This window comes from Pongo abelii, chromosome 2 (assembly GCF_028885655.2).
Source record: "Pongo abelii isolate AG06213 chromosome 2, NHGRI_mPonAbe1-v2.0_pri, whole genome shotgun sequence".
NCBI lineage: Eukaryota > Metazoa > Chordata > Mammalia > Primates > Hominidae > Pongo > Pongo abelii.
This window is the reverse complement of record NC_085928.1, coordinates 2599821-2671909: the sequence shown is the minus strand read 5'-3', so window position 1 is coordinate 2671909 and position 72089 is coordinate 2599821. Positions and strand designations below refer to the sequence as shown.

Sequence of the window (72089 nt, the reverse complement as noted above, 5' to 3'; positions counted from 1 at the left end):
GCACTTACTGTTAAATGGCCAATAGCTGAATACTGTCATCAGTGAATTTTAAGGGTGATACTCAAGTCAGTAACAGACATTTTAGCTTATTATAAAGGGATTTAGTTTGTGGTACTAGTTTGTGACATGAAGGAGGGTACAAAAAGAGAAGTATATTCATACTTCTTACTTGTTCTAGTGAAATCTCTAGATAAGTAAAAAACATAGCTTCATAAATTGCCAGAAATTTCTGATTTTCTACACACAGACACACACAGACACACACACACACACACAGACATACACACAGTTCTAAGCATTTACTCCTTTGCCTTATCCCTATTGTTTTCTGCTAGCATTCTCTATGTCACATATCAAAGTGACTGCAATCACTGTGCACTATGGTATTGAAATGAGGTCCCAATTCTGATATAACTTGCTCAAATTTCGAAAGAAAATATAACCTTTTTACTCTCCATAGATAAATTATACTAACTTTTCTGTTTCTTCTATACCTGACATTTCAGAGTAATTCCATCCCTTCCCTTTAAAACAATCTCTTCCAAGTTAGTTAAATTTAGGCAAATTCTTGGTCTCATAATGCCTCTCCCTTCTGATGCTGCTGTTATAAATAGTCTCTGGGTATACGAGCTAGAAGGACTGGTAAATGATGATTTGGTGATTTATGACTATTAGCAACATGTGAGTTTTAACTCCTGTGAATTCTTGCTAGTTTTTCCTGGGCCTTTTAAACTACCTAAGTTAGAGATGTGTTTTAAGTGTGTGTGTGTGTGTTTGTGTGTGTGTGTGTGTTGTTCTGTTTTCTTTCTGGCTAGTTTTTAGATGCTGTTTGTGGTTGAATTGGATCAATCATGCTTGGTGCTGTAAACTGTTCTTGAACTTCATCTATATTCTCCTCCTGGCTTCTTCCTACCCTTTCATATTCGTGATAGCATCGCTTTGCCACTTGCCACAGAAATCTCCACAGCAGGCTTCCTAGATGTCTTAGTCTGCTTTGAGTAGCTACAACTGAATACCTGAGGCTGGGTAATTCATAAGGAACATAAATTTGTTTCCTAACAGTTCTGGAGGCTAGGAAGTTCAAGATCAAAGTACTGGCATCTGATGAGGTCCTTCTTGCTGCGTCCTCACATGGCAGAAGGCAGAAGAACAAAATAGGATGAACATCATGTCCCTACATGGCAGAAGAACAGAGAGAAAGAACCCACTCCCATAAGCCCTTTTAATAGTGGCATTAAACCCACTTAGGTCTGAGGTTGCAATTTTTAGGATTTTCGCAATCAGATCTTGGTGAGAACCTTGAGAAGTAGGATATAAATAACTCCCACATGCTTAATGTTCCAATAATAGAACACTAGGCATACATCAGTTTTAATCCATTCACAAACCCTCATGGAATCATGGAACCCTCATGACCGAAACCCTTTCCATTGGGCCCAACCTCCCAAACCCTGTTGCATTGGTGATTGTTTCCACCTATGAATTTTGAAGTGGACAAAAACATTCAAACCATAGCACTAGTTGTCCACTTACATCCCTTATAGAGCCTCTAGAAACTCCTGAATCCTTTCTACATTACTTGAGAATGAGGACACTTTGAAGTGCAGATTCAGTCCTTCTCTTTCTCTCAGCAATACTGCCTTTGACAATGCATGCACCTCACACAGAGTAACCTTTGGCACTGTTTTTCCTTCGGTATCCAAACAGGGAGTGGGACATTCAAACTTCTCCATTGCCTGCCAGGATCTGAGTTCGTATGTCTGACAACAATTCTTCCATAAATTGATCCATATCTCTTGTCTCCACTCGCCTCATCAGTCCCTAACTAGTGGGAAGAAAAGACATAATGGAGTAAAGTCTGTGATGAAGGCATCATTGACTGAAAAAAAAGATGCCTTCTTTATAAACTATGAAGCCTCTCTCTTACTTGAGCCCACCAGGCTTTGCATTAGATGTGGGTCTTATTGAAAAACTAATAATTATTGATTACAAAGTCATAAATATATTAATTTAATTTTCAAAAATTCAATCCTAGATACTAACATTTACTATCTATGTAGAATTTCCCAATGAACTTTAAACTAAAATAGAAATTATGAAAAGGTATCAAAATTTATAAAGATCAGTATTATACGAGAATACAGAGTAGTTTCATCTTATCTGTGGGAGATTTTTTCTAAGACCCTCAGAGGGTGCCTGATACAATAGTTAATACCAAATCCAACATATACTGTTTAATTTAAAACTAGGCAAAGTAAGAGATTAATAATAACTAATAATAAATAAAACATTTATAAAATATAGTGTAATAAAAGTTAAGTTAATGTGGTTTCCTTCTCTCTATCTCAAAATACCGCAATATTTTAGGAACAAAGTTGAAGGCAGGTAGCTAAAACCGCAGAAAGAAAAAGCACAGATAAGGGGTGACTACTATATTTAAATAATACTATGCTAATATTTATGCAAATGAAATGTATCTTATTCTTGTTCAAAATGGTATAATATTATGCTCTAATGCTTTACTTCCTCTAACATTTTATGATTCAATATATATTTAAGATGTCCCTCAAATCTTATATTGCTGTGATTATCTAGATAATAAAAATGTTTGTTCTTTATTTCAAAGCATCCAATTTATATAGGTAGATTATAAAATGAAATTCTTCTTGTTATCTGTTGCCCTAAGTAGGAGGTTTCAAATGTGTACTTCCTAAAATTAATCATTTCATAAATAGATGTTCTTGATTTTTTATGATAAAGCTGGAAAATTCTATAAATTTAAATTCATATTGGCTTTAAAAATTATCTAGCCAAAGTGATACTATCTATATCTAGTTATTTTAAATAGTTTGCTGTCATTCATCCAGTGTTTGCCTTTTAAATAGCATATTTCACAACAGTCTTTGATTAACACTTTACTCATAAGCACAGAAAATTGTGTCAAGTAATTCTTGAACTATTTATTTTATGCCCTGAAACCTTATAAATTGCCTGTTTCCATAGATAACTGATTGGTAGCTAGTGTTATGCATATAGACTTCTAACATGAAGATTCTAGATACTATTTTCTTCTAGTGTGATTACCCTCTTGATTTCTGTACTATCATATATATCTATCTCTTTAGAAATAAAAAAATGAAAACAATTTTTTATGCAAAGAATTGTAAAATGTTATGAAGGCTCACCGTTTTCAATATCAATATAATCTAAGTTATAGTAAGTGTCAAGAAATGCCAATATTTGTTATTTAGTGCTGTATCACCTGTGTAACTGTTTAGCTCTACCACTTTAATATTTTGTTATATGTGGATGTCTTTTAATTTGCTCAGCCATTATTGCAATCACCTGAATATTACTAATACTTGCTTTGCTATCATTTTAACTGATCTTTAATATGTAGCATTATCATAAGTTTGTGGATCTATATTCTCAATAAATTTATTTTATCATAAAGACAGACATTCTTTATATATCCTAACATTTACATATATAAACAATTTTATTAACAATCTCTTTGGGGGCATCTAGGCAGAGATAAGGATAGGATTAAATATGTCTGATATTTCAGTTTGGAAGTATTTCACTTTGTCTATCCTACCTCTTCTAATTATGAAATAGTTGGATTTGGCATGGATCAGTTGAAAAACCATTTTAGATTTTTAAAATTACAGAAATCCAAATTATAATGTAAGGAAAACATCAAGGAAGATATTGGACTTAAAAGTTATTCTCGTAGGAGGGTGGATGTCATTTTAAAACCAAAAATTATAGTCCATATTGTTTGGGGTGACTTTCACCAGATGCTCCACTTTCCAAGTCATTCTAGGTTCTTTATAAGCATGAAAAGCAATATTCATTTTTTCTGTCTGCTATTTATACATTCATGAAATATAAAATAATTCCTTTTTACAATATTACCTGCAAAGGAAAATGTTGTTATAATCAAATGTATTCAATTATCTTCATGTATATTATTTACAGTAAATATCAAAATCAAATTTTGATCATGTCAAAACAGTGGTACATTACATTCTCAGAGATTTTATCATTATTTTTTAAGGCATGGTTTCCTTTATTATTAATGTCATTAATGTTATTTAATTTTTGTGAGTACATAGTGGGTGTATATACTTATAAAGCACCAGAGATGTTTTGATACATGCATGCAATGTGAAATAAGCACATCATGGAGATGGGGTGTTCATCCCCTCAAGCATTTATCTTTTGAGTTACAAACAATTCAGTTATGCTCTTTAAGTTATTATAAAATGTACAATTAAGTTATTATTGACTATATTCCCTTTGTTGTGTTATCAAATAGTAGGTCTCATTCATTCTTTCTATTTTGTTGTATCCATTAACCATCCCCCCTTCCCCTAGATGCCCACTGCCTTTCCTAGCCTCTGGCAACGATCCTTTTACTCTCCATGTTGATGAGTTCAATTGTTTTCATTTTTATGTCCCACAAATAAGTGAGAACATACTATGTTTATCTTTCTGTGTCTGGCTTATTTCACTTAACATAATGATCTCCAGTTCCAACCATGTTGTTGCAATTAACTGAATCTCATTCTTTTTATGGCTTAATAGTATTCCATTGTGTATATGTACCATGTTGCCTGTCCAGTCATTCAGTGTCCAGTTGATGGACACTGAGGCTGTTTCTACATCTTAGCTGTTGTAAACAGTGCTACAACAAACATAGGAGCGCAGATATAATCTCTTTGATATACTGATTTCCTTTCTTTGGAGTATATACCCATCAGTGGGATTGCTGGATTATATGGTAGCTCTATATTTAGTTTTTTGAGGAACCTCCAAACTGTTCTCCATACTGGCTGTAATAATTTACTTTCCCACCAACAGTGTACAAGAGTTCCTTTTTATCCACATCCTGGTCAGCATTTGTTATTCCCTGTAATTTGGATATAAGCCATTTTAACTGGGGAGAGATGATATCTCATTGTAGTTCTGATTTGCATTTCTCCAATGATCAATGATGTTGAGCATCTTCTCATATGCCTGTCTTCCATTTGTATGTCTTTTTTTGAGAAATGTCTATTTAAATCTTTTGCCCACTTTTTGATCAGATTATTAGATTTTTTCCTATAGAGTTGTTTGATCTCCTTATATATTCTGGTTATTAATCACTTGGCAGATGTTAGTTTGCAAACATTTTCTCCCATTTTATGGGTTGTATTATCCCTTTGTTGATTGTACACTCGGCGGTGCAAAAGCGTTTTAACTTGCTGTGATCCCATTTGTGCATGTTTGCTTTGATTGCCTGTGCTTGTGCAGTATTTCTCAAGAAATTTTTGTCCAGACCAATGTTCCGGAGATTTTCTCAATATTTACTTTTAGTAGTTTCATAGTGTGAACACTTAAGATTTAAGTCTTTAATCCATTTTGATTTGACTTTTGTATACAGTGAGAGATAGAGGTCTAGTTTTATTCTTCTACATGTGGATATCTAGTTTTCCCAGCACCACCTATTGAAGAGATTGTTTACCCTAGTGTATGTTCTTGCCACCTTTGTCAAAAATGAATTCACTGTAGGTGTATGGATTTGTTTCTAGGTTCTGTATTCTGTTCCATTGGTTTATGTGTCTGTTTTTATGCCAGTAGCATGCTGTTTTAGTTGCTATACCCTTGTAGCATAACTTGAAGTCAGGTGATGTGATACCTCCAGTTTTGTTATTTTTGCTTGGGATGGCTTTGGCTATTCTGAGTCTTTTATGGTTCCATATAACTTTTAGAATTATTTTCTTTTTCTATTTTGACCAATGTCATTGGTATTTTGATAGAGATTGCACTGAAACTGTAGATTGCTTTGGGTAGTATGAACATTTTTACAATACTGATTCTTCCAATCCATGAACATAATTTTTAAAAATTTTTAGTGTCTTCTTCAGTTTCTTTCATCAGTGTTTTACAGTTGTCATTATAGAGATCATTCACTCTCTCAATTAATTGCTAGGTGGTTAATTTTTTGTGTGGCTATTTAAAATAGGAATATTTTATTTTATTATTTTCAAATTGTACACTGTCGGCATATAGAAAAGCTACTGGTTTTTGCATGCTGATTTTGCATTATGCAATTTTAATAAATTTGTTGATTATTCCTGATAGTTTTCTTGTAGGTTCTTTAGGATTTTCCAAATATAAGACTATATCATCTGCAAACAAGAATAATTTGGCTTCTTCCTTTCCAAGAATGGATGCCTTTACTTCTTTCTCTTGTCTGTTGCTCTAGCCAAGACTTTGAGTACTACCTTAAATAACAGTGGTGACAGTGGGCATGTTAGTCATGTCCCAAATCTTAAAGGAAAGACTTTAAATTTTTCCCCACTTAGTATGATACTAAATGTGGGTCTGTTCTATAATATGGCTTTTATTATGTTGAGGCATGTTTGTTCTATCCCCAGTTTTTTTAGGGTTTTTATCATGAAGGGATGTTGAATTTTATCAACTTTCTTTTTCAGCATCAATTGAAATGATCATATGGTTTTTATCCTTCATTCTGTTGGTATGTTGTATCACATAATTGATTTATGTATGTTGAACCATCCTTGCATTCCAGGGATAAATTCCACTTGGTCATGATGAATGATCTTACTAATGCATTGTTGAATTTGGTTTGCTAGTATTTTCTTGAGGATGTGTTGTCAATATTCACCAGAGATATTGGCCTAGAGTTTTTTTTTTTTTTGATATGTCTTTGTCTGGTTTTGGTATCAGGGTAACACTGCCCTCGTAGAATGAATTTTGTACTATTTCCTCCTCCTCTATGTTTTAGAATAGTTTGTGAAAAAATGGTATTTCTTCTTCTTTAATGTCCAGTAACATTTAGCAATAAAGCCATCAGGTCCTGGGCTTTTCTTTATTGGGAGACTTTTTATTATGGCTTCAACCTAGTTACTTTTTATTGGTCTGTTCAAGTTTTGGATTTCTTCTTGATTCAATCTTGGTAGGTTGTATGTGTCTAGAAATTTGTTCATTTCTTCTAGATTTTCTAATTTATTGGCATATAGTTGCTCATAGTAGGCTCTACGGATCTTTTTGATTTTTGCAGTATCAGTTATAATGTCTCCTTTTTCATTTATTATTTTATTTACTTGTATTTTCTCTCATTCTTTTTTAGTTAGTCTGGCTAAATGTTTGTCAATTTTGTTTAACTTTTCGAAAAGCCAACCTTTTAATTAATCTTTCAATAAAAAAGCTCTTTCTACTTTTTCAGTAGACATCCTTTGGACACAAACTGGAACATCACCTCTCCTGCGTCTCCAGCCTGCTAGCCTACTCTGCAGATTTTGGATTTGCTAGACTTCATAATAATTACATGAGCCCAAATTCTTATAATAAGTCTAATAAATATATTATATATATATGTTTATATATAAATATACATAAATATGGAACATATGTGTACATATGTCATCCCACAGTACACACAGAGAGGATTGGTTTCAGGACCCCTGTGCATACCAAAATTTATACATGCTTAAGCCCTGAAGTCAGTCCTGCAGAATGGGCTTACACAAAACATCAGCCCTCCCTATACACAGGTTTTGCATCCCAAGAATCTTGCATTTTCAATCCACATGTAAATAGAACTTTACGATTTAAACCCATGTTGCTCAAGGGTCAACTGTGTGTGTGTGTGTGTGTGCATGTGTGTGTGAGTGTGTGTGTGTATCCTATTGATTCTCTGGAGAATTCTGACTAGTGTACTATGTTAGCCAGCATCTTTAGTGGAGACACAGTAATGTATTTTCAACTTGCATGTTCTTTTCTCATTATTAAGTATAATTTATTTTCAAATTGTATGTTCTTTTCTCATTATTAAATTATTTAAGTTTTGATTTTGTTAACCTACTTTCCTTAAATATAATGTGTTTCATTTTCTCCTTGAGTGTAATAAATGTTTATTTTCTTTAATTTTCTTTGTGTCATCACATTCTTCATATCAAAATTAAATATTTTGTTCCTTCAGTTTTTTCTTTATTCAAATTACTAGCATTTTGATATAATTTGATTTTATGTTGTAATTCCCAAATCTCATATTGAAATGTAATCCCCAGTGTTGGAGGTGGGGTCTGGTGGGAGGTGACTGAATCACAGCAGTGGATTTCTCATGAATGGTTTAGCATCATCCCTCTTGGTGCTGTCCTCAGGATAGTGAGTGAATTCTTGTGAGATCTGATTGTTTAAAAGTGTGTAGCCCCTCCCCTCTCACTCTCTTGCTTCTGCTTTCACCATGAGACGCGCAAGCTGCCACTTGGCTTTCAGCCATGATTGGAGGCTTCCAGAGTCCTTCTCAGAAGCAGATGCCACGGTGCTTTTGGTACAGCTTGCAGAACCATGAGGCAATTAAATCTCTTTTCTTACAAATTACCCAGTCTCAGTTATTTCTTCATAGCAATGAAGCAAGAACAGCCTAATCCACATTTGTGTGCTGTTTTTCACATGTTAAAGACTAGCCCTTATTTATTTATCAATTGTACTGTTTTAGTAGTGTCTAATTAAATAATTTATGCTTATTTCTTTTCATTGATGTCTTGGATATTTTATCTTGTTTGAGGATTTTGCACTTAAATCATTTTTAATATTCCTTTATTTTAAATAAATCATTGAAATTTGAATTTTTTATTAGAACAAACATATCTCCATCTGATGTTTTGTCACATAGTCTTGTCCTATCCTGATTTTAATATAAGCTACTATTGTACTTATATTTAATCATTTAAGCAAGAAAGAGTGTTTTAAAATCCCAAGTGAATTTCAGTTTAATATACTAATACTAAAATCTGTGTTCATCAGCTTTGAAGGCAATTTTACTTCTGTAGTCTGATCTGTATAATTTTTGTAAATTTTCCATGAACATTTAAAAACAAAATGTGTCCCTTATTTAATGGCAAAATACTTGATATGTTTATTAAAAACAATTAATAATTTAATATTCAATTTAAGGTAACTTTATCAACACTTAAAGTTATTTAGATCTTTCCATTGTTAGAGTATTGCTTTAGTTTCTGTATTTGATATAAGAGTTTGGCCTACTTCTAGTATTCTGTTTTTCTTGGAAACTTTATGCTATGCTATTTAGATTTGTGAATGGCATGAAACCATTTAATTGAACTTTTATCAACATTGATTGAAGCTTCTATCTTAAATAATGTTTTTGCTTTTCATTCTAATTTCCTTTAGATTAATAGAGTCATCCTAGTTTTTTTTGTGTGGGTGTGAATATATTTATTTGGTACTTATTTCTACATCCCTCTATATTTTTACTTTTGAGAAAAAATGCTATTTATAATGCTATTTATAACTGGATTTCAGTTTTTTTAGAGCTATTTTAAATATCTTGTTCTTATTTCAAAATATTCTAAAAGTTTATAACCTTTATGATGTATGTTCTTCTTTTTTTACATAGCTTTTTGATGTAATCTTGCTTCTATATGCTCCTTTATTTTTTCTTAGCCTATTTATTTTGGGCTATTTAAAAATTATGCAGGTAATTTTAATTTAACAAGATTTAGTCTTTATAGACATTTATGTATCTCCATATTTTTAAGGGCATCACTAGCATATATTTGGAATGTGCTTCATTACAAGTAACAGACAAATTAATTTACAGTGATTTAAAGATCAAGAATTCTATTTCTCAAAAATAAGAAATTCAAAGAAAGCTCCCAGACTGGCTTAAATTGCTAAATTATCATCATCAGTGTATTGGTCTTTCTTATGCTCATGACTTCATGACTGCAGGATAGAGACTGTGCCTGATGGTACCATGGTCGAGTTCTAGCCAGGCAGAAAAAGGAAGAATAAATAAGCAAAATTTGAAAGTGCCATGACAGCCAAGTCAATCTACTTTTATCAGGAAAACAAAAGCTAAAACAGAAGTCTCACCCAGGAGACTTCTGCTTCTTTTTTTTTTTTTTTTTTCAAAAGTCACTCTTAATGGAAAAGTGCTTAAGTAGAAAGGGACTGTTGATGGGCATTAAATCAGCCAGTCAAAAATGTTTACTAACGTCTTTTCTTATGGTGATTACATGATTTAAAAAATTAAAAAAGATTGACCATAACATTTCCAGAGCAAAAGTGAAGACATAGAACAATTTTATGTCCTAATTCACTCTATACTCCCAAACACATCTCATCCTTATTTCACAATATATGTGGAATAATCTACACTGTTAGATCCTGTGGCAGAAATTGATAGATTTATATTCCAACAAGCCTCCACTCCTTTCTCCTTAGAAAATTCTCCTGATACTTTTCTGGGCATATGTCCACCAATTACCAAATAAGAAACAAAATGTTCTCACCTCTTTTACACCTAGGTATCTTCAGTGAGACGTACACAAAAGTATCTCTCAAACTTCTGAACAGTGTTCTAACAGAGAAGGGGTTAACTATACTTACCGGCTTCCTAAATGGTCCCAGAAGTTCAGACATGATGGCTAAATCCCCCAAAAGACATCATAAAAAAGAAGGCATGAGAAAATTTTTTCAATCTATCCATCTGACAAAGGTCTAATATCCAGAGTCTACAAGGAACTTAAACAAATTTGCAAAAACAAACAAAAAACCCCATTAAAAAGTGGGCAAAGGACAGGAACAGACCCTTCTCAAAGGATGACATACATGCAACCAACAAACATATGAAAAAAAGCTCAACATCACTGATCATTAGAGAAATGCAAATCAAAACCACAATGAGATACCATCTCATACCAGTCAGAATTGTCTATTATTAAAAAGTCAAAAAACAACAGATGCTGGCAAAGTTGCGAAGAAAAAGGAATGCTTTTACACTGTTGGTAGGAGTGTAAATTTGTTCCACTGTTGTGGAAGACAGTGTGACAATTCCTCAAAGACCTAGAGGCATAAATACCTTTTGACCCAGCAATCCCGTTACTGGGTATATATGTAAGGGGATATAAATAATTCTATTATAAAGATACACATACGTGCATGTTTATTGCAGCACTATTCACAATGGCAAAGACAGAATCAAACTAAATGGGCATCAATGATAGACTGGATAAAAAAATGTGGTAGACATAAACCAGGGAATACTATGCAGTCATAAAAAGGAATGAGATCATGTCTTTTGCAGGGACATGGTTGGACTTGAAAGCCATTATCCTGCAACATATACCCCTGAACTTAAAAGTGAAGAAAAAAAAAAAAAGAAGGCATGGGTCACATTCCTTAAATGGGAGAGTACACAGCTCAATTTAGCCTGCACCGCTTACAAATGTGAAACCACCATGCTTTCCTATCTACATCAGTGCTTTTTATATGGCAGAGAAATTAAATTATCTCTCTTGAGAATCATTGTTATTAGAGGTTATTTCTGGTATAGTCAGCCAAAATCAATACTAACTAATACAGATAGATGGAGGTATGAATACTTTCTATTTTACTTCTGTACCACTGAATTTGTTTTAAAAATTGTATTGGCATAACTTTATAATGTAACAAAATATGAATAAAAATAAATATACATTTAAAAATTAACAAATAAAAATTTACTGTAAATCAGTAGTCAAATGTCAATATCCCAGTAGAAAAATAATATTGAATAAGTGGTTTTAAAAGGAATAAATTGCAATGGATGTAGAAAATGAAAGATAATTTTAATAAATTAATATTTAAAACAAGAAAAGATTAAATGAGGGCATGCATATATGCCATGTTTTGGAAATGATCACTATCAATGATGATTAGAATGTGGATCAGTACAATATTTCTCAAAATACTTTAGTAATATATATATTGAATTATTCAAACGTGGGAAATATTTGAACCAGCAACTCAAGTTCATAATTCACTTTTTTAATAATTGAAGAATATCTCTTTATTTTTGGTATTTCATCTTCACGAGGTATGTTTATTATGAAGGATAACTAAAGGGTGAATTTATGTTTCTCTCAGTTATAACTTAATGATTTATCAAAATACTTCTCTTTTGGATGAACTCAGCTGATCTTCCATTATTAATGGCAATACTTGCTTTTATCCCTGCATGAGATGATTCTGTTGTGTAGTGTCCTTCTTCATATGTCTGTCAATTCCTTATTAAAAACTAAACATACACAACCTGTCTACGTTTACAGTCCCTTTATCTTTTTCATAATTGTAACTCTTATTAGTCAAATGTATATCAGGGTTATAATTATAAAATAAGGCCAGGCACGGTGTCTCATGCTTGTAGTCCCAGCACATTGGGAGGCTGAGACGGGCAGATCATTTGAGGTCAGGAGCTTGAGACCAGCCTGGCCAACATGGTAATAGCCTGTCTCTGTTAAAAATACACATACACACACAAAGTGAGCCAGGCGTTGTGGTGCATGCCTGTAATCCCAGCTACTGAGGAGGCTGAGGCACAAGAATGGCTTGAACCCAGGAGGCGGAGGTTGCAGTGAGCTGAGATCATGCCACTGCACTCCAGCCTGGGAGACAGAGTGAGACCCTGTCGAAGAAGGAGGAGGAGGAGGAGGAGGAGGAGGAGGAGGAGGAGGAGGAGGAGGAGGAGGAGGAGGAGGAGGAGGAGGAGGAGGAGGAGGAGGAGGAGGAGGAGGAGGAGGAGGAGGAGGAGGAGGAGGAGGAGGAGGAGGAGGAGGAGGAGGAGGAGGAGGAGGAGGAGGAGGAGGAGGAGGAGGAGGAGGAGGAGGAGGAGGAGGAGGAGGAGGAGGAGGAGGAGGAGGAGGAGGAGGAGGAGGAGGAGGAGGAGGAGGAGGAGGAAAGAAGAAAAAGAAGAAGAGGAGGAAGAAGAAGAAGATGAGGAGGAGGAGGGAGAAGAAGAAGAGGAAGGAGGAAAGTTAATCAGAAATTATAAAGACAATAAATTTCAAATAGTAATCTTAATTTCTCTTCTTAATTGACACCCTCATCTTTATCTTTCTGCCATGTGTAGAAATAAAATAATTTGAATTATTGTGTAATATGCTGTATGATAAGGAAACCATACTTGTTTACATACAGAAATATTTCCATCCATTGTGAAAATACATGGAATATATGGTTTTATTTGTAGGTTCCTTGAAGTTAAAGAAAGGCACAGAATATCATTGCTTTGTCTATATTGCTTAACTTTCTAATTGATAAATTGAAAATGTTTTACTCTTTCAATACCAGGAGTGACCATATGCCTCTTTTCTAAGATGGAAGAAAAAAATTTTTATGTTCTCTTTATCCTTGCCACCTTTAATAAAATTGAAAGCAGTCAACATGTACTTCAATGATAATGAATAAAAACACCATGCATTTAATTATTATAGAATACAAAATAGGTAAAAAAAAAAAAAAAAAACTACACTGGTTTCAGTATTGTTATTTAACCTGATGCCAAAAAAATAGCATATTACTGTGTTAAAACTGTACAGGCTTGTCCATCTTAGGCTTTCACGAAAGCTGTTGATACAGAACTGTCACTCTTTTTGACACACCACTGACAAAAAGCCTATCCCACAGAATGATGGAGACCTAATGCAATCAGAATTTCTAATCTCCCAGCGATCACATATTCTTTTCTTGAAGCTCTGCCAGGAAATGTTTTCTCTGAGAAGGATGTTCAAACTTTTCATTACAGAACCTGAAAACACTTAAATTCACAGCATTTTAGATACCCACCTTTGTACTAAACTCAAAAGATTGGAGTTAAACTCATATGGGGAGCTCTGAGTCCCACAAAGAAATTATAAACCTTTTTTTCTGTCTTGAAAATTAATGTTTCATAGATGGTGATCATAGGTTTTGTATCAAGTTTGATTTAGCTGTCTCATTTATTTTGGGATGCTGTGCTTTAGTGGGATGTAATGAATGAGTAAGAAGCAAGAATATGGGGCTCACTTGCTTGTGGTTCATGATTGATAGAGAAAAAATGTGCAGGAGGATGTATGTGAAGGTGTGTGTGTGTCTGTCATTCTGTAGAAATTTATTTGCCCACTGTAATATAGGTATGGGGGCATAGGATTTATTGTCGTCTTTGAGTTCAGCCGCATTGTATTCAGGGACAATGTTGGGCTATACTTAAAACTATTGTGAAACAAACCCAACTTAACTAGTTTTAAGGTATTTCTGCCTTCCTTGAAAAGCCCAATTGAAAATGAGTTTTAGGCAGTTACCAAGAAGAAATAGCCTCTTTTTATAATTATCCTGCAATGCAAATGAACAACAAAAACTCTACCCATTTCCTGAAAGACTCATCCAGGCAGTTTTTTGCTTATGTTCCAGAGCAAGATTTTAAAGCAACGATTGGCACCCTTTTTCTATAAAAGGCCAGCTAGTAAATATTTCTAGGTTTTGTGGGTCAGATTGTCTGTGTTCCACCTACCTAGCTTTGCCATTGTAGCGTGAAAGCAGGATGATTGTATTCCAATTAAACATTATTTATAAAATTGAAGTGGGTTGGATTTGACCTATGGGTTCTAGTTTGTGAGCCCCTGTATTAAAATACAAATAAGTTTAAGGTGTCAAATCTAAATATTCTCCATGAATAATACACTAAACTAAGCAGTCATAATACATTTTTATTCATAATTATGTACATTCATATTAGAGCCTATTAATATGAAAATGACTCAAATATATAAATATTACTACTTTTTACATTCATTGGAAATCATTATTTACAACAACATTTCCAATTTGTTTTTCAGAAATAACAAAAAGAATTATGAGATTGATATAAGGCAAAATTTATTGTTACATTATTTAGACTTGATTGTTTTTCTACTTCAATCTTACAAGTTTGCTCAGTACTAAAATAACATTCTCCAATGAGTTAAATATTATTACATATATAGTATGTTTCTCTTTAAAAATGAAAGAGGAGGCCAGGCGCGGTGGCTCATGCCTGTAATCCCAGCACTTTGGGAGACCGAGGTGGGCAGATTGCGAGATCAGGAGATGGAGACCATCCTGGCTAACACGGTGAAACCCCATTTCTACTAAAAATACAAAAAATTAGCCGGGCGTGGTGGCAGGTGCCTGTAGTCCCAGCTACTCCGGAGGCTGAGACAGAGAATGGCATGAACCCAGGAGGTAGAGCTGGCAGTGAGCTGAGATCGCGCCACTGCACTCCAGCCTGGGCAACCGAGTGAGATTCTGTCTCAAACAAAAAAAAAAAAAAGAAAAGAAATGTGTGTTAGGTATATGTTAATAGGAGACCAAACAATATCAACTAAATTTACATCAGAATATAAATTTTTAAACTAGTTATGTTTTTTGACCAATATATAGAAAGAGAGGACAATTTGAGGGAAGGTAAATGGGCATAGCTGTGAACATACAAAATGGGACACTGTCTACATAAACTCACTCACTCTTCACCTTTCCCTTCTTATTGAGTGACCTCTGGAAATTCCAACAATTTTTTAAGCACCTAATCCTTCGCATTAAGTCACCTTCTGTCACTAATATCAAGAATAGTTTCTGCTTTCAGCACTGGACCCTAACCTTTGCTAACCTTGGATATGCTGCTATTACAAAACATTTTCAAACTGTAAACTGTGATAGTTGACTTCATGTCAACAGACACTGTAACAATAGTTGAACTGGTTGGGAAAAGTATGAATATTGATTTGGTTGCATGTTGAATACAGGTTTTAGCAAAGCCCTTCAAAAGAGATAAAGGTAGAGACCAATTTAATGTAGCTCTGAAAAATAGCCTTTGCAGGAGATAAGGCTTCAAACCTTTCTCAAACACCTCTCATTAAGACATTTTGGCCAGACAAAGCAGTAAAGATCAGACCTAAAGCGTTTCTATAGAAATCAACTTTATTGTATCAAAGGACTTAGAAGTAGCCACAGTTAATTTGGGGGAGAGTGCTAAACCTAGTAGTAGAAGTACGAAATAACTGACAGATTACTGATTTATGAACTGTACTTAACAAAGGCCTTTGCAATTACTTTCATGTGGAAACTATGCTAATAGATCAAAGGCTAAAATGGTTCCAAGGGAACTTGAACCATCATTTTGGTCTATAATGTTTGTGACTTTTAATCCTTAAAGCATCTCAAGAATATCAGGACTATAGCAAAAGAAGTCGACTCCAAACCTGTGCAGAAAACCCTTTAAGATACTCAGCTGAATATAAGTTTTTCTGTTTATTATAGAATGAAAGGCTTTTCACAAATTCTTGCTGGCAGTGGCTGAAGTTTGTTCAAGAAAATTTATGTCAACAGACACAAAGTACGGACTACACATTAAGCCCTCTGTTAAGTACTAGGGTATACTGTTGCTGGAAGTCAGGAACCCCGAGTGGAGGGACCGGCTGAAGCCGTGGCAGAAGAATGTGGATTGTGAAAATTTCATGGACATTTATTAGTTCCCCAAATTAATACTTCTATCATTTCTTACACCTGTCTTTACTGCAATCTCTGAACATAAATTGTGAAGATTTCATGGACACTTATCACTTCCCCAATCAATACCCTTGTGATTTCCTATGCCTGTCTTTACTTTAATCTCTTAATCCCGTCATCTTCGTAAGCTGAGGAGGATGTATGTCACCTCAGCACCCTGTGATGTTTGCGTTAACTGCATAAATTGTTTGTAGAGCATGTGTGTTTGAACAATATGAAATCTGGGCACCTTGAAAAAAGAACAGGATAACAGCAATGTTCAGGGAACAAGAGAGATAACCTTAAACTCTGACTGCTGGTGAGCCAGGCAGAACAGAGCCATATTTCTCTTCTTTCAAAAGCAAATGGGAGAAATATCACTGAATTCTTTTTATCAGCAAGGAACATCCCTGAGAAAGAGAACGCATCCCTGAGGATAGGCCTCTGAGATGGCCACTTCGGGTGGGTGGCCGTGTTTTATGGTTGCAGCTGTGGGATGAAATAAGCCCCAGTCTCCCATAGAGCTCCCAGGCTTATTAGGACGAGGAAATTCCCACCTAATAAATTTTTGGTCAGACTGGTTGTCTGCTCTCAAACCCTGTCTCCTGATAAGATGTTATCAATGACAATGGGTGCCCGAAACTTCATTAGCAATTTTAATTTCACCCCGGGCCTGTGGTCCTGTGATCTTGCCCTGCCTTCCATTTGCCTTGTGATATTCTATTACCTTGTGAAGCACGTGGTCTCTGTGATCCACACCCTATTCGTACACTCCCTCCCCTTTTCAAAATCACTAATAAAAACTTGCTGGTTTTGCAGCTCAGGAGGCATCACGGAAGCTGCCAACATGTGATGTCTCTGCCGGACAGCCAACTTTAAAATTTCTCTCTTTTGTACTCTGTCCCTTTATTTTTCAGACCAGCCAACACTTAGAGAAAACAGAAAAGAACCTATGTGAAATATCGGGGGTGAATTTCACCCGATATCTGGCTGAATTTCCCCCAATAGTATGCAAAGGGGTGTGTGAGTGTGTGTGTGTGTCTCTGTGTGTGTGTGTGTGTCTGTATGCCAGTGCATGCATACATGTGCACGTGCTGTATGCTCCCTAAAGCTTTCAATTCAATATGCTGAAAAATCTTTGAGTATCATTCATGATCCAACTCCCCCCAGAAAGGCCCCTCTGTTACTTGAGTTGTATTTATTCAGAAACATGTAGAATGGATTTTATAAAATTTCATCCTCTGTATCTTTACACTTGCTGCTCTTACTTAATTTCACATGTACTTTCATCTATATTATTAAAGATTTCTCCTCCCTGGTCATCATATTTCTTCCAATGTGTTTTCATAATATATTCAAAAATTTTAAATCAACTATTGAGTTATAATTTATATACAATAAACATACTCATTTGGACTACAGAGGTGAATTAATTTTGATGAAAATTTACCTTTCGAAATCACTACAATAGTCATGATATAGAATATTTTCACCATCCCATAAAGTTCCCCAGTGACCTTTGACAATCAATCCTATCAATCCTCTCCCACCCTTCACCCAGGCTATTATTAATTTGCTTTCTATCAATATGGTTCAGTTTGTATATTCTATAGTATTATATAAGTAAGTAAAACAGAGTATATTCTTTTATGAATTTTTTTCATGAAGCATAATCTTTTAGAGTTTCAGCCAGTTGTTGTGTGCATCAATAGTGTGTTGCATTGTATAGGTATAACACAATTTGTCTTTCATTCACATCTTTAGTGAAACACAGATTGTTTACAGTAACTATTATGGATAAAGGTGCCATAAATATCTGTGTTCAAATATTTCTGTGAAGGATATACATATATACATATAGAAAGAGAGAGAGTTTTATATCTATGGTCATATATATATATATACAGTCTTGTTATTCATGGTAGTTATGTTCTATAAAGTCACCATGAGCCCTGAATTAGCGAATAATAAACATTACTCTTGGAGAAATACATGGTTAGGTCTCCTTGAGACTTTGGTCACATTTTCATTAAGAATCAGCATATTATCTTGTTTTATGTGTGTTATTGTTTAAGGACACCTTATTTAATATGTATTGTTGATTCAGTAACATTGGACTCACAGCCAATGATGCAATAAGTCAAGCCTGAGGAAGCTAAGCTAATACATACATGCATTTTCTCCATCAGGCACATCAGTGCCTTCTTGCATTTAGGAACACTAGACAGCAATTCAGCACTACATTTGAGAACCATTTTAAAGAGTGAAATCATCAACAAAAAGAATAACAATACAAAAAATGTGGCGCTAAATGAACCCTGAAAAATACACTTGTTTGCAGTATGAGAGCTGAAATCAGAAGGCAAATCACTGTCTTATTCATCCTCAACTGGAAAAATGCATGTTAAGCTGCTCAAAATTTCACTGCTCTGTACGTGTCCATGAATGGCCATGAAAGTACTACAAGTATTGATTTTAGGGTTACAAATACATTTTAGTGAGTAGGCAAATTTCCAAATAGGAAATCCACAAATAAGGAAGATCAAGTGTGATGTGTGTGTATGTATATCTGTGAGTGTATATTAGCTATATACCTACAAGATGATTAAATTTTTGAATTGCTGGGTCCAGAGATTAAATACATATTTAATTTTACTAACCTGCCAAACTGTTTTTTTAAATTTCAGACTTTAATCAGTAAAGTATGAGAGGTCTACTTATTATGAATCTTACCCTACAGTTGGTATTGTCAGTTGTATGACCCTACTTTTTGAATTTTTTGTTATTCAGGTGTGTGTATTTAAGTGTGCGTAGTTGCATGGGGGCGTTATCTCATTATAAAATGTTCTTCTTACAAATGTATTGGCTATGTAGAAAAGCTATACATGTTCAATGGATATAAGGAAATCAGCTTTATTGAAGCTTAATTTAAATATCATGAAATGCATCCATTTTAAGTGTATACTTGAATAAGTTTTCATAAATGTATGACTCCATGAAACCACCAGAACAGACTGTAAAGGGAAGAAAGCATATTGATTTTTTTTCTCTACTCTCATGCTTACCAAAGAACAATTCTATGATCAGATGTGTGGGGAATTTTCTCCACACACCAAATAATTCTCTAGCAGACAACAACTGAGTGTCCTATAATTCAATTCATTTCTGATACTGTCTACCTGAAGATATTGTCAGATCCCACAGGTTAAGAGCTCAGTCCCACAGCTTCCCCCACCAATTTCAGATGCCAATTTCAAGTGCCAGGTTGTGATCTCTGCTTCTGACAGTCCAACTATAAATTTGAGCTCCCACAAATTCCCTCCCAGGATTCAATAATTTGCTAAAGCTGTTCCCAAAATTCAGGGGAACACTTCACATACATTTACTGGATTAACTTAAGGGACTGTATAAAGGATGTAGACAAAGAACCAGATAAAGAGATGAATATGGCAAAGTATGGTGGGGAAGGCGGAGGACCATCCCAGAGCTTCCATGTCCTTCTTTTTGGCACCACCCCTCCAGCACCTTCCTGTGTTCAGCAACCTGAGAGTTCATCAAATCTTGTTGTTCAAGGGTTTTCAAACAGCTTAATTTTCACCCCTACCATTTCCTATATGATGGCAGGTGGAGCTACAAGTTCCAACCCTCCAATTCTCTAATAATTTGTTCTTTCTGGTGAATGGCCACAACCTGAGGCTATCTAGAGGCCCCGCCCCAAGTCATCTCATTAGCGTAAGCTCAGATGTTATAAAGGGACTCACGAATAACAAAATACATTCCTAACACTAGGGGGTTTTAGGAGCTCTGTGACAGAAACCTAGGACAAAGACCAAATATATTTTATATTTCATATTGTACCACACAGACACTTCCATAACCCCCAGCAGTCTGCATATTTCCTTTGCTCACTTACCCTTAATTCCTTGTAAATGGGTCATGGTGTGTCCTGCTTCTTGTAGAAATGTGATATTTTCTTCTTGAAGAGGTCCTTCACGTCCCTTGTAAGTTGGATTCCTAGGTATTTTATTCTCTTTGAAGCAATTGTGAATGGGAGTTCACTCATTATTTGGTTCTCTGTTTGTCTGTTATTGGTGTATAAGAATGCTTGTGATTTTTGTACATTGATTTTGTATCCTGAGACTTTGCTGAAGTTGCTTATCAGCTTAAGGAGATTTTGGGCTGAGACGATGGGGTTTTCTAGATATACAATCATGTCATCTGCAAACAGGGACAATTTGACTTCCTCTTTTCCTAATTGAATACCCTTTATTTCCTTCTCCTGCCTGATTGCCCTGGCCAGAACTTCCAACACTATGTTGAATAGGAGTGGTGAGAGAGGGCATCCCTGTGTTGTGCTAGTTTTCAAAGGGAATGCTCCCAGTTTTTGCCCATTCAGTATGATATTGGCTATGGGTTTGTCATACATAGCTCTTATTATTTTGAGATACGTCCCATCAATACCTAATTTATTGAGAGTTTTTAGCATGAAGAGTTGTTGAATTTTGTCAAAGGCCTTTTCTGCATCTATTGAGATAATCATGTGGTTTTTGTCTTTGGTTCTGTTTATAGGCTGGATTACATTTATTGATTTGTGTATATTGAACCAGCCTTGCATCCCAGGGATGAAGCCCACTTGATCATGGTGGATAAGCTTTTTGATGTGCTGCTGGATTCGGTTTGCCAGTATTTTATTGAGGATTTTTGCATCAATGTTCATCAAGGGTATTGGTGTAAAATTCTCTTTTTTTTGTTGCGTCTCTGCCCGGCTTTGGTATCAGGATGATGCTGGCCTCATAAAATGAGTTAGGGAGGATTCCCTCTTTTTCTATTGATTGGAATAGTTTCAGAAGGAATGGTACCAGTTCCTCCTTGTACCTCTGGTAGAATTTGGCTGTAAATCCATCTGGTCCTGGACTCTTTTTGGTTGGTAAGCTATTGATTATTGCCACAATTTCAGATCCTGTTATTGGTCTATTCAGAGATTCAACTTCTTCCTGGTTTAGTCTTGGGAGAGTGTATGTGTCGAGGAATGCATCCATTTCTTCTAGATTTTCTAGTTTATTTGTGTAGAGTTGTTTGTAGTATTCTCTGATGGTAGTTTGTATTTCTGTGGGATCAGTGGTGATATCCCCTTTATCACTTTTTATTGTGTCTATTTGATCCTTCTCTCTTTTTCTCTTTATTAGTCTTGCTAGCGGTCTATCAATTTTGTTGATCCTTTCAAAAAACCAGCTCTTGGATTCATTAATTTTTTGAAGAGTTTTTTTTTTTTTTGTCGCTATTTCCTTCAGTTCTGCTCTGATTTTAGTTATTTCTTGCCTTCTGCTAGCTTCTGAATGTGTTTGCTCTTGCTTTTCTAGTTCTTTTAATTGTGATGTTAGGGTGTCAATTTTGGATCTTTCCTCCTTTCTCTTGTGGGCATTTAGTACTATAAATTTCCCTCTACACACTGCTTTGAATGTGTCCCAGAGATTCTGGTATGTTGTGTCTTTGTTCTCATTGGTTTCAAAGAACATCTTTATTTCTGCCTTCATTTCGTTATGTACCCAGTAGTCATTCAGGAGCAGATTGTTCAGTTTCCATGTAGTTGAGCGGTTTTGAGTGAATTTCTTAATCCTGAGTTCTAGTTTGATTGCACTGCAGTCTGAGAGATAGTTTGTTATAATTTCTGTTCTTTTACATTTACTGAGGAGAGCTTTACTTCCAACTATGTGGTCAATTTTGGAATCAGTGTGGTGTGGTGCTGAAAAAAATGTATACTCTGTTGATTTGGGGTGGAGAGTTCTGCAGATGTCTATTAGGTCCACTTCGTGCAGAGCTGAGTTCAATTCCTGGGTATCCTTGTTAACTTTCTGTGTCGTTGATCTGTCTAATGTTGACAGTGGGATGTTAAAGTCTCCCATTATTATTGTGTGGGAGTCTAAGTCTCTTTGTAGATCACTCAACCACTGCTCAATGAAATAAAAGAGGATACAAACAAATGGAAGGACATTCCATGCTCATGGATAGGAAGAATCAATATCATGAAAATGGCCACACTGCCCAAGGTAATTTATAGATTCAATGCCATCCCCATCAAGCTACCAATGACTTTCTTCACAGAATTGGAAAAAAAACTACTTTAAAGTTCGTATGGAACCAAAAAAGAGCCCACATAGCCAAGTCAACTCTAAGCCAAAAGAACAAAGCTGGAGGCATCACGCTACCTGACTTCAAACTATACAACAAGGATACAGTAACCAAACCAGCATGGTACTGGTACCAAAACAGAGATATAGATCAATGGAACAGAACAGAGCCCTCAGAAATAATGCCACTTATCTACAACTATCTGATCTTTCACAAACCTGAGAAAAACAAGCAATGGGGAGAGGATTCCCTATTTAATAAATGGTGCTGGGAAAACTGGCTAGCAATATGTAGAAAGCTGAAATGGATCCCTTCCTTACACCTTATACAAAAATTAATTCAAGATGGATTAAAGACTTAAATGTCAGACCTAAAACCATAAAAACCCTAGAAGAAAACCTAGGCATTACCATTCAGGACATAGGCATGGGCAAGGACTTCATGTCTAAAACACCAAAAGCAATGGCAACAAAAGATAAAATTGACAAATGGGATCTAATTAAACTAAAGAGCTTCTGCAAAAGAAACTACCCTCAGAGTGAACAGGCAACCTACAAAATGGGAGAAAATTTTCACAACCTACTTATCTGACAAAGGGCTAATATCCAGAATGTACAATGAACTCCAACAAATTTACAAGAAAAAAACAAACAGCCCCATCAAAAAGTGGGTGAAGGATATGAACAGACATTTCTGAAAAGAAGACATTTATGCAGCCAAAAGACACATGAAAAAATGCTCATAATCACTGGCCATCAGAGAAATGGAAATCAAAACCACAATGAGATACCATCTCACACCAGTTAGAATGGCGATCATTAAAAAGTCAGGAAACAACAGGTGCTGGAGAGGATGTGGAGAAATAGGAACACTTTTACACTGTTGGTGGGACTGTAAACTAGTTCAACCCTTGTGGAAGTCAATGTGGCGATTCCTCAGGGATCTAGAACTAGAAATACCATTTGACCCAGCCATCCAATTACTGGGTATATACCCATAGGGACTATAAATCATGCTGCTATAAAGACAGATGCACATGTATGTTTATTGTGGCACTATTCACAATGGCAAAGACTTGGAACCAACCCAAATGTCCAACAATGTTAGACTGGATTAAGAAAATGTGGCACATATACACCATGGAATACTATGCAGCCATAAAAAATGATGAGTTCATGTCCTTTGTAGGCACATGGATGAAACTGGAAATCACCATTCTCAGTAAACTATCGCAAGGACAAAAAACCAAACACCGCATGTTCTCACTCATAGGTGGGAATTGAACAATGAGAACACATGGACACAGGAAGAGGACCATCACACTCTGGGGCCTGTTGTGGGGTGGGGAGGGGGAGGGATAGCATTAGGAGATATACCTAATGCTAAATGAGGAGTTAATGGGTGGAGCACACCAGCATGGCACATGTATGCGTATGTAACTAACCTGCACATTGTGCACAGGTACCCTAAAACTTAAAGCATAATAAAAATAAAAAAAAGAAATGTGATATTTTTTAGAAGTTTTTAAATTTTAGCCTTTATATTAATAGTGATGCTCAATTCCAAGTTAATTTTTGTGTTTATAGTGAGGTTAAGGCCAAAATTTAATTTTTTCCCATATTGGTAGCTATTGTTCTTGCAACATCTGTTGAAAAGACTAGCCTTTGTCCTGGGTATTTTATCAAAACTCAGTTATGTATGTTTAATTTTTTACACCAATTCTCTTTTTTTTAAATCTGTTTGTCTATCATTACACATTACACCCATACCATGTAGTTATGAATACTTGAATATTATATTGTTATCGCCAGTTAGGCATGAGCAGGGCAGGAGAGGGCTCTCCCTCACCAGCTAGAAATGTAGGGTGATGGTTCAGCAATTTTCACATTGCCTCTCTAAAACTGATAAATTGGCAGCTGGCACCAGGGAGAGGCCATTTCCTGATGGTCCATACTTGTTGCACAAAAGTGTTAATTGAATGCAGGTGCCAAGGAGAAGTAACTTCTTGGGCATACACATTAAGAGACAAAATGGTGGAGTATTACCTTCTGGGGACACACCAGTGGAAAAAGGAAGAAAGCCTCAGGTGGACATGTGTAAATCTTCCTAAACACACTGCACATGCTCGCATCCCAAGGTTAAGGAGGGCACTGCCCATGTGGGGAGCCCACCCTAAGGGAATAATCATGGGAAAGGGACCAGCCTGTAAAGCCCTAGGATCAAGATTAAACACCACCCTTGACCTTCACGTGCCCACTTGGGTTTCTTCCAAGTGTACTTTCCTTTTTTTCCTGTTATACAGCATTTTAAAATAAACTTCCACTTCAGCTCTGAAACTTGCCTTGGTCTCTTTTTCTGCCTTATGCCTCTCAGTCGAATTCTTTCTTCTGAGGAGGCAAGAATTGAGTTTGCTGCAGACCCATACAATTGGCCACTGGTAACTCAGATACCTGCCACTGGTAACATATGTGGTGCTGTGAGGCTCAGATATTTGCCACCCCTAACAATAGTAAGATTGAACTCAAAGAATGTGAGGCCAGATGCGGTGGCTCATGCTTGTAATCCCAGCACTTTGGGAGGCCAAAGTGGGCTGATAACTTGAGGTCAGGAGTTCCAGACCAGCCTGGCAAACATGGTGAAACCCCGTCTCTACTAAAAATCCAAAAATTAGCCAGGCATGGTGGTGGGCACCTGTAATTCCAGCTACTTGGGAGGTTGAGGCAGGAGAATCACTTGAACCTGGGAAATGGATATTGCAGTGAGCTGAGATCATGCCACTGCATTCCAGATTGGGTGACAAAGTGAGACTCCATCTCAAAAGAAAAAAAAAGAGAATATGAGACTCACATTAGTGTCAAACATGTTTGGTTCTTTCTAAGTCTAAAATTCTATGATTTCATTATTGCATTAATTCAACTAAAATTATGTAATGTTTACTTTGTACTAGCTACTTTGTTCCAAAATGAAAATGAAAACAAAATTTATTTCCCAAGACTTTGAAGTCTAAGTATAAAACTACAAACTGTTAAAATAGAAATGAATACCAAATATTATATAATAGAAAATAGAAAATGTAGGAATTAAATTTGCCTATATACATCAGAATGGCTTAAAAGACTATGCTTATAATGGGATATTTTTCTCTTTCTGAGACAGAGTAAAGACAGGACTCAGCCCCTCCCTATACCCCACCAATGACCTCTATTGCAAGCTAATTTGGTGGAGCGGGCATGGCCAGCAGGGACCCCACCGGACTGTCCAGAACTTGCACCATAAACCTTACTCAAGGTACCTAACTGACTAATTGTGACACCATGAGGAGACTAAAATTAGCAGCTTTTGCCATAAATCTTACTAAAGGGAATTAAAACCTGGAGACCCACTATAAATTTTACCTGCTGAAGATAACCATATTACCCACACGCTCAGAAGATCAAAATAATGATCAGTCTTTGCCCTTTGTCTCATTATAATATCAAAAAATCACAGCCAGGGGTGGAGATTTAACATGCTAATGAGACATGCAATACATGAAGAAGCATGTTATCCGACTGCCCAGATACCAGAAGTTCCCCACCTCTAAATGCTTACATGTCACTTCCTTCCCATTTTAGCTCCTTTAAAATTACTCTCCTGACTCTCTTCAGAGAGGCAGGCAGAGAATTTTCTCTCTTATGCCTGGGCATAGAATCAAATAAAGTCTTACTGGGAAAACTCCTTTGGCCTTGTGTCAATTTCTATTGCATTGATAGCACAAGAATCTGTGTTTGGTAATATATTAATTGGGGGCTCATATGAGATCATGGGACATGGAACGCTCTTTCTCCCATGGTGGGGGAGATTTGTGGGCTACAAGGACTGCTGGACAAGATCACTACACAGCTAGTGAGCCGCCCCCTGAATCTTTGATTCAGTGTCACCACAGCTGGTGAGTCTTTCTTCAACCTCCAGAGCTCCTTGCCACCCCCACTGAACCATGCTCTTTTCCCTTCCCTTCCTCTCTCTCTTTACTCTCTTTTCCCTTTCCTATCTTTTCTGCCACTCAGGGTGCCCCTCCTCTCTTTCTCACTTCTTAACATGGAAAGTTGGATCTAAATGGACATCCACATGAGACAAGTTGAAACAGTCAACTCAGTTTTACCAGTCTGGGACACTTGACTAGATATTTATAAAGGACAGATTGAAACAGCTGATCTGAGTATAATCAACCCAGTTGTCAGTGAGATGGGTTTCACTTCATCCTTCACATTAGTTGATTTGGGTTTGAGTCCCAGGAAATATATCTTTCTCTCTCTCCCCTTTTTTTTTTCTCTCCTTATGTACCTAGATTTTGATTTTGTATCTTTGTGTAAAACTCATCATTAATGCTTTGCTTCTCTTTGCCACACTTCTGGCCTTCAGGAAGGCACCAGGCACATCTGAGTGTGACAGTAATTATTGATTTCCTGCACAATTTAAAAAGTTCAGAATGCTAATAATCTGTAACTACAGATTTAAATCAAGTCTTCTAACATTCTCTATCTTCCCCTATTTCTTTTCTGCCTGCTTTGAATCTGCTGTGGTTAAGCTTCTGGTGATGAGATAAGACTCAATATTTATGGTTTAACTGAAATGTAAGCTTTTAAAACTTGTTTAAAACTAAAGAAAAAAAGAGGTAAAAGAGAGTTTTAAAACTAAACTACCATACAGGCTACTTTATCCAAATTGAGGTACACAGCTTTCCTTAGATTACCTATCAGGACAGGAAAAGTTTAGCCATATGAACAGGTTACAATTTTGTTAGAAAAATAATTTGAATCCAACTGTCTTTTATAAAATGGTGAGTTCATATTGCTGTCTTTTATAAAATGGCTAGAATTCCAAGGTAAAAGCTATTGAATCTTTGCCTATGTGTGTGTCTACATGTTTAGATGTGTTTATGTACATGTATTATGATATATGTTTTGTCTAGCAGAATACCAAATTGGCTTATAAGTAAATGAGTACTCACAACTTAAATCCATTGCTCTTTTGTTTCATATGACTTCAGCAATTGTTGATAAATACAGACAGTTTTAAAGATCTTTGGTAAAATAAAATTTAAAACTTCTTCAGTATTTAACCTTGGTCTAAATAAAGCAGGTCAGAAACTTTGTTCACAAGATGCTTTAAGGTCACAAACTGATTCTATGACATTTTTTATAATTGTTTCACTTGTCTGTTTTACAGCCATTGGAATCTAGGTAAGGCCTGGAGACATGTGAAGTTAGCCATGTGCCCTGGCTAGGCTGGGAAGACTCAGATACTGTCTGCAGCTCTGTCCTTGTTCTAGGCTCTGCAATCTGATACGTGGTTAAAACTTTTACTAACCAAGTTTTTCACTAAAATTAAAAGTTGTTAAGAGGTAATATTGTAACATTTCTAAGTAAGACTACTGAAAAAACAGTTTAACATGAAAGTATGTAAAGTAAAATGTGTTTTTAATAAAAGGTCACAAGAAGGTATTGAAATATGGCTTTTGTTACAGGAAAAATAATTTTCTTGAATTTAGAGGCTTATATGGATCATCCTAAATTCAAAGAATAATACTACAGAACTAAAGTTTTAGCAAGTTATAAAAGATTTATAAAAGTTTAATCTTATAAGGAAAGTTAGGTGTGGAAGAAAGCTAGCCAAAATTTGAAGGGGATTTTTTAGGTTATTTTTTTCTGTCTTTATTAGGTCTTGTTATTTGGAAAGCTGAGTCACCCTTGTATAAATAACTAAAGGATTTCACTTTTTTGAAATGTTTGAGTTAGCACTTTGGCTAAATAAATAACCTGAGATCCTGTTTTGTGATATTGAGTGTTTTAAACCTTTGATATTTGACAAAATTTCTAAAATCAAGTCAAAAAGAGACATTTGGCTTATATGACATATTAAAATTATACAAGAAGCATTGTCAAGTGTAAAATAATGTTTGGCTTTGATGGAGGAATGTTTGAATAAAAGTATTATTAATATGTGTTCCAGAATTCCACAGGACTCTGTTATTTTGGATATGTCTCAATTATAATATTTTCAGTAATATTTATGTTTATGTTAAATTGTTGTACACCATAAAATAACCAAATTTTATTTTCAGTTGTGTCATTAACCATGGTTGTTCTGAGATTTTTGTCATCTGTAATTATTGTTTTACTTTTTGATCCTTCTCAAAAAGTGGTTTTATAATCAGCTGTGGGTCTCTGATAGTTGCTCTTGAATGCAGATTTCTAATAACTAGAGATTGGGCCATTAAGATAGAGCAAAAAACTTCAAAGTCTCTCTTGGAGCACTAATATGTTTCTAAATATTGAGTAAAACAAGAGTTACCTGCATGAACTAAACTAATAGAAGATTTAAAAAAAATGTTCTTATGACTTTGTTTTCGCTAATTGCTATTGCTTTTTTGTTTTGTTTTTCAGAGCCAAAACACTTTTTTTTTTAGTTTTTTTACAGCTTTCAACAATAGAGGAAAATATACCCTAGAAGCAAAATTTAGAACATACTTCTTTATCTCTACCAAATTTCTCCAGAATATAAAAACTATTTTTGTGTATTCTTAACTTATGTCAATACAGTTTTTAGCATAAGTGAAATAAGAATCGGTTTTCTTTTCTAACAAGACACATTTAGAGACTTGTTTTTTTACCAAAGCTTTAACTGCAATGGCATGCTTTATAAATTGAAGTTGACTTATAGAGCTGATAAAAACCCTTTGGAGAAACTGGCCTCACACCTTGTGTATATAGTCCTTGTACAGGATTTCCCACCTGTGATAAGTAAAGAATGGCACTTTCTAACAGGTCTAGAAGCCCCAAGTTATATTGGGACCTCAACAGCACAGGCATTCACCCAATTCATACAGATATTTGCAGGCACAGATAAATCTATGTCTTGGCTCAAGGCTTGAAAACGTCTAATCTGAGATCCCTTATGAAAATGAGTTTCAGCAAAGTGAAGTCAAAAAAAAAAAGCAAACAAAACAAAACAGAATGACTATAAATCTATATGTCAAATATTTTTTCTTGGTACACTTTATGCAAAGAAGCAAGGCCACTATAATAACATTAAAACTTATTTTGCAAACAAATTGGTCCTATTAGTTTTGTCTAAAAATGGGAAACTGGAGAGAGAAAAATTATGTTTCAAAAAACACTATAATAAAACTGTTCTCAGATTTCAGCCTTTTCCATTGTTTCTGAGTTTTTAAAATTTTTTCTATAATTTAGACTACATCTCAAGTTATTTCTGGGCTACCAGTCTCCTAACTTACATTTCCAAGTTTTTCTGCAGACCAAAATAACACTAATGGCTGAAGCTTATTTCTTATAATACAGGTGAGCCCATGGAGGATCTCAAGTACCTGTTCAAGAAGGCCAGTTTGCAGACAAATATATTGGGTGTCTCTAAGTCTGATGATTTTCCTGATGAAATTGATTGCCTTGCTGATATTTTGTGACTTTTCTTGGCCCACTCCCCTGGACAAAAATCTCCTTTGTCCTTGTTGGGTATAGGGAAATAGACCATGCTGCTCAGCAAGGCTGTAATCCCTTTCCTTCCTTGACTGTTAGAAGGGAAAATGATAGCAGTTTAATGCCTTGATCCCAACAATACTGGCAGTGATTGGGCTGTGATATATATTGCACCACTCCACTAAAAAATCAAAGTATCCTCCAATAGCCTTGATGGTTCATATCGGCCAACAAGAAAGTCAAAGCAAGCAGCTGGTATTCTAATTGATGAAATAGTAACCTTAATTGATTCCTTGATAGGACTAGCCAGGGAAATAGTTTACAACAATACTGTCACACAAAATGTTACAGTCATTATACCCACAGTGGCAGCTGCAATGGGACAGAATGTTAAACTCATACAAAAGTCATTAGACTCCCTGGCTTCAATGATCCTAGACCACCAATTAACCTTTGATTACTTACTGACTAAACAAAGAGAATTATGTGCTATTACAAATACATCCTGTTATTTCTACGTTAATGTTACTGGAGAAATAGAACAAAGGACAGGACTCATCCTCCAACAGGCTACATGGCTATTGTTATGGGTTGGCTGTGTCTCCACCTAAATCTCATCTTGAATTGTGGCTTCCATAATTCCCACGTGTGGGAGGGACCCAGTGGGAGACAATTGAATCATGGGGACAGTTCCTTCCCTACTGTTCTCTTGGTAGTGAATAAGTCTCAGGAGATCTGAAGGTAAGGGGAAACCTCTTTCCCTTGGTTCTCCTTCTCTCTGGTCTGGCACCATGGAAGGCATGCCTTCACCTTCCACCATGATTTTGAGGCCTCCCCAGCCACGTGGAACTGTGAGTCCATTAAACTTCTTTTTGTTTATAAATTACCCAGTCTTGTGTATGTCTTTATCAGCAGCATGAAAATGAACTAATACAGTAAATTGGTACCAATAGAGTAGAGCACTGCTGTTAAGATACCTGAAAATGTGAAAGTGGCTTTGGAACTGGGTAAAAGGCAGAGATTAGAGCAGTTTGGAGGGCTCAGAAGAAAACAGAAAAATGATGGAAAGTTCGGAATTTTCTAGAGACTTGCTGAATGCCTTTGACCAAAATACTGATAACAGTATGGACAATGAAAACACGTCCAAAGTAGTCTCAGATGGAGATGACGAACTTGTTGGGAACTAGAATAAAGTTGACTCTTGTTATGTTTTAGCAAAGCAACTGGTGGCATTTTGCCCCTGATCTAGAAATTTGTAGAACTTTGACTTGAGGAAGATGATTTATCTGGTTATCTGGCAGAAGAAATTACTAAATTTCTAAATTTCTAAGCAGCAAAACATTCAAGAGGTGTCTTTGGTGCTGTTAAAAGCATTCAGTTTTAAAATGCAAACAGCTTAAAGGTTTGGAAAATTTGTAACCTGATGATGCCATTGAAAAGAAAAACCCATTTTTTGGGGAGAAACTGATGCCGGCAACAGAAATGAGCAAAGTAATGAGGAGCCAAAAGTTAATCACCAAGACAATGGGAAAAAATGTCTCCAGGACATATCAGAGAGCTTTGTGGCAGCTCTTCCCATCACAGGCTAAGAGACCAAGAAGAAAAAGTGGTTTCGTGGGCCAGGTCCAGGGCCTCACTGCTGTGTGCAGCCTAGGGACTTGGTGCCCTGCATCCTAACCACTCTAGCCATGGCTAAAATGGGCCAAGGTACAGCTCGGTCTGTGGCTTCAGAGGGTGCAAGCCCCAAGCCTTGAAAACTTCCACATGGTGTTGAGCCTGTGAGTGCATAGAAGTCAAGAACTGAGGTTTGGGATCCTCCACTTAGATTTCAGAGGATGTGTGGAAATGCCTGGATGTCCAGGAAGAAGTTTGCTGCAGGGACAGGACCCTAATGGAGAATCTCTGACAGGCCAGTGCAGAAGGGAAATGTGGGGTTGGAGCCTCCATACAGAGTCCCAACTGGGGCACTGCCTAGTGGACCTGTCAGAAGAGGGCCACCATCCTCCAGACCCCAGAATGGTAGATCCACCTACAGCTTGCACTGTGCATCTGGAAAAGCCACAGACACTCAATGCTAGTGCAAGAAAGCAGCCAACATGGGGCTGTACCCTGCAAGCCACAGGGGCGGAGCTGCCTAAGACCATGGGAACCCACCTCTTGCATCAGCATGAACTGGATATGAGACATGGAGTCAAAGGAGATCATTTTGGAGCTTTAAGATTTGACTGCCTGCTGGATTTTGGATTTGCATGGGGCCAGTAGCCCCTTTGTTTTGGCAAATTTCTCCTATTCAGAATGGCTGTATTTACCAAATGCCTGTACCTCCGTTGTGTCTAGGAAGTAACTGACTTGTTTTTGATTTTACAGGCTCATGGGTAGAAGGGACTTGCCTTGTCTCAGATGAGACTTTGGACTGTGGACTTTTGAATTAATGCTGAAATGAGTTAAGACTTTGGAGGATTTTTGGGAAGGCATGATTGGTTTTGAAATGTGAAGACATGAGATTTGGGAGGGGCCAGCAGTGGAATAATATGGTTTGGCTGTGTCCCCATCCAAATCTCGTCTTGAATAACAGCTCCCATAATTCCCACGTGTAGTGGAAGAGACTCAACCCAGTGGGAGGTAATTGAATCATGGGGCGGTTTTCTCCCTGCGGTTCTCCTGGTAGTGAATAAGTCTTACGGGAGCTGATGTTTTTGTAAGGAGAAACCCTTTTCACTTGGTTCTCATTCTCTCTTGTCTGGCATCATATGAGACATAACTTTCACCTACCACCATGTTTGTGAGGCCTCCCCAGCCATCTGGAACTGTGAGTCCATTAAACTTCTTTTTGTTCATAAATTACCCAATCTTGGGTATGTCTTTATCTGTGGTAAGAAAATGGACTAATAGAGCTATATAATTTTAATAACCCCTCTGCTAAAACCATCTGGGATTCTATTTAAAAATCTACCTAACATTAGTGGTTCCTGCCTTTTCTGGGACCAGTGATAATCATTTTATCATTACTTTTTTTGGCTCCTGTCTTTTTACCTTTTGGTAAAGTTTATATCTTCCAAGCTCCAACAGTTCCACATATAGCTGATGAAGGCACAAGCTTTCAACTCATACCATCCCAAGGGGAGTCTAGTCACTATAAATCAATACATCAGTCAGTAAGGCATTTGCAGAACTTTCAAAGTTAGTCAGGGTCGATAGCTTGGCTCACCAAGAAGCAACTCCAGAAAATGAAACCTCTGATTCTTTTCCTTAAGAATAAGGAGCATAAAATCTCTCAGGGGGAAATGAGACAGATGAGTGATGGGACTCATTCTCCAACCTTTTGCCTTACTGAAGACTTCTAATGCAAGCTGATGGTCGGGTGGGGCATGGGCGGCAGGGACCCCAACCAGACCATTCAGACCCTGCATCATAAATCTTAAGGCTACTTACCCATTGATTGTAGGACCTTGAAGAAACCAAAATTAGCAGCTTCCATCATAAATCTTACTCAAGGGAGTAAAAGGCAGAGTCCTACCACAAATTTTACCCAAGGGGGATAACTCTATCTGCCACACGCACACAAGACCAGAAGAATGACTGGTATTTCCCTGTTGTTCATTATAATACTAAAAATCACACCCAGGGGTGCAGACTTAACATACTAATGAGTTATGCTATGCATGAAGAAGTATGTTACCAGACTGTACAATTGCCTGCTTTAGCCTCTTTAAAATTACTCTCTTCTCTTTAGGTAGCCAGTCAGAGAATTGCCTCATATACTGCCTTCCTTATGTCTGGACATAAGCTCCAATAAAGCTTTGTCTGGGAAAACTCTTTTGGTCTTGAGTCAATTTCTATTGCATTGAGAGCCCAAGAACCTGTGTCCCCACCCAAATCTCATCTCAAATTGCAATCACGGGTTGAGGGAGGGACCCAGTGGGAAGTGATTGGATCATGGGGGTGGTTTTCCCCATGCTTTTCTTGTGATAGTGAGTTCTCATGAAAGCTGATGGTTTTAAAGTGCAGCACTTCCTCATGTGCTCTCTCTCTCCCTCATCTGCCACTGTGTAAGACGTGCTTTGCTTCCCCTCTCCCTTCCGCTATGATTGTAAATTTCCTAAGGCCTCCCCAGCCAGGCAGAACTGTGAGTCAATGAAACCTCTTTTATTTATAAGTTATCAAGTCTCAGGTAGTATTTTTATAGCAGTGTGAGAACTAACTATACAGTAACATTCCTGTCACACAACTTAAAGGCACAATAATGTAATCATCTTTGTTGGGCTTGCTGAATTCTGGTGTAGGAAGACCGTGGAGCAAACATGTTTGTTTCAGTATTCCAATTGAGATGATTACAGATCTAATTTAATTCAGAGCTCATTTAATAAAAAATAACAAATACATTTAAATTGATCTAGTTGGTACAAATTAATAGATGTTAATGCCCTTTGGATAAGTATACTGCAATGCTGAAGAAGAGAAATTACCAAGAAAGATGAACCTGGTTGCCATAAACTTTGATTATAATGTGAGAAGAAGGAGATATATGAATTGATAGTTTAGAACATCATACAGTTGAGGTTCTTGTAGGTATTTATGGAAATGCCACTGGGTCATTGTAATTAAATGTTTGGGAAAGATAAGCAGCCTTTTAAATGCCAGTGGTGCATCCCTAATCAACTATTTCAGAAATTATCTCATTAAACAAGTGAGCTAGATCATAAATGTATTATGCCATACTAAAATCACTGTCTTTGAAAGGTATAGGAATATTTAGATAGATAGTATTTTAAAATTCTGTCACTCATATATTATTATTTAATTTGGGTGTATATTTTGCAGTTAACTTAATCATGAACATGCTCTGGGACAGATAACTCCTCAGATTTGATTCAGTTGTAAGAATCATATAAAGGTGGAAAATTGTTTCATGGTTGTTCATAACAGCATCGACTTCAAGGTCATCTTTTTCATCTTTTGTGAGTTTTATCTCAAGAATTCAGTTAAGTAATTGTTGGAACACATGCATGAATAAAAATAAACTTTTAATATTTTAACACTTTGAAGGTATCTATGTTTCCACTGTTTATGAATAAATGAAACAGTTTTTAGAACACATAATTTAGAGTCCTTGATTTTCATAAGGAAGCATTATTTAATTCTCCTACTTGCCTGATACTCATAGCATATCAACAATTACTTTGATGAAAAACATTAAATCTCCTTGGCTTAAATGCCTGCAGGTAATATCAAGTATGATTTACCTCTCACAAGCCTATTATATATGTTTAGGAAAGACATTAAAAAAACAGTATTTCAAACAATTAATGCTGTAGTTGTGTTAAGCTGTGTAACTGAATCAATCCATATCATCAATATGCTATGCTGCATAATTCTGTTATTTCAGTGACTGTTTTAAAATTCTCCACCCTTGACATTCTAATCTGCCATTGTATTGGTTTTTATTAATAATAAAAATAGTAAATATTTATTGAAAATTGTTGATGTGCCATGTGTTCAGCTTAACCTTGGTATTAATTAACCTCGAGTCTCCAACATAGGTTATTTCATCTCTAGAGGTACAAAAAGATTTCTAAAAAAATGTGTCTTGCATGTTGCAATATTTAATTTTAAATATTTCAATTTCCTTGTGAACAACTTTCAAATGTAACATTCCCTAAGACTGAGATTTCTTAAAACACCTCTACTTGGCCAGGCACAGTGGCTCATGCCTGTAATTTCAGCATTTTGGGAGGCAGAGGCAGGCAGATGACCTGAGTCCAGGAGTTTAAGACCAGCCTGGACAACAAGGTGAAACCCTGTCTTTCCAAAAAAAGAAAAATTAGCTTGGTTGGGTGGAGCATGCCTGTAGTCCCAGGTATTTTTGGGAAGATTAGGTGGGAGGATCACCTGAGTCCAGGGACGTTGAAGACTGCACCATTGCACTCCAACCTGGGGAAAAGAGTGAGACCTTGTCAAAACAAAACAAAACAAAAACAAAAATAAAAAATCCCTATTACTTGCTCATTCCCCTAATCTCTTTCCCTTTTACAATAGTCTTTTTCCATATCTTGAAACTAAAGGTAGAATTTGTCACTTTCCACAAATCATAAAATGGTTCACAAAAAGAATATGTCAAAATATTAGTTATATATTAAAAGTAATAATATGCACATTAAATACCTTATTTAACAAATAATTTTCACAGTTCAGATGGCCGACATTGTTTTCAAAAGTTTGTTAAGGAAGACTTGAATAATTGTCAGTTGATAGATTATTAAAAGTAATATTTGAGAGGTGGCAAGAGGATTTCTCCAACCACGCACACACACACACAGCTGAGTTTTCAACAAAATCATAACTTTTCTTTAACTCATTTAAGAGTTAAAGTCACAGGAAATAATGTATCCTGAAATTGAAATACAAATCCTGTCAAGGAGAGATTGGATACAAGCACTTACACATCTAAGGCAGCGCATTGGAGAAAGGAATGCCAAGTGCACATAAAATATGGTAAGAACAATGCAGTTAAATTGTTAACAAAATTACTAAATGCTGGCTTCAGGCTAGGATGAGAGTATAGAAAACTGAGCCACAGAGAAAAGGGAATTTATTTATTATTTATTTATTTATTTGTTTGTTTATTTATTTATTATTATACTTCAGGTTTTAGGGTACATGTGCACAATGTGCAGGTTAGTTACATATGTATACATGTGCCATGCTGGTGTGCTGCACCCACTAACTCGTCATCTAGCATTAGGTATATCTCCCAATGCTATCCCTCCCCCTCCCCCCACCCCACAACAGTCCCCGAAGTGTGATGATCCCCTTCCTGTGTCCATGTGTTCTCATTGTTCAATTCCCACCTATGAGTGAGAATATGCGGTGTTTGGTTTTTTGTTCTTGCAATTGTTTACTGAGAATGATGATTTCCAATTTCATCCATACAATGAGATACCATCTCACACCAGTTAGAATGACAATCATTAAAAAGTCAGGAAACAACAGGTGCTGGAGAGGATGTGGAGAAATAGGAACACTTTTACACTGTTGGTGGGACTGTAAACTAGTTCAACCATTGTGGAAGTCAGTGTGGCGATTCCTCAGGGATCTAGAACTAGAAATTCCATTTGACTCAGCCATCCCATTACTGGGTATATACCCAAAGGACTATAAATCATGCTGCTATAAAGACACATGCACAAGTATGTTTATTGCGGCATTATTCACAATACCAAAGACTTGGAACCAACCCAAATGTCCAACAATGATAGACTGGATTAAGAAAAGGGAAATTTATACTTACTTGAAGACTCTTCTCCAAAAACCTCATGATTGGCTCACAAGAAACATTAGCTGACAGAGGGATAGAAAATCCCTCTTGCTGCAGACCTAGGAGAGGAAAGCATCAGGCCCTGGAAGAAAGAACAAACAAGCTCCACCCACAGTCTTCACTACAGAAGACTTAAAACTACTAGGTAGCAAACTCTGTCACCCTAATGGCAGATGGAGAAAATCCACTGGGACAAAGAGAAGGGGAAATACAACAAAACACTTCTATTCCTAGGAAAGAGACAGGAAATACTTCTGGGGCCAGATTATTGGAGGTACCCAATCACTGTATAGGAGCAGGATCAATTAGAAAGTCCTATTTTCAAGATTCAGAGACATAGACCCTGAATATAGGTAGATACAAGGCCTGATTAAATTTAGGCTGAATGAAGCAACAAAAAACACTCTGCTATCTCCACCCTATGTTTAAAAAGCTAGCAAGTTCTAGGAAACATACCACAGCAGCCTATCACTGAGTTAGACACGAGAAGAGCAAATCTTTCTGAAAAATCAGGCTCATAGGAACAGCTTAAAGCTAAGGGTGAAATGGGATCTTTATGTAGAACTCTTGAGTACCCAGCCCCTGACCTATACACCAGGTAAAGCCAGAGGATTTGAAGCAAGTAATGCACTGAGGTTAATCATAGAAAAACATAAACCCAACCCAGAAAATCTCGGATTGTGGTATTCTCCATTTAAAAAGTCACTTAATAGTTGACATTTTTTTTTCTTATCGCTTTTTCTACATGCTTGCTACTCAGAGCAATGTTGATCCGTTATCTTTATCTGATGTTTCCTCTGAAAGACCAGACCTGCATTATAGGTCATTAAAGAATTGCTAAGGAGAACATTGAGGAGAGTCTACTGGCATAGTTGAAAGGAAGATGGAGAACATGGTATGGGTCCCCTGTACTATGTGGCCTTGTCTGCTTGTGATAATGTAAAGTCTAGATTCAGAGATGAATATTCCTAGTTGCATAGGCCAACCTGTCACTACCCCAGAAGGGAAGATTTAAAGAATCTGAGAATGATTGGATCTCTTTGCCATTAAACCTCTAACTATAACATACTTAAACTAGAAATTATTCATAGAAAGATATTTAAAAGATATATATATATATTTAAATTAAACAACATATATTTCTAAGTAAATAATCAGTCAAAGAATATATGACAGGCATATTATATTTTAATTGAATAAAAATGAAAGCAAAAATTATTAAAATTTATGGTGTGCAGTTAAATGATAGCACTAAATGCTTATTTAGAAGACAGTCCTCACATAAATGATCTAAGTTTGTTAAATAATCCAGAAGAAAAGAAGAGTAAATAAAACCCTAAAAAGGGCAAGAAATATCAGAGAACAATTTATCTGTGATATTAAAAATAAAGTCTAAAAGGAGAAGAAGAAAAATCAAAGAAAGCAAAAACTGGTTCTCTGAAAATATCACTAAAATTAAAAAAATTCTCACCAGAGTCACCACAAAAAATAAAACACAAAAACTACAAATGCTAGGAAGAAAAGAAGATAAATTACCACACCTCTTACCAATATTAAAATAATAAAGCCGGGTGTGGTGGCTCATGCCTGTAATCCTAACAACATTTTGGGAGGTCAAAGGTGAGTAGATTGCTTGAGCTCAGGAGTTCAAGAACAGCCTGAACAACATGGTGAAATATCATATCCTCAAAAAATATCTCCCCAAATTTAGCCGGGGATGGTGGTGCATGCATGCAGTCCCAGCTGCTCAGGAAGCTGAAGTGAGAGGAACACTTGAGCCCAGGGAGGTCAAGGCTGCAGTGAGCAATGATAGCACTGCTACACTCCAGCCTGGGCAACAGAATGAGACCCCATCTAAAAAAAAAGGACAATAAGAAAATATAAATTCATGCCTATTGACTAGAAAATTTCAAGGAGATGATATAATTCCTTAGAAGTTCAAAACTAGCAATTCTCGTTCAAGAAGTAATAATCTGAATAGTTCTACATGAATGAAGATATTAAATCTTTGTTCAAAAATATTCAAACTAAGGAAACTCCAGGCTATATGCCCTTCCTGCTGAACTCTATCAAAAATTTAAAGAAGGAAAAGTATCAATTCTATATAACCTCTTCCAGAAAATGAAAAAGGAGAAAATCTTTTCTAAATTATTTTAGGAGACTATTCCTTCCTTCATTCAAAATTTAGACAAAATCTAATAATAAAATTACAGACTGATGTCCCTCATGGACATATATATAAAATTTTTAAATAAAATGTAGCAATACATAAAATACAAAATTCAGTTACATGTGAAAAGGATAATATGATACATTGCAACCAAACTTGGCTTCTCCCAGAAAGGCAAAGCTGGTTCAACATTTGAAAATTAAACAACAGAATTCACCATTAACAGACAAAAGATGAAAACACATATAATAGATGTAGCAGAGTCCCCTAACAAGACTCAACATTCATTTATAATAAAAAGTCAAAGCAAACTGAGAATAGAGAGGAATATCTTCAATCTAGTCAACAGCATCAAAAGCAATAAACAAATAAACTACAGTTAACATCACTAAGACTGGTTTTTCCCAAAGTTTGGAACAAGGTAAGAATATATACTCTCACTACTAAGTAAATACTTCTATTCAGTATCATACTGGAGGTCCTAGCTAGTGCAATCAGACAAAAAATTTAGATAAAAGGTGTATTTACTGGAAGGGAAAAATTAAAATTGTCTCTTCACAGCTAACATTTTTTATGTAAAAAATTCCACAGGATTTACAAAAGAAAAGCTATTTGAATTATTAAGTAAATGTAAAGGTTTCACAACATGACAGCATGCAAAATCAATATGCAAAAATCAATTATACTTTTAAACACTAACAAATTAATTGAAAATTAAAATTTTTAAGTACAACTTATGTATTACCAAATATATGAAATAGTTATGTATATCAAGATATAAAAGATTAATGAAAGACATCAAAAGAGTAATAGAGATACATACTAATTTTACATATTGGAAATCCCAATTGTGGCAATCTCCCCCGTCTGCATTATCAATATATTACAATCTCAATAAAAATGAAGGCTGAAATTGTTTTTATAGAAATCAACAAATTCCTTTGAAAGAAACTAGAATATCCAAAATAAATTGAGAAAGAACTAAGTTGTTAGCCTTACACTGCACAATTTCTTGAGTTAATCTAACTCTATAGTATACTAGATATAGTTTGTATTGCCAAAAGAATAAACACATATCAACAGAACAAAATAAAAAGTCTGGAAATTGATCCATAGATGTAGTCAATTAATTTCAATTAATTTTGTCAAATTCTGTTATGGATGCAGAGCAACTAGAAGTCTTATAGCTTGACAGTGGAAATCCAAAATAATACAGTCACTTTGGGAAACAATTTGGCAGTTGATTATACAGGTAAACATCCACTTAACCTGTGTACCAACAGTTTTCCTTCTAAATATTAGCCAAGTGATATGAAAATTTATGACCATTCCAAAACCTATATAGTAATGTTTACAGCAGCTTTAATAGCAATTATGGAAAACTGGAATCACTCCAAATGCCCTACAACTGCTTAATGGATAAACCATTAAGGTACATTGTAAAATGGAATTACTCAACAATAAAAACCACACACTACTGATATATACAACACAATTGAACCACAAATATATGATGCTAAATGACAGAAAGACTAAAAATGGTTGTACATGGTATGATCCATTTCCATGACATTTAGGAAAAGGAAAAACTTTAAGAAAATAGATGACTACTTGCCTGAGGCTGTGACTAAACAGCGGTTTTACCTACAAACGTCCATAGAAAGATTGAAGGGCAGAGACAATGGAGCTGTCATAGATCTGGTTGTGGTTACATGACATTATATGTTTTGGAAAACTCACAAAATTGAACACAAAACCAGTGATATTTTACAGCCTGTAAATTGAATCTTAATTAAAAATATGAAAAATGATATTCATTGATACACTAATATGTGAATTTGGCTACAATCTTGGAAGAAATTTGAAGAGTTTATGATGTTGCTATAATGAAATTCCTTTCATTTCTATATACTTATTTGAACAATCTTTTCTAGTTGCTTGTATTATAAAACTGAACTACAGAAATAGAATTTTAACTAAATCTATCTTATTGCACCATTAAGTGAAAATTTGTCATGGATACACAAATTAATTGTGAAACACAAAATTATAAACTTTTAAATGACATTATGTATACTATTAATATTTATAATATAATTAATCTCATAATAGATGCATTTCCAAAAAAATTCATGTGTAATATTTGCCTATCACTAAATAATATATTGAAGATTTGTCAGTTAATATATTAATATCAATGATATAAAGTATATAATTTATATAACAAATTTGCTTAAAATAATAGGTTCTATATAATTAATATATGATCATAATATAGTTATATTTAAATAATATATGATAAATAGATAGATAAATATTTATATAATATGGAAATATATAACTTTTAATTATATTTTCACCATATGATTTTCAAATATATATATTAACATATAATACATAATATATTAACCTATAAATATTAATAATGTTTTTTATCATGAATTCATTAGAAAGGTATGCTACATTGATAAATAAAAATATTAATCATAAAATTTACATTAATATAAAATTTTACTAAAAAGTGAAATGAAAGAAAAACTTTAATTTCCTCTGTTTTATAGTTAAAACAAGAGAAAAAATTCAAAACCACAGAATAATAGAGAAATTAGTTAATTGGATCATTGTTAGTTGGCAACAGGCAATACTAGGGCTAATTGAATCTAACACTTATACCCATGTTCTCATTTTCTTCTTCAATATACTGTAATATTTTTCACAAGGATCTATGTAGGAAAAAAGTATAAAAGAAGGTGCTTTTGGCTTTTGTTGCTCATTTTTAGAAATCAATTATATACTTTGCATTGTATTTCAATTCACCTTATATAAGAAAAATTTCTGCTGCTAATTATTTTAGAATTATTGACGTGGATAAAATCTGCTAATATTAATCATGTGTTGCAACTTCTCAGCTTTTTTTTTCCTTGGGATACAATTGAAGTTACATAACCTTTAATTTTCATTTTTGCCTTTTCTGGTAGAAAATTCAAAACAAAAGGTAAAGATAAATTGCTAAAGACTGCTTCAGCTTGAGTTGTACCTGTTTCTTTATGTATAGATATTCAACACAAGTGTGTGTATGTGTGAGTGTCAAAATTTGTCAAGAAGCATATATTGTATCATATTTCTTATTTAAGATATTTTAATTAGTTATCACAATAATCCTTCAAGGAAGGTATTTTAACAATAAGTAAATCTCAAAACCTTTTTTGATGTTCTTCTTTATGAAATGGCCTTTTAAGTTACATTACTAGGTTAGCCTTACACTGAAATTTAACTATAGACCACCTCAGATTTAAAGAGCAAGTTGAAAACAAATAAACAAATAAAAAGGATCTTTCAGCAGACGCCATTATCCTCTGTTTCTCTGCTGCACTGTCCTCGACGTCTTGCCTGTGTCCCACTTGCTCGCGGCCTATAGGCTGCTGCAGCACTGGGGTGTCAGTTGTTGGTCCGACCCAGAACGCTTCAGTTCTGCTCTGCAAGGATATATAATAACTGATTGGTGTGCACATTTAATAAAAAAATATGGAAACTGAACATCCGGAAGAAAGCTTTCCTAACACTGAAACCAATGGTGAATTTGGTAAACGCCCTGCAGAAGATATGGAAGAGGAACAAGCATTTAAAAGATCTAGAAACACTGATGAGATGGTTGAATTACGCATTCTGCTTCAGAGCAAGAATGCCGGGGCAATGACTGGAAAAGGAGGCAAGAATATCAAGGCTCTCCCTACAGACTACAATGCCAGTGTTTCAGTCCCAGACAGCAGTGGCCCCCAGCGCATATTGACTATCAGTGCTGATATTGACACAATTGGAGAAATTCTGAAGAAAATCACCCCTACCTTGGAAGAGGGCCTGCAGTTGCCATCACCCACTGCAACCAGCCAGCTCCCTCTCGAACCTGATGCTGTGGAATGCTTAAATTACCAACACTATAAAGGAAGTGACTTTGACTACGAGTTGAGGCTGTTGATTCATCAGAGTCTAGCAGGAGGAATTATCAGGGTCAAAGGTGTTAAAATCAAAGAACTTCGAGAGAACACTCAAACCACCATCAAGCTTTTCCAGGAATGCTGTCCTCATTCCACTGACAGAGTTGTTCTTATTGGAGGAAAACCCGATTGGGTTGTAGAGTGCATAAAGCTCATCCTTGATCTTATATCTGAGTCTCCCATCAAAGGACGTGCACAGCCTTATGATCGCAATTTTTACGACGAAACCTATGATTATGGTGGTTTTACAATGATGTTTGATGACCGCTTTGCACGCCCAGTGGGATTTCCCATGCGGGGGAGAGGTGGTTTTGACAGAATGCCTCCTGGTCGGGGTGGGCGTCCATGCTTACATCTAGAAGAGATTATGATGATATGAGCCCTCGTCCAGGACCACCTCCACCTCCTCCCGGACGAGGCGGCCGGGGTGGTAGCAGAGCTCGGAATCTTCCTCTTCCTCCACCACCACCACCTAGAGGGGGAGACCTCATGGCCTGTGACAGAAGAGGGAGACCTGGAGACCGTTACAACGGCATGGTTGGTTTCAGTGCTGATGAAACTTGGGACTCTGCAATAGACACATGGAGCCCATCAGAATGGCAGATGGCTTATGAGCCACACCGTGGCCCCGGGTATGTTTATTCCTATGCAGGGGGTCGTGGCTCATATGGTGATCTTGGTGGACCTATTATTACTACACAAGTAACGATTCCCAAAGATTTGGCTGGATCTATTATTGGCAAAGGTGGTCAGCGGATTAAACAAATCTGTCATGAGTCGGGAGCTTCGATCAAAATTGATGAGCCTTTAGAAGGATCCGAAGATCGGATCATTACCATTACAGGAACACAGGAACAGATACAGAATGCACAGTATTTGCTGCAGAACAGTGTGAAGCAGTATGCAGATGTTGAAGGATTCTAATGCAAGATATTTTTTCTTTTTTATAGTGTGAAGCAGTATTCTGGAAAGTTTTTCTAAGACTAGTGAAGAACTAAAGGAGTCCTGCGTCTTTTTTGTTGTTATCCGCTTCTGTTTAAAGAGCCAACATTCCTCTGCTTCACAGGTGTTCTGCATTTGAGGTGTAGTGAAACCTTTGCTGTTCAACAGATCTAATGTTTTAGTTCCTTACCAACAGGGTTAGGGCGGGGAACGGCGTGCAAAAACTAACATTGAAATTTTGAAACAGCAGCAGAGTGAGTGGATTTTAGTTTTTGTTATTGGTGGTGGTTTAAAAAAATTCCCCCCATGTAATTATTGTGAACACCTTGCTTTGTAACATTTGGGGGTGGGACAGGGAGGAAAAGTAACAATAGTCCACATGTCCCTGGTTCTGTTCAGAGCAGTGTGCAGAATGTAATGCTCTTTTTTGTAAGAAACGTTTTATGATTTTTAAAATAAACTTAGTGAACCTTTTTTTGGTGATCATTTTTTTAAGACAGTCATTTTAAAATGGTGGCTGAATTTCCCAACCCACCCCCAAACTAAACACTAAGTTTAATTTTCAGCTCCTCTGTTGGACATATAAGTGCATCTCTTGTTGGACATATAAGTGCATCTCTTGTTGGACATAAGCAAAATAACTTGGCAAACTTAGTTCTGGTGATTTCTTGATGGTCTGGAAGTCTGTTGCTGGGAAGAAATTCCATCATACATATTCATGCTTATAATAAGCTGGGGATTTTTTGTTTGTTTTTGCAAATGCTTGCCCCTACTTTTCAATAATTTTCTATGTTAGTAGTTGTGAAGAAGTAAGGTGGGGAGCAGTACTACAAGTTGAGTAATGGTATGAGTATATACCAGAATTCTGATTGGCAGCAGGTTTTATTAATCAGAATAACACTTGGTTATGGAAGTAACTAATGCTGAAAAAATTGATTATTTTTATTAGATAATTTCTCACCTATAGACTTAAACTGTCAACTTGCTCTAGTGTCTTATTAGTTAAACTTTGTAAAATATACATATGTTTGTTTTTCCATTGTATGCAAATTGAAAGAAAAAGATGTACCATTTCTCTGTTGTATGTTGGATTATGTAGGAAATGTTTGTGTACAATTCAAAAAAAAAAAAAAAAGATGAAAAAAGTTCCTGTGGATGTTTTGTGTAGTATCTTGGCATTTGTATTGATAGTTAAAATTCACTTCCAAATAAAACACCCATAATGCTAGATTTGATGTGTGCCCAATTTGAACAAGGGTTGATTGACACCTGTAAAATTTGTTGAAACGTTCCTCTTAAAAGGAAATACAGTAAATATATATATATATATATATAAAAGAATCTTTCACTCTTTAAACTGTGATCAAGATTTGAAGACTTGAAAGTGAGATGAAGGGAAAATAAATGTTTTTCAACATTATTTTGTTTTGTTGTAAATACAATACACAGATTAAAAAATGCTATCATAAGAGGCTGAAATGAAATCTGCCTTTTCAGTTCAAACTTGAGTTTCAGAAATAGACTATTTTTTGAATGTTAGAAGTTGATATAAAACAAATGTCAAAAAGTCTCTCTAAATGTCATGCCTATTCTTTTCAAGGTAAAATTGAATTAATTTATCTCATCAATAAACTGATGTATTTTGAACTGCAATGATATGTATGTATAAGATACCTAAATATTCCTTTGTAGAAAGAAGTATAAAAAACATTTTCTGTCATCATAAAGTGAATAATTAGTATGTATATCAATTGTTTTTTAACAGTTAATTTGAATAATAAAAAGTTCCTGATATGGTTTGGTTTGGCTCTGTGTCCCCACCCAAATCTCATGTTGAATTGTAATCCCCAGTGTTGGGGGAGGGACCTGGTGGAAGGTGATTGGTTCATGAGGGAGTGGGGGGGCAGGCAGATATCCCCTTTGCTGTTCCCATGACAGTGAGTGAATTCTCATGAGATCTGGTTGTTTAAAAGTGTGTAGCACTTCTGCCTTCACTCTCTCTCCTGCTACATGTGAAGACATGCTTACTTCCCTTTTGCCTTTCTGCCATGATTATAAGTTTTCTCAGGCTTTCCCAGCCATGCCTCCTGTACAGCCTGTGGAATTGTGAGTGAATTAAGCCTTTTTTCTTTATAAACTACCCAGTCTCATGTAGGTTTTTATAGCAGTGTGAGAAGAAACTAATACAGTCCCCAAAGGCAATATATTAATTGCCTTAAGGTTACATACTCCTGAACATAGAATTTGAGAGTAAATGCTTATTTAAAAGCAAAATTTTAAAAAGACTTTTAAATTTCTTGTTTTCATTTACTGTTGGAGATATTCTAGAATTAGCATTTTTTATGTACTCAAAATATTCTAAATTAATACGTTTTTAGTTTCTAACCATTTAAAAAATACATGTAAAGTAAAAGTTGTGTATATTAGTTAAATGCAGAGTAGCTTGTTTTCCCATTTGTACAGTTTTAGTAAAAATTATATATCACAGGTGCCTTAATTGGAAAGCTGAACAATTTTGACATATACATTGTGCAAAACATCCCTGGGACTTAACATAATTTTATTTATTTAATTTTTTTTATAAAATAAAATACATATTTTAGACATTTCTTTCTAGTGAATTTATTATTCTGGGGGAGAAACATGTTATACCAATATAATTTACAGAGTTTAGAAAGAAAGACTTTTTATGTCTCCATAATTCAATCTAAAATTTATTATTTCAAAAGCAGATATTTTTGTAAGCAAAGCATTTATACAATGTATCTAATTGCCAAGGTAAGATAATGACAATACAATAAAAAGTAAGAAAGTTACTTAAAGGTCATCCAGAACATCTCAAAGGAGCTAAGAACTTTATAGGTTTTCCCCCTCCCAGCTGAAATCAATCTCTAATTGATTCACACACTTGTGTGCAGTTGATAGGAAACAATCATTCCTATATCTATTTTGTAAATGACAATCCTGTCTTTTTTTTGCTTTCATCATTCTGAACAAACTATATGAGAATCCACTATATAATTTAGACCATAACTTGCATTGTATTTTTATTTTAAATATGTACATTTACAGTGAGTAATTGTCCTATAATCTGATTATGAATTTTCCTACAGATAATTCTAGCTGAATTTGGTTTTGTTATTTTTTTATGTCTTACATGCAACCTAAATGATTACCATATTCCACCTCAACTTAATAATTTTGGAAAGAGAGTCTCCAAGGGATGTGGGTTCTGTCTACTGGAAAGATGTTTTCCAAACCTTCTGCTCTCTACGAGAGGTCATTGCTAACTCTATTTTTTATCATGGCACTGACACAGAGACTAAAGTCCCATTAGGCTCAATGTCGCTACTTACACAAGAGTAAGTTGAAGAAGAAAAGACAGAGCATGCCACATGTCCTTTTATGACTATGTTTCTTACTTCGAGCATATAAGCTCATTCGAGTATTCAAACTCTACATGTAACTCTTAGTTCAAAGGAGAAAAAGAATAAACAATATGTATTAAATGTATGGTGTCATTGGGGAAAAAATGTGAGGTGTCCACCCTACCATTATAGTTTAAGGTAAACAACCTCGAAGAGTAAAAACCTTACAAGAGTTATTATACTGGGTCACTTCGTCGATTTTAACCTTCTAACCTGGTCCCAGACTCTGCAATTGTCTGCAAAGGTATGTTTTTCTTTAACCTAAGTGTTACATTGCATATTCATAAGCATTGGTCTTGATCTAGAATCTATCATCCGGAAAGGTAATTATTTTTAGGGAGTAATTATTCCCTAAAAATTTGTTCCAAATCTTCCAGGTGGAGTACAAATATTCCACAAAAACAAGTTTGCCATCTTTAGAACAAGTATCTCCAAAAACTGTTGGAAGAGCGAGGAAGAGTGAAGGAAACTATGGCACTGCATGTTTTGCAGAAGAGTTCCAACTGTGCCCTATGAGTCAGAGTGAATCCACAGTAACAGGAATTCCAAGATTTATTTCCTTTGGGTTCATTCCAGCAGGCTGATTTGTAGCTATATTTCATTATTTTTTATTGTTCAGCCAAGTAACTTTACACACATATACACACAAACACACACTCACTTGTGCAGACATTCATGAGTCTCTCAGTAATATTACAGTTTAAACTATAAGGAAAGCCACAAATTTTTTTATAAGTGGGTTATAACTTACCATACTCGTGATGGAGTTAATTTTTCACATGGTATCCATACCAATAGATGTCTATGGATTAAATTTATGTCTTCAAACAACTGTTCAAAATCTTAGCATTTCTCTCTACCCATTTTTCTTCCTTCTTACAACATAGTCATTACTAAAAATATAACTTGTGTTTAATGTTAACGTTAAAGTTGATATTGTAAATTTATTTTTAAAATTATAAATACTGGTTTGGTAAGGTGGCTCACACCTGTAATCCCAGCACTTTGGGAGGCTGAGGCAGACAGATCACAAGGTCAGGAGTTTGAGACCAGCCTGGCCAACATAGTGAAATCCCGTCTCTACTAAAAATACAAAAATTAGCTGGGCATGGCGGCTGGCACCTGTAGTGCCGGCTACTCAGGAGGCTAAGGCAGGAGAATAGCTTGAACCCAGGAGGTGGAGGGTGCAGTGAGCCGATATTATGCCACTGCACTCCAGCCTAGGTGACAGAGCAAGACTTCGTCTCGAAAAAAAAAAAAGAAAAGAAAAGAAAAAAATTATGTATACTAACTGATGACAATAACTAAACTGAAAAATGAGAAAGGTTTTCTTAATTTATTCAACAGTTACCTTCTTTACCAACAGGAGGGATATTTGTTAATATTAACACAATGCTAGCACGTCTTCAGAGGGAAGCCATTGAGACCAGGTGGAGGGAAGAAACAGAGACTAGGCTGAAGGGGGAAGAAGCTGGGAACCCTACATGGGGTTACCACGCACTGAGACTTGTTCCTGGCTTCCAGTGACTCTCACAGAGGGCATGAGTTGAACAGACAAGGAGCAACTCATTCTCACCACAGGCCTCTGGAATCCCAAAAGGAGGAGACCCTTCAACCACTAAGGACACTTGAGTTGGCAGGGAAAACTACTTAGGGAAGTGATAGGGGCAGAACTCCAGACAGGTCAGAGCCCAGAGAATTTGGTGTGGGAGTGTCTGTGGTGGAGCACGGACAGGGAGGCCCATTCTTCTAGGCTTGATTTACTCCCGTAGGAGACTTTATCCCTAGGGAAACTCTCAGACCTGAACTCTTCAGGACAGTATTGCCCATCAGACAGGGACAATCTGACATGAGCACCCTTCAGTCTACTGGTCTCTCTTGGGACCTCAGCCTGGCCATGTTAGCTTGCAGTGAAGTCCCCAGGTACATCCTAGGGGCCTGCATCATAGCCGCTATGCTGGCAGGCAGTGCTTGATGGGCAGAGTACTTCACCAGAGCAGCCCCTGCATGCACCAGCTCTCCTGTGTCCTTTCCTCAATGTAGCCTCCCCCACAGTGCCTTGCCTACAGGCACTCAGTCACCCCCAACATTGCTCTGCTGGTCTGTGTGCTCGGGAAGATCTAGCCTTCCTTTGCCATGAATGTGTGTGTGCATGTGCACCCCACCTTGCCACTGCTGACAGTGTGAGTACACCCCAATCCCTTGCTGCACCACTATTGTTGTTGGGGCATTGATGGTCATGGAGCCCACCAGCCCCACACCCACCAGCACCCCACCCTTGCACTACAGCTGCCTGCATAAAACTAAGGCGTGGAAAACAGGGGACTAGCCCCCAGCCCTGGGTGGGCACTGCTGCCAGCATGAACATACACAAAGGGCATATAGAGTCTTGTGCCTCACCAACTCCCACCCCTGTGCTAACACCACCACTGGTACAAATGTATGCGCTGTCACTGGTAGGGGTTCCCATACCCCCAAGCCTGACTGCCATCACCCCTGCTGCTAACACCCACACAGAGGCCAGCACCCTGGCACCCTCTACTCCCCTGTATCGACAATGGAACATGCACTCTGCTGCACTGCCACTGCTGCCTTTGCTGTCACATGCAAAGGAAAATGATCCTGCCGCCAGTGCGGCAAGTGCTTTGGCTGGCAACACACATCAGAGTGTTGTGACCAGCAGTCTAGGAGCACCTTAGACCCTCTAGTGCAACAGGTTTCTAAATTCAAGGAGCCAGAGATCAAAGCTAGGGCTGAATACCAGTCCCCCAGAGTTAGAGCAGGCAGTGCAGGAGTATTGAGCAGAGACTTGGGCCCCAAAAATCTTCCAGAAATGACACCAGTTGAGTCAACGTACCTTATAGCACAATCAAACCCCCAAGATTATCAAATCAGATAAAAGAAAAAAAAATCCTGAGGACAGTGGCTTCAAAGATTGAAGGGACAGGCCGGACGCCGTGGCTCACGCCTGTAATCCCAGCACTTTGGGAGGCCGAGGCCGACGGATCGTGAGGTCAGGAGATCGAAACCATCCTGGCTAACACAGTGAAACCCCGTCTCTACTAAAAATACAAAAAAATTAGCCGGGCATGGTGGCAGGTGCCTGTAATCCCAGCTACTCGGGAGGCTGAGACAGGAGAATGGCATGGACTCGGGAGGCAGAGCTTGCAGTGAGCTGAGATCGTGCCACTGCACTCCAGTCTGGGTGACAGAGTGAGACTCCGTCTCAAAAAAAAAAAAGAAAGAAAGATTGAAGGGACATCAGCCAACAAAGATGAGAAAGAACCAGTGCAAGAACTCTGACAATACAAAAAGCCAAAGTGTCTTCTTTCCTTCAAATGTTTGCACTAGTTCTCCAGCAAGAGTTGTTAATCAGGTTAGGATGGCTGAAATGACAAAAATGTAATTCAGAATATGAATAGGAACAAAAATCAATGAGGTTCAGAAAGATATTAAAATCCAATCTAAGGAAGCTAAAAATCACAATGAAAAAATACAGGAGCTGACAAACAAAATAGCAAGTATAGAAAAGAGCATAACCAACCTGCCAGAGCTGAAAAACACTATAAAAGAATTTCATAATTCAATCACAAGTACTAATGGCAGAAAAGACCAAGCTAAGGAACAAATGTCAGAACTTGAAGATTGGCTTTCTTAAATAAGACAGAGAAATTTAAAAAAAAAAAAGAAAGAATGAAAAGAAATGAAAAAAAAAACCTCTGATAAATATGGGATTATGTAAGGAGACTGAATCTATGACTCAGTGGCATTCCTGAAAGATATGGGGAGAATAGAAGCAACTTGGAAAACATATTTCAGGATATCATCCATGAGAATTTCCCCAACCCAGCTAGAGAGGCTAAATTGAATTCAGGAAATACAGAGAACCTCCCACAAAATACTTCACAAGAAAATTATGCCAAGGACATATAATAATAATGAGATCTTACAAGGTCAAAATGAAAGAAAAATTGTAAAGAGCAGCTAAAGAGAAAGGACAAGTAATCTACAAAAAGGAGACCATCAGACTAACAGTGAACCTCTCAGCAGAAACCCTAAGCCAGAAGAGATTGGTGGTGTATAAGTCGACATTCTTAAAGAAAAGAAATTCCAACCAAGAATTTCATGTCTAGCCAAACTAAGCTTCATAAGTGAAGGAGAAATAAGATCCCTTTTAGACAAGCAAATGCTGAGGGATTTCATTACCAGCAGACCTGCCTTACAAGCGCTCCTAAAAGAAGCACTAAAAATGGAAAGACTTATCAGTCACTACAAAAACACACTTAAGTACACGGACCAATGACACTATAAAGCAACCACACAAAAAGCTGGCATAATAAATGGCTAACAACATAATGACAGGATCAGATCCACACATATCAATACTAATCTTGAATGTAAATGGGCTAAATGCCCCAATTAAAAGGCACAGAATGCCAAGCTGGATAAAGAACCAAGACCCAATGGTATTCTATCTTCAGGAGACCTATCTCATGTTCAATGACATGAAGAGGCTCAAAATAAATGAATGGAGAAAAATCTACCAATCAAATGGAAAATAGAAAAAAGCAAAGGTTTCAATCCTAATTTCACTTTAAACCAACAAAGATTAAAAAAGACAAAGAAGCACATTATATAATGGTTAAGGGTTCAATTCAACAAGAAAACCTAACGATTTTTAACATATATTCACTCAACATAGTGGCATTCAGATTTTACAAAGCAAGTTCTTAGAGACCTTCAAATAGACTTAGACTCCCACAAAATAATACTGGGAGACTTCAACACCCCACTGACAGCATCAGATAATCATCAAGTCAGAGTATTAACAAAGATATTCAAGATCTAATCTCAACACTGGATCAAATGGATCTGATAGACATCTACAGAATACTCCACCCAAAAACAACAGAATGCACATTCTTCTCATCTGCACATGGCACATATTCTACAATCAAACACACGTTTAGACATAAAACAATCCTCAGAAAATTTTAAAAATGAAATTATACCACCCACACTCTTGGACCACAGCACAATAAAAACAGAATTCAATATTAAGAAAATCCCTCAAAACCATGCATTTACATCAAAATTAAACGACCTTCTCCTGAATGACTTCTGGGCAAACAATGGAATTAAGGCAGAAATAAAGAAGTTATTTGAAACTAATGAGAACAAAGATACAACATACAAAAATCACTGGGACACAGCAAAGGAGTGTTAAGAGGGAAATGTATAGTATTAAACATCCTTGTCAAAATGTTAGAAAGAACTCAAATTAACAATCTAACATCACAACTAAAAGAACTGGAGAAGCATTACTGTGTAATGCAAAACAACCCCAAAGCTAACAGAAGAAAAAGAGATAATAAAAATCAGGGCTGAACTGAAGGATACTGAGACATGAAAAACCATTCAAAAGATCAATGAAGCCAGGAGCTGTTTTTTTTTCAAATTAATGAAATAGACTGCTAGTTAGACTCATAAAGAAGCAAAGAGAAAAAAACCAAATAAACAAAATCAGAAATGACAAAGGGGGTATTTCTGACTGCACAGAAATAAAAATAATCATCAGAGATTATAATGAACACCTAAGATTTTTGTCAGAGCTTTTGTTCAGAATAACATTTTCTAGGTTATATTACAGTGTTTTTATAATGTTAGGATTTACATTTAAGTCTTTAATCCATCATAAGTTGATTTTTGTGTATGGTGTAAGGAAGGAGTCCAGTTTCAATCTTCTGCACATAGCTAGCCAGTTATCCCAGCACATTCATTCAATAGGGAGTCCTTTCCCCATTGCTTGTTTTCGACAGCTTTGTCATAGATCAGATGGTTGTATGTGTGTGGCCTGACTTTTGGGCTCTCTATTATGTTCCATTGGTCTATATGTGTGTTTTTGTACCAGTACCATCCTGTTTTGGTTACTGTAGCCCTCTTGAAGTCAGGTAGCATGATGCCTCCAGCTTTATTCTTTTTGCTTAGGATTGCCTTCACTATTCCAGGTCTGTTTTTGTTCCATATGAATTTTAAAATAGTTTTTTACTAGCTCTGTAAAGAACATTATTGGTAACTTGATAGGAATAGCATTAAATCTATAAATTGCTTTGGGCAGTATGGCCATTTCAACAATATTGATTATTCCAATCCATGAGCATGGAATGTTTTTCCATTTGTTTGTGTCATCTCTGATTTCTTTGAGCAGTGTTTTGTAATTCTCATTGTAGAGCGCTTTCACTTCCTTGGTTGGCTGTATTTCTTGGTATTTGATTCTTTTTGTGGCATTTGTGAATGGAATTGCATTCCAGATTTGGCTCTTGGCTTGACAATTGCTGGTGTATAGTAATGCTAGCGATTTTTGTATGTTGATTTTGTATCCTGAAATTTGATGAAGTTGTTTGTCAGTGGAAGAAGCATTTGGACCAAGACTATAGAGTTTCCTAGATATAGAATTCTGTTGTTGGCAAACAGGGATACTTTGACTTCCTCTTATCTTATTTAGATGCCCTTTATTTCTTTCTCTTGCCTAATTGTTGTGTCCAGAACTTCCAATACTATGTTGAATAGGGATGAGGTGGGAGGACATCCTTGTCTTGTGCCCATGTTCAAGGGGAATGCTTCCAGCTTTTGTCCATTTAGTATGATGTTGGATTTGTCAAAGATAGCTCTTATTATTTTGAGGTAGTTTCCCTCAAAACCTAGACCACCTGATCTTCAACAAACCTGATAAAAAACAAGCAACAAGGCAAGAATTCCCTATTCAATAAATGGTGCTGGGAGAACTGGCTAGCCATATGCAGAAGATTGAAACTGGATCCCTTCTTCACACTATAAGCAAAAATCAACTTAAGATGTATTAAAGACTTAAATGTAAACCTAAAATTATACAAACATTGGAAGATAACCTAGGAAATACCATTCTTGACAAAAGCTCCAGCAAAAATATTAGAATGATGATGCTAAAAGCAATTGCAATAAAAACAAAGATTGACAGACGGGCCCTAATTAAACTAAAGAGCTTCTGCACATCAAAAGCAACTATCAACAGAATAAACAGAAAACCCACAGAATGAGAGAAATAACTGCAAACTACGCATCTGACAAAGGTCTAGTATCCAACATCTCTAAGGAAGTTAAAGAAATTTACAAGAAAAAAAGCAAACAATCCCATTAAAAAGTGGGCAAGAGACATGAACAGACATTTTCCAAAGACACAAATGCAGCCAACCAAGCCTATGAAAAAGTGCTCAATATCACTGATCATTAGAGAAATGCAAATAAAAACTGTGAGATACCATCCCACACCAGTCAAAATGGCTATTATCAAAAAGTCAAAAAATAACAGAGGCTGGCAAGATTGTGGAGAAAAGGGAATGCTCATACATTTTTGGTAGGAGTGCAAATTAGTGCAACCATTGTGGAAAGCAGTAAGGCAATTCGTCAAAGAGCCAAAAACGGGACTAAGAATTGACAGCAAACTCATTGCTGGATATATACCGAAAGTAATATAAATTGTTCTATATAGACACACACATACGTGTATGTTCATTGCAGCACTGTTCAGAATAGCAATGACATGGAATCAACCTAAATGACTACCAATGGTAGACTGGATAAATAAGATGTTGTACATATATACATAGTATTCCATATACTATGTAGCCATAAAAAGAATGAGATCATGTCCTTTGCAGGAACATGGATGGAGCTAGGGGACATTATCCTGAGCAAATTAATGCAGGAACAGACAACCAAATATCACACTTCTTATTTACAAGTAGGAGCTAAATAATGAGCATGAACACAAAGAGAGGAACAACAGAGGCCTACCAGAGGGTGGAAGGTGGGAGCAGGGAGAGAAACAGAGAAAATAACCATTGAGTACTAGGCTTCGTACCTGGTAATGAAATAATGTGTACAACAAACCCCTGTGACACAGTTTACCTATAAAACAAACCTGTATGGTACCCCTGAATCTAAAATAAAAGTTTTAAATAGTAAAATAAAAATAAAAGCATAAGTGCATATAAATCAATATAGCATAGGTTTAAATCCTGTTTTTCCCACTTACTATTCTGGTCAGATATCCCATGAAGCAGTGGGTGGGAGGACAGGAAAAAGTTCATACGGCCACTTGAAATACATGTGTGACTAGGTAACCTCATATTCGAAATTCATAGTTTACCAGTGAGAATTTGATTACCGAAATAGAATAATGATAAATAATACAAAATAAATTAACTATGGAGATATTACCTTACAAAAATGTTGGGGCTAGTGCAGATTATACACAATCATTGCTTCTTCCTCAGCTGCTGGGCTTGAGGTTGGCAAAGCCAATGGTTATGAAGGAATGGTGAATGTAAAGTGAGGCAGGGGGAGCAAAGAGAAACGGAACCTTCAAGGAGGAGCCGAAAATTGGGTCAGCTTCTCATTGCCTCCATGCCTTCATCCCTATGTTGCAGATGAACTTCAGGAGAAGAGTTCCTCACAGAGATAAGCACAGACTTGAACCAGGATCCAAAGAAACTCAAGGAAGGGATCCAACAAAACATGGAGAAACTGAGAGCCTGGCTACTGATGCCCCAGTGTTGCATGCTCTGGCCAAGGACTTAGAAAAGCTGAAGGAGTATAACCAGTGGAAACTGGAAGAGCTCTAAGGTGAGCTGCTGTTTCACAACAACCAATAAGCCAGCAGATCAGTGACAATGTGCACAAGCAGCAGAAGCATCACAGCACCCTGTTCCAACATTCCCAGTATACAAACATATGGCTGCCCTTTACGTGCACATTTCAAATTATGCACACAATTTCTTCTGTGGCTAATACTGTCTTGGAACTATGCAGCAAAGCTTATGCCTAGAATATTTCACTACTAATTTAACTAAGTTGACTTTTTTTTTTTAATCTTTTGGTTTTTGGTCTGCTTTCAGACCACAGCAATCATCAACATGGAAGACAGCTGTTATAAAATGTAGGTGGGTGGGGTTCTACTCATCACCAAGCAAGACAATAAATTCTGCAGCAGACATTAACTGGGTGTTCTACAATTCAATTCCAACACTAGCTAGAGATAGGATCAGATCCCCCAGATTGAGAGTTCAGTCCCGACGTATGCCTCCCACTAGACATCCATTACAAGTCCTAGACTCCAGAACTTCTGACCAACCGTCTTCAAGTCAAGGTTTGAATGACTCCCTCTTTGGCTTTCATTAATTTTCTGAAGCAGTTCAAAGAACCCAGGAAATCTCTTACTTTTGTTTATCAGTTTATTTTAAAAGATATTACAAAAGATACAGGTGAAAAGATGCACAGGACAAGGTATGAGGGAAGGGGCACCTAGGTTCCCTAACCCTCCTTTGGCGAGTCATCCTCCAGGAACTGCCACTTGTTCAGCTCTCCAGAAGTTATTCAAATCCTGTCCTTTGGGGGTTTTATGGAGGCTTAATACATAGATGTGACTGACAACCATGTAGCCTTTTTGTCCAATCACATATAGAGGTGTCCACATGTAGATGTGTGATTGCATCAAAAGGGCACATGGCTATTACTATGATTTCATACTATATGTATGGGGCAGGATTGCTCTGGAATAAGGATCTTTTAAACCAAAAAAAGATTAGAGTCCTATCTTGGCCAAATAAAAGGACAGGAGAATTTCAGAGAGAGAAATTCTGTTTCCTGAGGTCTGATCTTGAGGCCTAAAGCACACTGACATTATAATAAAGGCTCTAACAAAGGCTATGGGATTCCAGGAACAGTGGACAGAAACCAATCTATATACATTATCCTGACATTACATTGATGCATTCCAAGCCCACCACAGTTCACACTCTTTCAACACGCCATCTATATACTTTTTAAAACATGGTTAACTTCCAAATAAAGACAACAATGAAATTACACTTCTTAATAACATGTTACAAATGATTTGTTGCATAACCCAAAACAAAGTAACTGTCTTCCCAAAAGAATATTTATAATTCCTTTAGGTTTCTTTGGTGGTGTTTATTAAACCAACCTCCCAAGAAAACTGAGCTTTTAAAACTTGCTGATAGTCTGGATCCACAAAAATGCAAGATTAGCTTGGAGAACAAGAAAGAAAGGAAGTGCTAAAAATTCAAAGGGACTATGGCATGTCAAAGGGACCCAGGAGCTACCAGGAAAGAGTTGCCAATGTCCAGAACCATGATATTTGAACAACACAATGAGAAATAAGGTATGGGATTATTACCCAAAGTATAAAAATAAATATGTATGTTTTCATACTGTTATAAATGATTGAATGAATAAAGAAATGAGAAAGAGGAAACTACTCTTTTTTAAAGAAGAATTCCTATTATAAGTAGATACTATTTCCTCTAGAAACTGAGCTTTAAACTCCCTCACTTTCTTTTTGTGGTGGACTAGACATAAGTGAAATATGGAAAGAGTAAAATAGTAACTTTACAGTGGGGACATATGGCAAATGCCACCTTAAGTAAATGATTAAGGTTAACATCACCAGTGTTGTTATACTAATATAATGTGCCCTCTGATAGGATGTAATGACAAGGGCATATCATTTCTGCATCATTCTTTATAAAAAAAAAACCCATAACTCAGGTATAATCATGACAAAAACATCAGACAAATCCAAATTGAGAGAAATTCTACAAAATAACTGACCAGTACTCCTATGAGTGTCAAAGTCATGAAACTTAAGAAAAACTCAGAAATTGTCACAGAACAAAAGAGACTGAGGAGACATGACAGCTAATTGCAGAACAGTATCATGTATTGGACACTGGAAGAGAAAGGGCATTAGAAGAAAAACTGATACAATCTCAATAAGGTCTAGAATTAATTAATAGTAATACTAATATTTGTTCCTTAGTTTTGACAAATATACCATAGTAAAAAGATAACATTAACTAAATGCTATGTTAATTGAAACTGAAACTTAGTGAGAGATACATGGGAGTTTTCTGTATGATCTTTGAAAACTTTAAATCTAACAAGTTTCTAATAAAGATATTATTTTTTAAAAACAGCCACTTTGCAATTCTATTAGGCCAGCTAGTTTACAGTGACAGAGAACATAAGAAGACTAAATGAAACCAATAAGTAGAACCCCATTGCCACAGTTAGTTTGCTATAAAATATGTTCTGTGGTCAGAAGCAATAGTGTGTGAAACATCATGATTGTAAGAAAGACATTTTAGTGGTTTACAGGTGGTGCTTTGGAAACAAGCATTGTGTGTAAGAAAGGCAAATCTATGTTATATAATGGTCAATTCCACGACCTTCGAAATGTTTCTATGTGATTAATTTGCCACTAGGTTGCACCAGGAATGTGCCACACTGATAGGTCACTGTTGGTCTTTCCTACTAACAGGTTTGACAATCAGCAGTGGATCTAACCATATAGGCCTTAGTGATTGCAGATCCATGCTGTTGAATCCAATGTGTACTATAACCCTGTTGAGTTGACAACTTTATTTCTAAATTTATTGAGTATAAACATGGTTGACTGGGAAAAGAAGTCTTCTAATAACTATAGCACAGATTGTTGTCCTATACACTTGATTATTAAGATCTTCATTGCTAAGATTTATATTCAATGAATACAAACATAAGACACAATTATCTGTATATTTTGTCCTCATTGGAAGAGTTTTATCCACATACCTCTTTCCTCAATTTTCTAATAATATTCCTTCCACATTCCTGACCATTCAACCAAATTCATAATCACTGTACATGAGTCAATGTAAATCTGTACCTCTGGAGGTGTCATCCAGATGGCTGACCAGAGTCATCGAGCACCTGCCTTCTCCAAAAAGAAGGACTCAACAACAAGTAAATAACTACACGTTGAATAGAGTATCTAAGAGTGAACATTGGAATTCAGAAAAGAAGTGACAAAAGCCCTTTAAAACGTAGAAACTCCAGATGATAACATAGAGAGGGAAGCACACCAGTCAGCCAGGATTGGTTTGGAGCCAAGAAAGACACCCCACTGTGGAAAAAAAAGTAAAGAGAAAGCCCCAGTATTCTACACTTCCACCACAGATGCCTGCAATCCACGTTATAGCAGAGTTTATCATCCTTCACAGGCCCTGAGCCCAGTATAAGGAGTTGCTAGAGTCCATGGAACTGCAATGTTCTAAAGAAATAACTCACACTGAAACCCTCCAGACACACCCAAGTCCCCCAGCTGCTTCAGTACAGTGTCATTTTGAGAGTGAAGCTACTATCACACTACATTCTGCCCTGACTTGGGGCCTAAGAGCCCCTGTATCTCCACATCCCTGAGGCTCCCCCCATATCCCCTTACATCCATTAACCATGTCCATGGCAATGAGGTTCCCTCATTGGCCTAGATCTCAAGCACATCAGTGAGGCTGCCCTTAGGACATAGGAAGTCAAAGGGCATACTCTGCAAAGTCTGAGAGCCATCTGGGCCTGCCACTCTTTGCGGCCACATCAGTTCTCTAGTGGTGGATCCAACATGCATCCACAGGTGCCACCTAGAGGCCAGCAAACTGGCCCATGCAGGTCCATGTTCACTGCCTGAGGACCTAAGGACTGGTCGCATGCGGGCCCAAGAACCAGTTTGCCTGGGGCCTGCCACCACTGCCACCAAGACGCACGTGTGTACATGCTATAGCCATCACTTGAGGCTGCATACACCTCCAAAGGACTGAAAAATTGCCTAGCCTTGGGCCCCACTGCTGCCAACACTAGTGCCCACGCATACCATCTGAGGGCCCTGAACTGGCTCACACATGACATTTGGGGGCTCAAGGACTGAAGGTGCCTGTGCATGGCACCCGTGAGCCCAAGAAATCACCCAACTGGGGACTACCACCACTATTGCCAGTGCCCACACATACCACCCAGGGGCCTGAGGACCACACCACCTGGCACTGGCTGCCATTACCGCCTGGCCAACCCTCCACATCCAGCAGCACAACAAATAGGAGCCCCAAAACTGGCCTCCGTGGGGCTCGTTTTTACCACTCCTAGTGCCTGCACACACCTTGTAGAGGCCTGAGGATTATCCCACACAGTGTCCCTTTTCTCAGGAAAGCTACACCATGACCTTCACAAACAACCACAGCCTAAGCTACTGAGGAACTTGCATACACAGCCAATGTTGACTGTAGCCAAATAAATCATATGAAGACTACACTATTGTGCCCACCCAGACCAAAGCCACAGCACCCTACCCAACCAACACTAAAAATACATCAGCAGAAAAAAAAGTCTTTACAAAAACTACTCCATAAAAATGAAAGAAGAAACTTATACTAGATGTGCAGACATCACTATAGGCACACAAGAAACATTAAAAAGCAAGGAAACATGACACCTATGAAGGAAGATAATAACTATCCAGTAACAGATTCCCTCAAAAAGGAAATCTACAAAATGTCTGAAAAGGAACTTAAAATAATCATCTTAAGGAAACTCAATAAGTTAAAAGAGACCACACCCAGACAATACAAATAATAGAAAACCAATTTATGAAATGAGGACAAATTTTTAAATAACTCATTCAGAAAAAAAAATGAAGAAAAAATAATAAAAATGATGAAAAAAGACCACATGATATTGGAAAACCATTAAGAGAACACATATTCAATTTTGGAAGTTCCATAAATAGAAGAGTTGGGAAAAGTGATAGAAAACTTACAATGAAATAATAGTTGAAAAATTCCCAAGTATTTACAAGATACAGGAATTACAAGATCCGAGTATTTACAACCAACTGATTTTCAACAAAGGTACCAAGAATGTACATTGCAGAAAGGAGATCCTTTTCAGTAATCAGTGCTTGGAAACTTGATATCCACTTGCAGAAGAATGAAACTAATCACTCTGCTCTCATAAAAATCAACTCAAAAAGGGGTATAGTCTTAAATGTAAGACCAAAACTATAAAACTACTTGAGGAAACATAGGATGCATACTTCGGGACATTGGTCTAGGCAAATATTTTATGGGTAAGACTACAAAGGAATAAGCAACAACAGAAAAATAGACAAATGGAAATATAGCAAACTAAAATGCTTTTGCATAGTAAAGAATCAACAGAGTGAGTAGACAGCCACCAGGGTCTGAAATTTTATGTGTGTGAGGCATATTTTAAACATAAATTTAACTTCTTTAATAGAGAGGTATAGAGGTTATCACATTTTTCTCAAGTAAGTTTTAGTAGTCTGTAATTTAAGGAATTTTTTCATTTAATCCAAATTGTTGAATTTATTTTAAGAATCGGCTAACTGCATTTTCTTATTTTCATTTTAATATGTACAGAATTTGGAATGGTGTCTCCTCCTTCATTCCTAAGAATGGAAATTTGTATTTCCCCTAATGCTTTAATTTGATTGGTCCACCTCTTTACTGGTGACTCTTTCCATGGGTTTAGCTGTACATATGAGCCCATTTTTGCTTCCCTCTTCTATAATTTTCTAGAATTCTAGTCAATATGCAGCTGCATCATCTTCAATATTTTGCTTCACAAATTTTAGCTTTCCTGTTTTTTTCTGAACTCTAATGTATGTCTCTTCAACTCACCAAGCTTGCCAGACTCTGTTCCCTCTCCCTGTTCTGTGGCCTAGGAGCAAATTAGAAAGAAACTCATCTTATTTTTTCCCTTATTTTGCACATCACTATTTTGTGCTATATATTGTCTTATGTATAAAAATATTGCTTTATGTATTTCTCTGTTTTGACATTATTTAAGGCAGTGGGGTGGGTCCAGTGCCTTATGGCTGAAAGCAGAAACAAAACATACTTCCTTAATCTGAATGACAGGTATCCAACAAAACTTACATTAAACTTACAAGTGATTAAAATGTATTGTATGTAAAATAAGAAGCTGATTAAAAATGCACATTACTTTCATTTAACTTTTAACTGGATGGCTCAGCAGTGTGGTGAGATAAGGAAAATAAACAATAGAATAAAGATGATAAAGAAATACAAATGTCTTTATTTTCAGATAAAATGTTGCTTACATACATGTCTCATAAATTTACAAAGAAATTAATCATAAATTGTAACTCAGTAGCCATGATGGATGCATCATCAATATGAAACCCGTCATGTTTCTATGTACTAAGAACAGTTAGAATATATACTTTGGGAGCACGTAAAAAAAATGTGGCTCATTCTATTTTTTAAGCTTTATTTTTTTAATTTTTATTTTTTGTATTTCAGCAAGTTTTTGGGGAACAAGTGCCGTTTGGTTACATGGATAAGTTCTTTAATGGTAATTTCTGAGATTTTGGTGCACCCAACACCCTAGCAGTGTACACTGTACTCACTGTGTAGTCTTTTATCCCTCAACCTCCTTCTACCCTTTCCTCCAAGTATCCAAAGTCCATTGAATCATTCTTATGCCTTTGTGTCCTCACAGCTTAGCTCCCACTAATGAGAGAATATACGATGTTTGGTTTTCCATTCCTGAGTTATTTCACTCAGAATAATGGTCTCCAATTCCATCCAGGTTGTTGCAAATGCCATTATTTTGTTTCTTTTTATGGCTGAGTAGTATTCCATGGTATATATATCACATTTTCTTTATCCACTTGTCGATTGATGGGCATTTGGGCTGGCTCCACATTTTTGCAATTGCAAATTGTGCTGTGAAATGTGTAAGTATCGTTTCATGTAATGACTTCTTTTCCTCTGGGTACACACCCAGGAGTAGGATTGCTGGATCAAATGGTAGATCTACTTTCAGTTCTTTAAGGAATCTCCACACTGTTTTCTACAGTGGTTATACTACTTTACATTCCCACCAGCAGTATGAAAGAATTCCGTTTTTACCACATCCACACCAACATCTATTATTTTTTAATTTTTTGATTATGGTCATCTTGCAGAAGTAAGGAGGTATTGCACTGTGTTTTTGATTTGCATTTTCCTGATCATTAGTGATGTTGAGCACTTTTTCATGTTTGTTGGCCATCTATATATCTTCATTTGAGAATTGTCTATTCATGTCCTTAGCCCAGTTTTTGATGAAATTGTTAATTTTTCTCATTTGAGTTCATGGTAGATTCCAGATATTAGTCCTCTGTTGGATGCAAAATTTGCAAAGATTTTCTCTCGCTCTATGGGTTGTCTGTTTACTCTGCTGATTATTTCTTTTACTGTGCAGAAAGTTTTTAGTTAATTTAAATCCCATCTATTTATCTTTGTTTTTGTTGCATTTGCTTTGGGGTTCTCTGTCTTGGAGTCTTTGCCAAAACCAATAATTATAGATTCACTTACAGTTTTAATAAGTAATACAGACAGATTTACTCTGTCCATTACCCAGTTCCCCCAATGATAACATTTTGCAAAACTGTAGCACATCAAAAACAGAAATTTGACATTGATATAAAAACCCATATTATTTATATTTTCACAGTTACACTCATACCTGTGTGCATGCATGCATGTGTGTTTAGCTTTATGCAATTTTATCAAATGTTTAGATTGAGTTATCCACCATTACAGCCAAGATACAGAACAGTTACATCACCACAAAGATTTCACTTGGTGTTGGCTTAGTATGTACTTTTAGAAAGATAATTTCTAATATCAATAAAAGTCACTCTGGTAAAATGTGGAATATATTTTATGAATAAGAATATAACAATATATTGAGCAGTATTAACAGAGGGAGACCTGAATAAAGGAAAGGATTCACCCTGAACCTGGCAATGAAGCTCACAATTTTAAAGATTACAATTATCCTCACATCAATCTAAAAATTCAATGCAGGTCCAGAATTGTTTGTTTTGCACATAGAATGTGACAAAACTGATTCTATACTTAACATGGATAAATTTTAAAACTAAGAAAAATAGTATAATTTTGAAGAAATATAACAACTGTTCAGGGTTTGCATTATTAGATACCAAAATTATTGAAAACCTATACTTAATTACCTACAGTATTAAGATACAGTGAAAACCATGGAAAGACCAAAGGTGCAGAGGAGAGGTTACAGGGCTATATGTGGGCACATACAGTTCAGTGATATTTAATTTTTCCTTGTAGATTTGTAGATGGTTCTGCATCAATTGAGTATTCATATGGAAATAATTAAATTGGACTCCTGTTATTCATGATCTGAAATGGTTGCCAAATATATTAAAAACTAAATGTGAAAAAGCAAAACTCTACAATATTTAAGGAAAAACTGAGTTCTGCATATGGCTAGCCAATTATCCCAGCATCATTGATTGTATAGTGAGTCCTTTACCCTCATATCTAAAATAAAAGAAGAATTTAAAAATATACTGGATATGGGGGAGCTAGTGCCAGTATAAACAAGTTTGGTCACACATTGATAATTATTGGAACTTGGTAATGGGTATATTGGGGGTTCCTTATAAAATTCTACTTATTTTTGTATATGTTTAAAATTTTCAGTAATAAAATCGTTTAAAAACTGCATTGACTTTATTATTAAACAATATATAAAAATGGAAACACTCAAGGAAAAGATTAGTAGATACGATTTTATAAATTTAAAGTACATGTTCTTGAAGACTATACTGAAGTGAAACTAATGACACTGAATATCAGGATATAGTTACCATGCATAAATATGTATGGGGTATATTATTTGATTTGGTAATATTAACATATTAAGCTGAATTTCGATTACACAGATGTTTACTATGTGTTTTTTTCTACATTTCTGTATCAAAAATATTTCATAAATTTATTTAAGTATTAGGAAATATTATGTTGTCTGTTAGTTTATAGTGTTTTCATTCCAATTTTTCTTAATGTCTTATTATAAATAGCAATAGATTATATCAAGTTCAGTTTTGACATCTATTAAAAAGGTCATCAGGCTTTCTAATTGGACTTAAACATGTGCAATATTATATTAATAAATTTTATAATCTTATACTTGCTTTGAATTCCTGAAATAAGTTTTATTTAATTATAGTGGGAAATTATTTTTAATGTACCCCAACTACAGCTTTTTATTTTAGTTATGGTCTTTCTATAATGAGCAATGTTTTTTTTACATCTGATGTTTTCTAACACCAGAGAAATTCTACATTCATAAACTCTATTCAGGAGCTTTCATTGTTTTATGTGGTATAAAAAATAATATAACATGAAATATAATACATCATTATTCTTTCATTACCCTTTTCTTATTAAATTAAATTTTGGACATTAATCTTTTTTCACAGGCATTCGTTTCATCCTACACAATTTTTTAGTGATATGTATAATCAAGTTTATAAACTTTGTTGCTTGAGATAAGGTATTTTTTGGCATTAATAAGTTCTATAAGTATCTATAAATTTAGCTATATAATAACACTCAACATTTCTATATATGAAGGTATTTGCTGTCTTTAATTTGTCAAGTTGATTTCATGTAATGTTAAAATTTCCAGCATTGTCTATTTAGTTTTTACTTTGTCTTGATTTCTATATTTTACTGTATTAGAGAGTGCTTAAGGAAAAAATAATATTTACATAATTGACTTTTGTCTCAAAATAAATTGATCACATATTTGTTTTTAATGATTATTGCCCTGTATTCTGACCTTATCATAACATTATTTATTCATGTTGATGCATTTGCCTGATAAATCTTTGTCCATGTTAGTCTATTTGACCTTTCCTTTTATGATGTATTCTCTCGTAAAGTGCATGTAGATAAATTTTTTAACCAAGCTGACAGTCATTGATTTAACAAGGTTATTAATTACATTAATTCCAGATATCATCTTGCCTTATATGTTCAACAATCTTTCATATTGCTTCATACACTCAGATTTTTGTCATCTTTTTTACCTGCTTAATATTAGAAGAAATTATTTCATCTCATGTGCTGACTGTAATTATTTGCTTGTGGTTCCATGGAATGTTATGTTGAGAAGGATTCTGAAGCAATTAATGGGTGACTGTCCTGAGATACTACATGAAGCAAATGAAGCAAACTACTTGACTCACTGGCTGAAGGGAGAAAAATCTAAAATGGGTGGGAAACAAAGAAAAGTATGAATATTAGTTAAGGCTATAGGACCAGTTGTACTGTCTGGTAGATAAGGTAGCTTGGTTTGGTTATATTCTCTAATGTCTTTCAAGAGTTCCAATAGGTCACTCCTTTAAGTTTTGGGATTATACCTGTGCTCTTGAGAAGAAAATGATGACAGCTGTTCTCACAGAGGATTCAGGTATCATAAGAAGGTACTAATAGATTCGAGTGGTATAGGGGTAGTCTATAACACGATCCATCTATGCATCTCCCAAAGTTGATCAGCCTTACTTGCCCCTGGGACTTGGCCATATGCTGTATGTCTTGGCTGATGATCAGCTGTACATTGAAACCTTGGTCACCATTGCTATTGCCTCTTTGCCTAACACTGCTACAACATACCTCTCCTAGTCTTTCAATGGCAAGAATCAGGCTTCAGTATAACTTTCACTTTTATAATTAAATCAGGTTACAAATACTCCAGCACCCATGTCTGACTCAACCCAATTCACAGAGACTAGATCTTTACAGAAGTCCTGAATAACATAATCCTGAACCTGAGGAACTCTGTCTGCTAGGAAGGGCTGCTTGAGAGTCTAGATGTATGGTGAAGTTAAATGCCATAGGATGAACACTTAGCATTGAGAGAAAGGAGACTAGAAGAGGCCAGAAAATTATTTTCTCATTCTTTTGGGCCAGATGAGTGGTTCTTGAATCTCCAGGGATTACTAATGTGACTAAGAAACCAAATAAGTTTCTCATGAGGCTAGGACAAGCTTAGTAATGTATCACCTACTACTTTGTCTACCTCCTAGCTTATTGTACTTCCTTCTGTCCATCATTCTTGCTTTAGTGGATTGGAAGCAACAACAAGTAGTAAAGTACACCAGTGTTTAAGGAACCCATGTTAAGAAGAAAGTTTTCACTGTATTGTAAATTATAGTAATAACCATATATTTGACTATCAAATATAAGAGTAGTGCTATAACTTGTTATGCCTTATTAATTATATATATTTAATGTTATTTTCCTTTGCACCATCAATATTTTAGTGTTTGCTTCAAATATCAATGTTTTTATTAAATGGCATTACTTATTTTTTTAATTATTTTGAATTTTACTTTAAGTTCTGAGATACAAGTGCAGAATGTGTAGGTTTGTTACATAGATATACATGTGCCATGGTGATTTGCGGGAACTATCAACTCATTATCTAGGTTTTAAGCCCCATATGCATTATCTATTTCTCCTAATGCTCTCCCTCCCTTCGCCCCCTGACCCCATCTGGCTCTGGTGTGTGTTGTTCCCCTCCCTATGTCCATGTGTTCTCATTGTTCAACTCCTACTTATGACTGAGAAGATGTGGTGTTTCATTTTCTGTTCCTGTGTTAGTTTGCTGACGATGATGGTTTCCAGCTTCATCCATGTCCCTGCAAAGGACATAATCTCATTAATTTCTATGTCTACATAGTATTCCATGGTGTATATGTACCACATTTTCTTTATCCAGTCTATCATTGATAGGCATTTGGGTTGATTCCATGTTTTTGCTATTGTAAATAGTGCTGCAATAAACATATGTGTGCATGAGTCTTCATAGTAGAATGATTTATATTCCTTTGGGTATATACCCAGTAATGAGATCTCTGGGTCAAACTGAGGAATCATCACACTGTCTTCCACAATGGTTGAACTAATTTACATTCCCACCAACAGCATAAAAGCATTCTATTTCTCCACAGCCTTGCCAGCATCTATTGTTTCTTGATATTTTCATAATTGCCATTGTGACTGGCATGAGATGGTATCTCATTGTGGTTTTGATTTGCATTTCTCTAATGATCGTGATGTTTAGCTTTTTTTCATATATTTCTTGGCCACATGTATGTCTTCTTTTAAGAAATGTCTGTTCACATCCTTTGTCCGCTTTTTCATGGGGTCGTTTTTTTCTTGTAAATTTGTTTAAGTTCTTTGTAGATTCTGGATATCAGCCCTTTGTCAGATGAGTAGATTGCAAAAATTTTCTCCCATTCTGTAGGTTGCCTGTTCACTCTGATGATTGTTTTGCTGTGCAGAAGCTCTTTAGTTTAATTAGATCCCATTTGTCAACTTTGCCTTTTGTTGCAATTGCTTTTGGCATTTTTGTCATGAAGTCTTTGCTTATGCCTGTGTCCTCAGTGGTATTGCCTAGGTTTTCTTCTAGGGTTTTTATGGTTTGGGGTTTCACATTTAAGTGTTTAATCCGTCTTGAGTTATCTTTTGTGTAAGGTATAAGGAAGGGGTCCAGTTTCAGTTTTCTGCATATGGCTAGCCAGTTTTCCCAGCATCATTTATTAAATAGGGAATCCTTTCCCCATAACTTGTTTTTGTCAGGTTTGTTGAAGATAAGGTGGTTGTACATGTGCGGTGTTATTTCTGAGGTCTCTGTTCTGTTCTATTGGTCTATATGTCTGTTTTGGTACCAGTACCGTGCTGTTTTGTTTACTGTAGCCTTGTAGTGTGGTGTAAAGTCAGGTAGTGTGATGCCTCCAGCTTTGTTCTTTTTGCTTCAGATTGTCTTGGTTATACAGACTCTTTTTTGGTTCCACATGAAATTTAAAGTAGTTTTTCTAATTCTGTGAAGAATATCAATGTTAGTTTGATGGGAATAGCATGGAATCTATAAATTACTTTGGGCAGTATGGCCATTTTCACGATATTGATTCTTTCTATCCATGAGGATGGAATATTTTTCCATTTGTTTGCATCCTCTCTTATTTCCTTGAGCAGTGGTTTATAGTTCTCCTTGAAGAGGTCCTCCACATTCCTTGTTTACTATATTCCTAGGTATTTTCTTCTTTTTGTAGCAATTGTGAATGGGAGTTCATTCATGACTTGGCTCTCTGCTTGTCTATTGTTGGTTTATAGGCATGCCTGTGATTTTTGTAAATTGATTTTGTATCCTGACTTTGCTGAAGTTGCTTACCAGCTTAAGTAGTTTTGGGGCTGAGATGATGGGGTTTTCTAAATATAGAATTATGTTATCTGCAAAAAGAGACAGTTTTGCTTCCTCTCTTTTTAATTGAATAACTGTTATTTCTTTCTCTTACCTGATTGCCCTGGCCAGAACTTCCAATACTATGTTGAATAGGAGTGGTGAGATAGGGCATACTTGTCTTGTGCCAATTTTCAAACAGAAGGCTTCCGTCTTTACCCATTCAGTATAATATTGGCTGGGGGTTTGTCATAAATAGCTCTTATTATTTTGAGATATATTCCATCAATACCTAGTTTATTGGGAGTTTTTAACATGAAGGGATGTTGAATTTTATCAAAGGCCTTTTCTGCATCTATTTAGGTAATCATGTGGTTATCGTCATTGGTACTTTTGATGTGATGAATTATGTTTATCAATTGGCATATGTTGAACAAGCCTTGCATTCCAGGAATAAAACCAACTTGATCGTGGTGGATAAGCTTTTGGATGTGCTGTTGGATTTGGTTTGCCAGTATGTTATTGCCGATTTTCGCAATGACGTTCATCAGGGATATTGGCCTGAAGTTTTCTTTTTTTGTTGTGTCTCTGCCAGGTTTTGGTATCAGGATGATGCTGGTCTCATAAAATGAGTTAGGGAGGCATCCCTGCTTTTCAATTGTACAGGATAGTTTCAGAAGACATGGTACAAGCTCATCTTTGTATCTCTGGTAGAATTCTGCTGTGAATCCATCTGGTCCTGGGCTTTTGTTGGTTGGTAGGCTATTAATTGCTGCCTCAATTTCAGAACTTGCTATTGTTCTATTCAGGGATTTGACTTCTTTCTGGTTTAGTCTTGGGAGGGTGTATGTGTCCAATAATGTATCCATTTCTTCTAGATGTTCTAGTTTATTTGTGTAGAGGTGTTTATAGTATTCTCTGATTGTAGTGTGTATTTCAGTGGGTCAATGGTGATATCCCCTTTATCATTTTTTATTGTGTCTATTTGATTCTTCTCTCTTTTCTTCTTTCTTGGGCTAGCTAGCAGTCTATTTTGTTAATTTTTTGAAAAAAAAAAAAACAGCTCCTAGTTTCATTGATTTTTTTTTTTTTTTTTTTTTTTTTTGAGATGGAGTCTCGCTCTGTCACCAGGCTGGAGTGCAGTGGCGCGATCTCGGCTCACTGCAAGCTCTGCCTCCCGGGTTAATGCCGTTCTCCTGCCTCAGCCTCCCGAGTAGCTGGGACTACAGGTGCCCACCACAATGCCCGGCTAATTTTTTGTATTTTTAGTAGAGACGGGGTTTCACTGTAGTCTTAATCTCCTGACCTCGTGATCTGCCCACCTTGGCTTCGGATTCATTGATTTTTTTTTGAAGGGTTTCACATGTCTGTATCTCCTCCAGTTCTGCTCTGATCATAGTTATTTCTTATCTTCTGCTAGCTTTTGGATTCGTTTGATCTTGCTTCTCTAGCTTGTTTAATTGTGATGTTAGGGTGTCAATTTGAGATCTTTATGGCTTTCTAATGTAGGCATTTAGTGATATAAATTTCCCTCTTAACACTGCTTTAACTGTGTGCCAGAGATTCTGATACATTGTCTCTTTGCTCTCATTGGTTTCAAAGAACTCCTTGATTTCTGCCTTAATTTCATTATTTACCCAGGAGTCATTCAGCACCAAGTTTATAAAGATAGCTTTTTGTAGTTGCTGTTGTTTTTGTTGTTGCTGCTTTGATATAGAGTGTTATTCTGTTGCTGCCAGGCTGGAGTGTGGTGGTGCCATCTCAGCTCACTGCAACTTCTGCTTCCTGGATTCAAGTAATTCTCATGCCTCAGCTTCCCAGGTAGCTGGAATTACAGGTGTGTGCCACCATGCCAGCTAATTTTTGGATTTTTAGTAGAGATAGGGTTTTGCCATGTTGGCCAGGCTAGTCTTGAACTCTTGGCCTCAAGTGATCCACCCACCTCAGCCTCCCAAAGTGCTTTGATTACAGGCATGAGCCACCGTGCCCAGCCCTAAAGACATCTCTTCTTATTTTCTGATGTGCTTCTGTTGCGTTTTGCTTGCATATTTAATTAAATCCCACCATTTTTTAAATAATTATTTTGCATTTATGTTTTAATATCAGCTATAATTATTGTGTTTCTTTTTTTAATATACTTTAAGTTCTAGGGTACATGTGCACAATGTGGAGGTTTGTTACATATGTATACATATGCCGTATTGGTGTGCTGCACCCATTAACTCGTCATTTACATTAGGTATATCTCCTAATGCTATCCCTCCTCCCTCCCCCTACCCCATGACAGGCCCCAGTGTGTGATGT

At 36.2% G+C, this 72089-nt stretch overlaps 1 protein-coding gene across 1 annotated transcript; it reads left to right on the top strand.

Annotated features, from left to right (window-relative positions):
* Positions 1 to 42793: 42793 nt before the first annotated feature.
* LOC100453534 (heterogeneous nuclear ribonucleoprotein K-like) lies at positions 42794 to 45693 on the top strand. The gene is given in 2 exon segments (XM_054551231.2): positions 42794 to 43790; positions 43793 to 45693. Coding segments are annotated over 2 exon segments (1392 nt in total). The 5' UTR covers positions 42794 to 42973; the 3' UTR covers positions 44368 to 45693.
* Positions 45694 to 72089: the final 26396 nt, after the last annotated feature.